The sequence below is a fragment of the Callorhinchus milii genome, unplaced genomic scaffold (assembly GCF_018977255.1).
Source record: "Callorhinchus milii isolate IMCB2004 unplaced genomic scaffold, IMCB_Cmil_1.0 Scaffold24, whole genome shotgun sequence".
Taxonomy (NCBI): domain Eukaryota; kingdom Metazoa; phylum Chordata; class Chondrichthyes; order Chimaeriformes; family Callorhinchidae; genus Callorhinchus; species Callorhinchus milii.
Genome location: NW_024704765.1, coordinates 2,028,821 through 2,100,076, shown reverse-complemented (window position 1 = coordinate 2,100,076; position 71,256 = coordinate 2,028,821). Strand labels below are relative to the sequence as shown.

The window sequence follows — 71,256 nt, the reverse complement described above, 5'->3', positions numbered from 1 at the left end:
ACCCAAGTCCCTGACTGGTTTAGTGAGGTTGAGTGTGCAGCCATGGATGCTGCGGGTACTGGCGTGAGCCAATCAGGAGGGCCTCGGTCTTGCTGAGGTTGAGTTGGAGAAAGTTGTCCCTTATCCAGGACTTGATGTCGGACAGGCTATCGGTCAGGACGCCAGTGGAGACAGAGAGATAGTTGGGTGTCATCCGCATACATGTTGGTTGAAGAGGAGGGGACTGAGGACAGTTCCCTGAAGAGCCGCACGAGACAGTGCGGGGGCTGGAGGAGAAGTCGTTTGCTGCAGGACCTGAACCAGTCAGGACAGAAACTTGAAGGTTGAGGTGAGAGAAGAGGCGGTTGAGGAGGATTGAATGGTCCACGGAGAGGACAAGGAGGCAGAGGGAGCCCTGGTCATACGTGGTCAGGATGTCATTTGTGACCTTGACCAGAGCAGTTTCCGTGCTGCGGGCAGCAGAGAAACCCAATTGGAGGGAGTTGGAGGAGAGGGAAGAGAAAAGCTGGAGGCAACGGCTCTCTCAAGGATTTTGGATAGGAAAGGGATGTTTGAGATGGGCTGGTAGTGATAGCTTTGATTGGTCAAGGGAAGGTTTCTTCAAGGTGGGGGTGATAATGGCTGTTTTGAGGGGGGAAGGAACAGTGCCAGACGACAGGGAAAGGTTGGTGATGTCAATAGATACAAGAAATATGGATCTACAACAACAACAATCAATTATATTTGTATAGAGGATGTCCCAAGGCTCTGCTGGACAGTGCCTTTGGGACATCCTCCCGACGTGAAAAGCGCTGTACAAATATAATTGGGAATTTATAATAATCCTAATAATAATCCTTGCATTTGATACAGCGCCTTATCACATCTTCAAGACGTCTCAAAGCGCTTCACAGGAACACTGTAAAGTGAATTCAATGTATATTTTGCGGGCAAAACATGGCAGCCAATTGCGCACAGCAGCGTCCCACAAACAGTCGAGGATTGAGTGACCAAATTATTATTATTTTTTTTTTGGAAGGGTTTGGCCGAAATCCAGGAAAGGGCAAAAGGGAGAAGTTGTTGGTGAGGTTGACAGTGGTGGTTGGGAGCCACGCACGTAGGGCAAGACAGAAATAGGCCACACGTACCTCGGAAGGAGCTATGGTGTGAAACGGTTGTCAGAGTAAAATGCTGCAGGGAGCACTGAATGTTCAGGTGTGCTTGCTTTTATAAACTCTGCTTCAGTCTGGAGAGGAACGGTTTAATAAGCCTTTCGAGAGGCAATTTCATGCCACAACTGTGCAGGCAATTACCTATAAGCTGCTATTATCAAGGGCCTGTGTGATGCTGATACTACTGATAGCAACAATTCAAGGCAGGAAAGTTTCCGCAAAGGCTGCCAATGAGACTGGTAAGTTCGTGCCAGGCNAAAAAAAACATCTTCTCTGCCACTGACATCAAGTAAGCCCCGGAGCAAGCTGGTGGTGGGAAGCAAACGGCTGGGGAGGGGGAAACATGGCTTTAGTTCATAGCAACATAAGAACAGGAATAGGCCATTCAGCCCTGCACGCCTGTTTCACCACTTTATAAGACCACGGCTGATGTGAACCTCAACTCCAAATACCCGCCCTTGCCCCATATCCTTTGATACCTAACAAGTATCTGTTCACCTCAATCTTAAAGGCAGGGGCAGTGTTGAGACATGGGGGATTTAGAACTAATGCCATTTATCTAAACCCGAACTCCATTTACCAGCTTAAATTTCTCTTCACTTTAAAATGTATTTTGTGAAATATGATAAGATGCTATAATAGAGCTTTGGCTTTCAGCAATAATGAACTGAGTGGAAAAAATCTCTGTCCTTCCAGGTCCTGTCGATGAGCCTCGCTGGGCTGTGCTGTCAGCAGCAGTGTCCTGAAGTACTGCGGGTCCACCTGGCTTACAGAGACCTCCACGGAGGGCTGCCTCAATTCCGACAATCCATTGCCAAACGTGACACCTTGGAGCCAGTTCAGCTCAGAGGGGTCCCAATTACCTTCTCCCCAAGAAGTATAGTCACTTGTTGATCATTTGACATCTGACAAGCACGGGTTTGAGCCCTCACTAGGTGGGTGGCAGGTACCAGGAACTCCCTGCGAGCTTTCCGGTGGACAACAAAGCTCAGCATGAAATGCATGAGAGCATTGCCACCATCTTCCTGTCCACAGCTCAGACAAACGTGTCTTCCCAGTGAGCAATGGTTCCACCAGTTGGAGATGCAGAGCTTAAGCAGCAGCTGCTGGCCTCTCTGTAAACTAATAGAGATGGATTCCAGGCACTGGATGTATAAACGGGTATTCATTCGGACTCTAGGTAACGCCTTCCAGCAGCTGTCGCCCCAAGCCTCAGAGTTTCCTCATCAGCTATCTGGCGAGCATCTGCCTTCAGTGTGATGGGAGGACCTTCACAAAAAATTTCTTTCCTCCCTCAAAAGACGATATGGAGTCTGGATCAAACACTAAAAAAGGGTGGACATGGTCCAGGCTGTGTGACACTGAAATAAAAACATTACAAAGAGAGCGTGAAGAGTTTATTATTAAGGTGATCAATAGCATCGGACTAAACTCCATACCCCCATCAGATCAGTCCTGGCCAAGCTCCACTAGATCCCTATCACTGAACAGATTAACTTCAAGATCCTCACATTCTTTTTCAATTCCTTTCATGCCCTGATATCTCCCGACCTACTTACTCCCCAAACCACCACCAGCTGCCTCCGCTCAACTGGCTCCGGCCTCCTGCTTGTCCCTCGTGCCCTCTGTTGGTGGCCGCGCTTTCAGCCACTGTGCCCCGAAATTCTGGAACACTCTTCCTCTATCCCTCCACCTTGCCCCTTCCTTCCCCATCTTATCATTGGGCCTAAAGACCTTCCTGTTTGACCGTGCCTACAGTCACCTCCTGCTCTACCACTGTCAAGCGCTCTGGGACACTACCTTGCATGAGGGGAGCTGTACAAACACAAGTTGTTGTTGTTGAGTACACCTGGCAAAAAAACACACAGCTGCAAGCTGATCAATGGGTGAGAGCGGGTAGGCAGTACTGGGTGGCATTACCACAATTTACAAATGTCCTCCGCCTGAGATAATTCCTGTAAAGAAAAGGCAGTTTAGTGGAGCGTTCACGCTTTTGCAGCTGTTTCTGTCAGTCCACTCTGGCTGATAGCAAACCAGCAGCAACAACAGCNAAAAAAATCTATTTCTGAACATTTAGTTTCTGCACATTACGCTCTGGGTGTCTCTGTCAAGCAGAAAGCTGTTTGGAAAGGCTGACGTTCAGCTCGGGCTGAATCCATAGTGTTTCTCAGTGGTTCAACGCACTATTTAAGCCTCAAATGTTTGTTTTTTTCTTTGCAGATCAATTTGTGCCAACATTCTGTGAACAATACCTCTGAGCCTCAGCGGATTAGATTCATAAATCCCTTCCAAAATAATATAATAATAATAATTTGGTCGCTCAATCGGCGAATGTTTGTGGGACACTGCTGTGCGCAATTGCCTGCCTCACGCAGTATACAGTCAATGCACTTGACAGTATATCCTGTGAAGCGCTTTGAGCATCTCAAAGATGTGATAAGGTATTACATCAAATGCAAGGATTATTATTGTATCATTATTCTCTGTCCCTGAGGGAAGAAATGCTATTTCTGATCTCTAACCAGTTCTGCTCTAATTTTAAGATAATATCCCCCTTGTTTGGGATCTCTTTACCTTAGTCATCCACTGTCTGCCTGGCTGGTCAATTCCCCTGAGATCATCCCTGAACCTCCTCATCCCTGAGGATCAGAACCCAAGTGTACAAGAGGCACTTGGATTGGCCGGAGCTTACTGGCCTCAGGTGCCACAGAAGCTGGAGCTCAGGTTGGGGTTTTGCAGGCTGTTCCATAGCTGAGACCATGTTAGCTCCAGGAGGGGGTCCTCATTGCTCAAACACTGAGAGTTTCTTTGCCACCTGAGCTGAGCTGCAGAGAGCGAGAGAGAGAGAGTCAGCCAGATACACTGAATGGAGTTTTGCTACAGAACTCCTTTGATGCATTTAGTAGGATTTTGTAGGATCCCCAAGGAGATGTCTTGAATAAATCAACACTTTGAAATTGCCTCTGACTGTTAAGTGTCAGCTTGGCTCGGTTGGTAGCACTCTTGGCTCTTGGTCAGATGGTTGTGGGTTCGATTCTGACATTGGGAGTTAATCTCACAGTCCAGGCTGACAATCCAGTTCATTTGTCGCAACCTGGGTTGATTCCAGGGCAGGGTGAAACCTTAGGCAAGCTTCCTTACCCACACGCCTCTGTTTACCCAGCAGTAAGTAGGAACCCGGTTATCAGTCGATTGGCAGATCGCTTTTCCGGGGGTAATAATCCCTTTTTTAAAAAAATTATTAGGTCACTCAATCCACGACTGTTGGTGGGACACTTCTGTGCATAATTGGTTGTCGCATTTCGCTCACAAAATACACAGTCAATTCACTTTGCAGTATATTCTGTGAAGCTCTTTGAGACGTCTCAACTACATAATAAGGCGCTGTATCAAATACAAGGATTATTATAACTGTACTTTTGATGAGATGTCAAACTGAGATCCAGTCTGTCTGCTTTAGTTAAGCTTTAGAGATTCTGTGACACTTTTACAAAAATGGGGGGGTTTCTCCTCGCGTCCTGGGTACACGATCCTCATTAATCTGTTACTCATTTACTGACTGTTTGCAGGACATGCTGTGTGCGTTTGCCTACAAAAACACCTGCCAGTAATCAACTGTGAAGTGCTGCACGATATATGTGTGTTGTTTCAAGCGCTATTGTTAGCCAATGCACTTTCAGACAACCTCCAACGTGAAATGCGCAATCAAAATGTAAAATGTACCGATATATGTAAATTGCATTGTAAACGCTCCCATTTGAGACTAAATTGAAGAAATTACCCAAATTATAATGCAATGTTATATTTTAAGACGATGATCTTAAGGCTAAGGCTGTGAGAAATCCAGAGCTTGGGATTGCAATCTGAGAAGCTCGATCAGCCAATTGATTATTTCCATTTCCAAAGTAAATATCCATCTCTTCGGCCCTCTTCTCTTCCCCATCCCCCCCCAATTTGTCACAATGGTTGATTTCAGTGGCAGCCATATGTATTTCGGAGCAGAACAAGATGGCAGCAAAAACATATCTCTAACAGGCCATGGATCTAACATTGTCCTGAAATGGGTGGGGGGCGGGAATCATAGCCACGGCCAGCCTTTAGGGATAGATGGAAAAATGTATTGTTTCATGACCGATTCCATAAGGTAATGGTATTTTGGTTAACTCGGATGCCACTTATGCCGAACAAAATGGCCAGCCCCCATGTGTCTGTGTTTAACCTGCTTCCACCCTTTTTTTTATTATTATTTATTCTTTTTTGAACAGATTATTATCCCTGGAAAAGCGATCCACCAATCAGCTAACAACCGTGTTCCTACTTACTGCTACATAAACAGGCGAGTGGAGTAAGGTAACTTGCTTAACATTTTGTCCTGCCCAGGAATCAAACCCAGCTCCTCTCACTTGAGAGGCAACTGCTCTAACCACTAAACTACAGGGGTTACAGTGACCACAATTACTGAGATGAAACAGATCAAGGATGCTGCTCCCCTGAGCAGTGTTAATTCCTTTCAGTGGCCACTGTGCAGATTGGGATCCACACCTGTTCAATGTTTGACACCTTAAACAACAAATCTCTGACTGACTATTAAGTAACAGGGTATAAGACAGAGAGAGATATTCAGGGTTATGACAGCATGAAATATTCCTGTTACCACAGCACTTTTCAAAACGATCATCTCCTCCTCCATTATTACTGGTGTCAAAATTGTATACAAATACAGGAATTACAGCACAGGAGGAAAATTCATTCCATCAGGTCTAAACTGGTGCTCGCTCCCCCACTGGAGCTCTCTACTCTAAACCCCATTCCCTGCTCTCTCTCTCTCCATCGTGTCTGTGCTGGGGCTCGCTCCCCCACTGGAGCTCTCTACTCTAAACCCCATTCCCTGCTCTCTCTCTCCCCATCGGGTCTGTGCTGGTGCTCGCTCCCCCACTGGAGCACCATCTCTACCCTAACCCCATTCCCTGCTCTCTCCCCATTGTGTTGAAGAGGCGTTGAAACTCCTTATTCGAGCAATGGACTGAGGAATAATTTTGATCCTGTGATAACAAATAAAAATATTAAAAATAATCATTGCATTAGGTAACAATAATAATCCACGCATTTGATATAGTGCCATAATATGTTGTTGAGACATCTCAAAGCGGTTCACAGAATTGTACTGTAAAGTGATTTGACTGTGTATTTTGTGGGTGAAAAGTGGCAGCCAATTGTGCAAAACAAAGTCCCACAAACAGCCATGAAGTGAATGACCAATTTCATTTATTTTGAAGGGATTATTACACCCTGGAAAGCGATCAGCCAAGCGACTAAAAACTGGGTTTCTACTTGCTGCTAGGTAAACAGAGGCGTGTATGTGGAGTAAGGAAACTAAGGTTTCGCCCTGCCCGGGAACCCAACCCGAGTACCTTTCGCATCAAAAGGACATCTCAAAACACTTCACAGGATTTTGCGGTGAAATGTAGTGACAGTCTGTTTTGTAGGCGAATGAAACTAAGGTAAGAGAACACAACGGATGTCAAACTGGTCCAGCTACGCAATTACCAATTCAGAAATCTATAATCAGTTACGTAGTCCTTTGAAAAGGGATGAAGGCATGATGTATTGGCTTGCTATCACCAGGAGGCTTTAGCAGCAGCTGTTACATTTATGTCCCCAGGTGCACATGGAAGCAAATTATCCCAAATTGATTACAACCTTTCAAGAAGTGCGTTTTTAAAGGACCTGTCTGGAAATAAAGCTGCAAAATAACCTTATAATAATGAATAATTATCATCCCTATATTTCATATGGAGTCCCGTAGCATAGTGGTTAGCAAGCGAGAGGAACTGGGTTCAATTCCCAGCCGGGGCGAAACCTTAGGCAAGTTTCCTTACTCCACACGCCTCTGTTTACCAGCAGTATGTAGGCACCCAGTTGTCAGTCAATTGGCGTTTTTTCAGGAGTAATAATCCGGTAATAATCAAAGTCAAAGTGACAAATGACATTCTGCCCATCTGCAACCAGGGCTCCCTCTGCCTCCTCATCCTCCTTGACCTCTCTGCTGCTTTTGATACTGTTGACCACTCTATCCTCATCCACCACCTCTCCTCTGACCTCAACCTGTTTTTGATTGGTTCAGATCGTACCTCTCACACCGCCCTCCACTTCATCTCCTCAAATGGCTTCTCCTCTAGTCCCCGAACCGTCATGTGCGGCGTTCCTCAAGCCTCTGTCCTTGGACCCCTCCTCTTCAACATCTATATGCTCCCCCTTGGTGACATTATCCACAGATAGGGGGTCAAATGGCACATGTATACAGATGACACCCAACTCTACCTCTCTGCCTCCACCCTTGACTCCAGGACCACTGCTGTCCTGACAGAATGTCTGTCAGATATCAAGTCCTGGATGAGAGCTAATTTTGTATGGTTGAACGTCAACCAGAAGACCGAGGCTCTCCTGATTGGCTCCGGTCAGCGCCTCCTCACTTCAGGAACTGACAGTATCACCTCCATGGTTGCACACTACACCTCGCTGAGCCAGTCTGGAACCTTGGGATCTTGTTTGACCCTCAACTATTCTTTCTACCCACATCTGTGCCATGACCCACTCTGTCTTCCCCACCTCCACAATGTTGCCCGGCTCCGACCCTGTCTCACACCACAGGCCGCCGAGACCTTCATACACGCCTTCATAACATCGAGGATCAACTATGCAAACTCCCTGCTTGTCGGTCTCCCCAACTCCTCCCTCCACAGGCTGCAGATCATCAGAACTCTGCAGCCCGTGTCCTCTCCCGCACCAGGCTCCGTGACCCTATCACTCCCATCCTCGCTCGACTCCACTGGCTCCCATCACCCAGAGGATACAGTTCAAGCTCCTGGTCCTCACCTTCAAAGCTCTCCATGGCCTCGCTCCCCTTACCTCTGTGACCCCCTACCATCCTGTTCGCTCCCTCCGCTCAGCAGGCTCCGGCCTGCTTCATGTCCCCCGCCTTGCTCGCCCCATTATCAGCGGGCGTGCCTTACGCCACTCTGCCCCCACCATCTTGAATTCCATCCCGCAGCCCCTCCGTCTCGCCCCCTCCCTTCAAGACCCACCTCTGCTCTTCGATCGTGCTTTCAATCTCTGTGCTTCCCCCCCTGTCCTCCCCCTCCCCCACCCTGACCCTCAGCTCGGGTCCGTACCTCTGTCTGTCCAGCGCCTTGGGACGTCCTCCCGATGTGAAAGGAGCTATATCAATATAATTTTGTTGTTGTTGTCCACAAACGCAGTCATTACACTTTACAGTGAATCACATGAAGGGCTTGGAGACGTCGTCCTGACAGGAAAGGCGGTATCGTCCACAAAATACACAGTCAATTCACTTCACAGTATATTCTGTGAAACAGTACATTCTGTGATGGCCTTTGAGATGTCTCGAAGATGTGATCAGGCGCTATGTCAAATGCAAGGATTATTCTATTCTGCAGCTTGTGTATGTGTTTGTGCGTGTGTGCGTGTGTCTGGGACGCTACCCTGCGTGAGGGGCGCCTTGTTGATTGTGGTTGTTGTGGGGACGGGGTTGGGGGAAAAAAGAAACCAAATGGCAAAGACAAAGGAAGCTTTAGCCAGAGACAGCTTGCTAGAAACTAGCTTCTTTGCTCATTTACATTGTGATCTGCACTGTACTCGTTCCAGTCCACTGCTCCAGAGCCAAGCGCGTAAATTGAAGCCAGGGTTCGAGAATCTTGCATCCTCAGAGAGAACGCAAATAACAAGCAGGAATTACAAGCGGAGTATAAATCACCCGCTGCCCGTTACTTGGGCTCGATTCTTTAATTGAGAATATGCACAAGCAGCTCCAAGTTTTATTTTGATGTAATATTTCATCAAAGCGATTGCAGTGATATTTCAGTCTGTCTTGGTCTCTGATGTCCAAATGTCCAAACCGGCCAAGCCTTCCGACACCCCGTTGGCAGCTTTGGTTTTAATTCTGGGAGCCCGCTAACTCATGGTAGGTCAGATAAATCTTCCCACACCAAACCGACACGGAATTAAACCATATTTCAGACGGGAAACTTGTAATTATTTGCCTTGAAGTCGGATTAACCTTTAGCAACTCCTCGCTCTCTGAGTGAAGAGGTACTTGCATTTTTATGGCAATTGATGCATCCAAGAGCCTCCAAAGTGCTTTCACAGAAACAACAGCCAGACTCCGTTGACTGGCATTTAGTTGAGGTCACCCCGGCAGCCATTTGTACACTGCAACGTCCCACACACAACCATGAGGTGAGTGATCTGCCAACAAATATGCCACTTCAACGTGCAAAGCAGGATTGTTATTGTACTACTAATAATAATAATCGATAATAATCTCTCGAAAAAAGCAATAATAAATTGGCCACTTCAATCCATGATTGTTTGTGGGACATTGCTGTGCGCAATTGACTGCCGCGATTCATAGAATCATAGAATTATACAGCACAGAAGGAGGCCATGTCTGTGACGGCTCTATGAAAAGAGCTTCCAAACCCCACTCCCCCGCTCTCCCCCCATAGCCCCGATCAACCCCACTCCCCCGCTCTCTCCCTATAGCCCCGATCAGCCCCACTCCCCCGCTCTCTCCCCATAGCCCTGATCAACCCCACTCCCCCGCTCTCTCCCCATAGCCCTGATCAACCCCACTCCCCCGCTCTCTCCCCATAGCCCTGATCAACCCCACTCAACAACAACAACAACAACAACAACAAGATTCCATTTATAGAGCACCTTTCACGTCAGGAGGACGTCCCAAGGCGCTGTACAGTTGGGTCAGGACCCGAGCAGGGGGGAAATGGTCAGGGTGAAGGGAGGGAAGGGAGGGAGCGAGGAGGGGGTAGAGAGTCGAGAGGGGAGCTGAAGGCACGGTCAAAGAGAAATGTCTTGAGACCGGCCTTGAAGGAGGAAAGGGAGGAAGCGGCGAAGGCCTGAGGGATGGAGTTCTAGAGCCTCGGGGCTGAGAGGCTGAAGGCCCGGCCACCGATGGTCGGGCGGTTGGGGCGGGGGATGTGGAGCAGACCGGAGCCAGAGGAACGGAGGGTACGGGCAGGTAGGGGGATAGTAGGTCCGAGAGGGAGGAGGGAGCAAGGCCGTGAATGGCCTTGTAGGTGAGGATGAGGATCTTGAATTCGATCCTCTGGCGGATGGGGAGCCAGTGGAGGTGAGCGAGGGCGAGGGGGAGGGTGAGGGGGAGGGGAGGGTGAGGGCGAGGGTGGGAGTGATGTGGTCGCGGTGTCTGGTGCGGGACAGTACACGAGCTGCAGAAATGACCAGCAGTGTGGAGGGAGGACCAGGAAGGCCGACGAGGAGAGAGTTCCCATAGTCCAGCCTTGAGGTGATAAAGGTGTGGACCAGAGTTTCAGCCGCGTGAGGGGTGAGGTAGTGCCGTAGTCTGGCGATGTTCCAGAGGTGATGGAAGGCGGTGCCAGTTGTGTCGCAGATATGAGGGAGAAAGGACAGCTCAGGGTCGAACAGAACCCCGAGGTTCCTGATGATTTGAGAGGTGGAGAGTGCGGCCTTGGATGCTGATGCTGTCAGCGCCTGAGGTGCGGAGGCGCTGACGTGAGCCAATCAGGAGGGCCTTAGTTTTGAACACGTTGAGCTGAAGAAAGTTGTCTCTCGTCCAGGACTCGATGTCGGACAGACAGCTGTCAGGACATCGGGGGTCGTGGAGTTGAGGGTAGAGGAGGAAAGGTAGAGTTGGGTGTCATCCGCATACATGTGGGAGTGAATCCCATATCTGCAGATGATGTCACCACAGGGGGAGCATATAGAGGGTGAAGAGGAGGGGACCGAGGACAGAGCCCTGAGGGACACCGCACGAGACAGTGCGGGGGGTGGAGGAAAAGCCATTCGTGGAAACATAGTGAAGACGGTGGGAGAGGTACGACCTAAACCACTCAAGGACAGTGCCTTGAAGGTTGAGGTGGGAGGACAACGGTGGAGGAGGATAGCGTGGTCGACCGTATCGAATGCTGCCGATAGGTCGAGGAGGACGAGGAGGCAGAGGGAGCCCTGGTCACAGATGGTCAGGATGTCATTGGTGACCTTGACCAGGGCAGTTTCTGTGCTATGGGCAGCACAGAAACCCGACTGAAGGGGTTTGAATAGTGAATGGGTGGAGAGGAAAGAGCGCAGCTGGGAGGCCACAACTCGTTCAAGGACCTTGGACAGGAAGGGGAGGTTGGAGATGGGCCGGAGATTGATAGCTGCGACACATCAAGGGAGGGTTTTTTCAAGGTGGGAGTGATGGTGGCAGTTTTTAAGGGAATGGGAACAGAGCCACAGGAGAGGGACAGGTTGACGATGTCTGTGATATGTGGGGCAGGAGGTGGAGCTGAGAGATAAGGGGTGGAGTGGGGATGGGGTCAAGGGAGCAGGTGGTGGGTTTCAGGAATAGGATGAGTTTAGTGACAGAGGGTGGGGAAACGGGTACGAAAGTGTGTAGGGGAGGATGGGTAGGAGTCGGAGTGTGGGAGGGAAGGGGTGGGGAGTGGGTGGAAGTTGGAGGGGAAGGGACCGCGGAACGAATCAACCCCACTCCCCCGCTCTCTCCCCATAACCCTTATCAACCCCATTCCCCCCGCGCTTTCCCCATAGCCCTGATCAACCCCACTCCCCCACATTCTCCCCATAGCTCTGCAAACTTGTCCTCCCCAAATAATTATCTACTTCTCTTTTAAAAGTTGTTATCGAATCGGCTTCCCCGGCCTTTCAGGCAATGCATTCCAGATCCCAACAACTCGCGGTGTGAAAAAATTTCTCCTCTTTTCACCTCTGTTTCTTTTAACAACTATTTTAAATCGGTGTCCTCGGGTTACCGACCCACCCGCCAGTGGGAACAGTTTCTCCTTGTTCACCCTATCAAACTCACTCACAATTTTTAAAACTTCTCTTAATCTCCTCTTAACCTCTTCTTCTCCAAGGAGAGTAATCCCGGCTTCTCTCGCCTCTCCTGATAACTGAAGGCCCTCATTCTGGTAAATCTCCTCTGCACCCTCTCTAGTGCCTTGACATCCTTCCTGAAGTGTGGGGCCCAGAACTGAACACAGTCTCGAGCTGAGGCCTAACCAGTGTTTTTATATAAAGGTTTGTCATAACTTCATGACTTTTGTATTCAATGCGGCTATTTATAAAGTCTAGAATACCATATGCTTTATTAACAGCTTTATCTCCCTGTCCTGTCACCTTCAAAGATCTACTTATATGAACCCCCAGGTCTCTGGATTCGCCAATAAATATACAGTCAGATCATTTACAGTATATTCTGTGAAGCTCTTTAAGACGTGTCGAAGATGTGATTAGGCATTGTATCAAATGCAAGGATTATTATTATTGTTATTGTTGTTGGAGTCCTGTAGCTCAGTGGTTAGAGCACTCGCCTTGCAAGCGAGACACCTGGGTTCAATTCCAGGCAGAAACCTTGGGCAAGTTTCCTTACTCCACGCAGAGCCTGATAATAATCCCTCCAAAACAAAGCAATAATAAATTGGTTATTTGCAATCCACGACTGTTTGTGGGACGCTGCTGTGTGCAATTGGCTGCTGCGTTTCACCCACAAATATACAGTCAATACACTTTACAGTATATTCTGTGAAGCGCTTTGAGACGTCTAGAAGACCTGAAAAGCGATATATCAAATGCAAGGATTATTGTTATTATTACTATTATTATTATTACATACAGTATAGTGACTGTGTATTTTGTAGGCCTAGATTGTGTGAGCTCAAAGTATATGTGTCAGCCTGGCTCAGTCGGTAGCGTTCTCACCTCTGAATCAGAAGTTGTTGGTCCAAATTCCACGTCAGGATTTGAACTCACGTAGTCTAAGCTGACGCTCCAATGCAGGGCTGGGGGTCAGGGGGCTGCATTGTCAGAGGTGCCGTCCTTCAGATGCCGTCCTCCATCTCATCCAAAGGTTGGCATCTCTGACAATGCCACAACCCCCTGATTAAGTTCTCATCTGCCTGTTCAGGTGGATGTTAAAGATCTCATGGCACTATCCAAAAGGAGAAGGGAGTTTCTCTCTCCCGGTCCTGGCCAACAATCCTCCAAATAAAAATTGGTCACTCGCTCCATGGCTGTTTGTGGGACGCCGTTGTGTGCAACTGGCTGCCGTGTTTTGCTCATAATATATACAGTCACTGGCACTTTGCAGTATATCCTGTGAAGCGCTTTGAGACATCTCAATAACATGATAAGACTCTATATCAAATCCAACGATTATTGTTATTATTATTAGGTCAGGAGGATGTCTCAAAGTGCAATGCAGGATTTTACAGTGCACTGCGTATTTTGTAGACTTAGACTGCATGAGCTCAGAGTATATCCATGTGGGTCTTGAACCCACAGGCTTATGACACAGATGAGAGAGTTACCGACTGAGCCAAGTGCCGAGCGAGCAGAGAGGAGCAGAGTGAAGTGGTCTATCATTCCTACTATTGACGGAGTCAGAAACAGGGACACAGGAAACTCTCAGGTGAACACAATAAAAAGTGAAAATGAAAGTGCCCAGGGTGGTACAGATATTGTGTTCTAACTAAAACTGATTGATAAAAGATGGATGGAGATTGCCCTGGACCTTAACTGGATCCGTGATTCCATCTCCGTGCCTCTCATATCTATTCTGCTAATACAGCTGTTTCTTTAGAGGAGATGGAGAAGGAAAAATGCTCACTTCTGGGCTAACCTTCTGGTTCACATCATCAACCTCTATTCCACATGTTGACTCAGAAAATAATAATAATTTGGTCACTCGATCCATTCCTGTCCGTGGGACACTGCCTTGCACAATTGGCTGCCGGGTTTCGCCCACGAAATGCAGTCAATTAATCCTTGAATTAGAATAGTAATCCTTGCATTTTATGTAGCGCTGTATCACGTCTTCTGTAAAGTTCAGTGACTGTATATTTTGTGAGTGAAAAGTGGCAGTAATTTGCACACAGCAGTGTTATTAACGAAGGCCAATTTACTGGTGAGGAATTTCTAGGGGTTGATGGGAATTTCCCCAATATTTTATATGTTAAAAATAGAGTTCTCTAGCTCAGTGGTTAGAGCCCTCGCCTCGCAAGCGAAAAGACCTGGGTTCAATTCCCGGGGCAGGGCGAAACGTTGGGCAAGTTTCCTTACTCCACACGCCTCTGTTCACCTGGCAGTAAGTAGGAACCTAGTTGTTAGTTGATTGGTAGATCACTTTTCCAGGGGTAATAAACCCTTCAAAAATAAATACTTTTAAAAAATAATAATCATTTGGTCACTCAATCCACGACTCTTTGTGGGACACCGCTGTGCACAATTGGGTGCTATGTTTTGTCCACAAAATACCCAATCAATGCACTTTACAGTATATTCTGTGAAATGCTTTTAAGACATTAGAAGACATGATAATGTATTATATCAAATGCCAGGATTATTATTATCTTGTCTTTCAAAACTGTTCTCTGCTGAATATTCCTCACATTACAAAATAATCATGATTGGATACCAATCTCAGAAAATTAGCGAGAGCACCGATAGAAATTGAGTGAGTGCCTGATGCCTTTATGTTACTAACTGGAGTGCGTGGTGACCCACACATTAGCACTGACCCTCAAAACATCAAATAAATCCTCAGTAATTAGCACTGCCTTTGCCTATGTTCCTCAGCAAAAGGCAAATTACTTGTCAGTTTCAATTAATGCTAATTCCGGAGCCAGCGTTTTACCACATCACGGTAACCCAACAGACAATGCAGGAGGTGTGTTATTGAGCAAACACCAGTGGGTGACCAACTGGTGTAACATCTCAAGACCCTCCTTTTCGACTGCGCCTTCGACCACACTTTGTACCCCTACCCTCCCTGCCCTCCACCCTCTCCTGATTTCAAACCCCAGCTCAGGTCCAAATCCCTGACTGTCCAGGGCGTTGGGACCTCCTCCTGACACTACGTAAATTATATTTGTTGTTGTTTTCTACACTCCGGGGAGGGGTGAGTGAGATCAATCTCTTTGGGGCTGAGCTGGATGCCGTGTGTCAGCCTGTGTCCCGGTTGGGATAGCGCTATTGACTCTGAGTCAGACGCCCCACATCAGGACTTTAAACTCAAAAAATTTGAGAGCTGACTTTTCCAGTGCGGTGCTGCGGGAGTGTTGCATTGTCAGAGGTTAGACGTTAAATTGGGGTCCCGTCTGCCTGTTCAGGTGGATGTTAAAGATCCCATGGCACGATTCATAAAGAGAAGGGAGTTTCTCTCTCCAGATATCCTGGCCATCAATCCCCCAGACAAAAAATGATCACTTATTTAATGGCTATTTGCGAGGCATTGCTGTGTTCCTGTGTTTTCCTACATAAAAACACAGTCACTACACTTTACAGTATATTCTGCAAAGTGCTTTGAGATGTGCTCCTGATGTGAAAAATCCTTTACCAAATGCAAGGATTATTAATATGCTTGACGATGGAATATTGGAATCGAGTCAATTTCCATCCCTGAACCAGTCAGATTTACTCAAAGTCACAGCTGTTGACAGAGAGCTCGTCAGCAGGACTTGGAGGGGTAGATTTTGAGTGTTGTCGGGCACCCGGGTCTCTTCCCACTCCTGCTCCTATTAACCTGTCTGAACAGATTTGGGTGGTCCTAGCTGGAGGATGGGAGAGCTTCCCAGATGGTGCTCTCAATGGGCAAGCTACGTGGTTTTAGTCAGTTAAACTCCTGCAGTTACCCCGTGGGGTCCCCAAGTCTTGGCCTGGTCTATACTAGAAAAATGACCACAGAAAGTCTGTTTTTTTTCAGAGAGAGTGGGTGAGGGGCTTCAGGAGAAGCAACCGCAGAGAATATTTTTATTAGTATTATTGTAAATCATTTATACAGTCCATCACGTGCTCTCACTGGGATGTGGCCAGCAGAATAGACAGTGGGTTCCCATTTTAATAATAATAATCCTTGCATTTGATACAGCGTCTTCTCACGAGATGTCTCAAAACTTTTCACAGAATATTATGCTGTAAGGTGAACTGACTGTGTATTTTGTGGGTGAAACTTGCTGATAGATTGCTCTTGCGGAAGGCAAAATGTTGTCCACATTTCAGTAGCCGCTAAAGAGACATTACCAGGCTGCCGACCCCGTGAGACATCAGTTATCAATGGCTTTCTCACTGTCAGTGTGGTCGGCTGTTATTGCTTTCATAACATAGTTGATTCTGTGCCTCAGGGTTGTTATCACTCTTCAGTTACAGCAGGACTCAGGTGGGATATTTGAGTGACTCAACACTCTGTGAAATCAATTGGGTGGAAATTCTGTTTGTCTTTGGAGAGGCACAGTTATAACCTGCAAATCCCATTTAATAATAAGAAGAAAAATTCTTGCATTCGATACAGCGCCTTATAATGTCTTCCAGACGTCTCAAAGCACTTCACAGAATATACTGTAAAGTGAATTGACTGGATATTTTGTTGGCGAAACGCGGCAGCCAATTGCACACAACAGCGTCCCACACACAGTCGTGGATTGAGTGACCAAATTATTATTATTATTTTTTTAAGGGATTATTACCTCTGGGAAAGTCAGTCGACTAACAACTGGGTTGGGAATTAGAGTAGAGCTCCAGCGGGGGGAGCGAGCACCAGCACAGACATGGTGGGTCGACCTCCTGCGCTGTATATTTCCTACGATTGCAAGCAAAGGAATCTAAGCTAATGTTACCAACAGCTCGCCCCGTGTGTAAGTGTTACTATTTAATGAACACAGGAATATCCAAAAAGGGAATCTGGTCCACTTCCTGATTTAACAATTAGTATTCGCAAAAAATATTCATAGTAATGGGGTTCAGTATAGCTGCTCGCTTGTAGGGGGAGATGAAACGCTCTCTGGAATCACTGCTGCTTTCTTACTGCCTTCTCGGTGAGGAGATTTGTCTTTAATCTCATGTGTGGATACCTCGCTCCACCTCCAATTAATTGGTGCTTCTCTTCTTGGCCAACAGCGCCCCCTGCTGCTGATTACTGGAGTGGAGCCATCGCTTGTTACATCACTTGTCGCTGAGTCTTAGCTTTGGCTCAGTTGGACATGTTCTTGTCTCTGGGGCAGAAGGTTGTGGGTTCAGGCCCCACGACTGAACATGAGCTCACAGGCTCAAAAGAACATAGTGACTTGCTTGACGAAAGAAGACCAAGGTCCATCCAGTACTGGGGGTTGGGGGCAGTGCCGCATTGTCTGGGGTGCTTTAAGATGAGAAGAAGAGAACATCTGTTTAGAATTGCAAAGGGTAATTTCAGGTCAGTTAACACAGAGTATTTCTCTGCCCTGAAGGTAATTAATGATTGGAACAAATTGCCAGTAAAGGTGATTGAGGCCAGGCCAGGCTCGATGCTGCAATGTGCTGGGAGGATGGTAAGGATGGGTGATCTGGAGAGATGAGATGAATTGAAGGGCTTTCTTCATCTGAACTAATCTAGTGTGAATTTGTGTGAGATGTTTTGACAGGCTATAAAATTGCAAGTTCTTTCTGCCTTTGTCTTTGTAAAGTGTATCAAAGCCTCGCTTCCCTGTTGGTTCAGAGAGAGGTGAGGAATAGGCGTTACCAGCGACCTGCGAAGGCAAGTTTATAATGTGAGTGTTTCTTATAATAATGGTGAGACGCCTCCACATTTGATAGAGAGGCAATAATGTCAAAATGTCTCCAAGCACTTTACAGGTAATTGCTCTTAAATATAGTGACTGTGTATTTGTAGGCACCTGATTTGGGCACAGCAGTGACCTACAAACAGGCATGAGGTGAATGAGCGATGAAGTGAGAAGGATTGTCAGCCAGGAAACCGAGAGAAACTCCCTTCTTCTTTCCAATAGAATTTTTAATGTTCATTTAAACAGACACAGATATGACTTTGGTTTAAAGTCACTTTCAAAGCTTGGCACCTCTAACCACCCAGTCTAGTGAAGTGTCAGCCCAGACAGTAAAGTGAATTGACTGTATATTTTGTGGGCAAATCAGACAGGAATTAAAAAATACAATTGTTAGGAGCAGCAGAATGAGCTAATGAAGATGTATTTCTGAAGTGGTAGATTGGTTATATTACCCACAGGGACGCTGTCCAGCCTTGTGTTCTGCAGTCTCACAGTGTCCTCTGCTGGTGGGTGATGTTCTGTCGGTTCCTCTCATAATAATTTGTGCATTTGGTTCGTCAATAGCGCTTTTCACGTCTTTGAAACGTCTCAAAGTGTTCAACAGAATATACTCTAAAGTGAATTGACTGAATAATTTGTGGGCAGCCAAGTGCTCACAGCTGTATCCCACAAACAGTCATGGATTGAAGTGACCAATTTATTGATTTATTTTTGAGGGAAATTTTTTCCCCGAAAAAGTGATCCGCCAATCGTCTAACATCCGGGTTCCTACTTACTGCTCGGTAACCAGTGGAGTGTGGGGTAAGGAAACTTGCCCAACATTTTGCCCTGCCTGGGAATCGAACCCAGGTCTCTTGCTTGCGAGGCGAGTGCTCGAACCCCTGAGCTGCAGGAATCCTCATTAATCTGACCTCATCCAGAGTTCCTAATTCCACTGGGAACTCAACAAACCGTCTTCATCCTTAACGCTCAGCAATTTTTAACAATATGTTAAACTCCGAGTTTTAATCCATGGTGTGAAAGAAACAGTTCACATTTCAATATGGTCTCAGTTTGCCATAAAGAGCTGTGAAATTCCAATTGCAATTATAAAAACTAATAATAATTATCCTTGCAGTTGATATAGCGCCTTATCACGTCTTCTAGACGTCTCAAAGCGCTTCACAGAATATATTGTAAAGTGAATTAACTGTATATTTGTGGGCGAAACGTCAATTGGCACAGCAGTGTCCCACAAACAATAGCGGATTGAAGTGACCAATTTATTATTGTTTTTTTTGAGGGATTATTAATAGGCGTGTGGCGTAAGTAAATTTGCCCAAGGTTTCGCCCTGCCGGGAATTGAACCCAGGTCTCTCGTTTGAGAGGCGAGTGCTGTAACCACTGAGCTATAGGACTCCACAATGGCTCTCAAAGACATGTTAAGTATTTTCACACAATGCAATTCCTATGAGATACTTCCCCAAAAAGGTTTCGAGATATGAAATGTAATTAAAAGAGAAAAAAAATGTTTTAAATAAACAAAATCAATTTCCCTTTCAAATCCAACTTTTTATATACACACAACAAAAGCACAAAATACTGTATTAAAAATGTTTAATGAATCTGGAACAAGTTATTTAGAATTTTAGTCAAATTGGATATGGAACGTAATTAAAAGAGGTGAAAGCATTTTGTTTAAAATTACATTTATACGTTCTCTTTCACATGTCTCTATGGCTTCAAAATTAACTGGGAGCCAGAACTGGAGCATTGGGGGGGCTGAGGCATGGGGGAGGGTGGGAGAGGGCTGTCGGTACAGTCAGAAAGAGCATGAAATGCGTTTTGAAGGCGAGGAGGGAGGGAGGGGGGGAGGGAAGTTGGATGGAGTTCCAGAGCGCTGGGGGTGGGGGAGGGGAATGGCTGACTGGTCGATGGCCTAGGGTGGGGTGAGGCAAGGGGAACTTGAATTTGTTCCAATGGGAAGCCGGTGGAACAGTCTATTCTGTCGGTGTATTAGACCGTGTCAGATCTGTTAATCCCATTTCTCTTTCCATTTTCAACAACAATAATTGACATTTACACAGAGCCTTTCATGTCGGGAGGACGTTGCAAAGTGCTGTGCAGTCAGGATTTGGACCCGAATTGGGGGTTGTGATGGCTGTTACCTTTTCCTCCAAAACATCTAATCAATTTCCTTTTACACATCCCCACCAAATATACAGTCAATTCACTTTACATTATATTCTCTGAAGCACTTTGAGACGTCTCGAAGACGTGATAGACTATATCAAACGCAAGGATTATTTTTATTATCCCAATCCATTCAGCACCGCCATCTAGACAGTGCATTCCACCATCTCTCTCCTCTGTGTGGTTTCTGATCTCCATTATAAGCCTTAAATGTGTGCGTGTGTATGTCTCACTCCGTGATTGTGTCTCTGTCTGATTGTTTTTATATACTTTTTATTGTGAACGTGTGACTCTCTTTTTCAAAAAATATAATTCACTCAATCGACAACTGTTTGTGGGGACGGTGCTGTGCGCAATTGGCTGCCGTGTTTTGCCCACAAAATATACAGTCAATTCACTTTACAATATATTCTGTGAAGTTCTTTGAGACATCTGCAAGGATTATCATTACTATAAATAATAAAGAATAACAATAATTATTAGGTTTAAAGTAGCACCTATAGGGTAGAAGTGTTTGTAAAAGTGCTTCACAGGGAATTGCTGACAAGTGTAGTGACTGTCAGAACATTGGGATATCCTCTTGATGTGAAAGGCACTATATCAATACAATTTTTGTTGTCCCTGATATCGACCTCCCTATCACCTCCCTCGATAGGCTGCAGATCATCCAGAACTCTGCAGCCCGTGCCCTCTCCCGCACCAGGTTCCGTCACCCTATCACCCCCATCCTCGCCTGACTCCACTGGCTTCCCATCACACAGAGGATACAGTACAGGATCCTGGTCCTCACCTTCGAAGCCCTCCATGGCCTCCCCCCCACCTCTGTGACCTTCTAAACCCCTCCCCTCCTGTCTGCTCCCTCTGCTCAGCGGGCCGGAGCCTGCTTTAAGTCCCCCGGCTCGCTCGCCCCACCATTGGCAGGCGGGCCTTCTGCCACTCTTCCCCCACCCTCTGGAATTCCATTCCACAGTCCCTCCGCCTCACACCCCTCCCTTTCCTCCTTAAAGACCAGTCTCAAGACCCTCCTCTTCGGGAGGGAAGGGAGAGCGCGAGGAAGGGGTAGAGAGTCGAGAGGGGAGCTGAAGGCCCTCGGGGCTGAGAGGCTGAAGGCCCGGTCACCGATGGTAGGGCGGTTGGGGCGGGGGATGTGGAGCAGACCGGAGCCAGAGGAACGGAGGGTACGGGCAGGTAGTTAGGGGGATAGTAGGTCGGAGAGGTAGGAGGGAGCAATGCCGTGAATGGCCTTGTAGGTGAGGATGAGGATCTTGAATTCTTCTTGAAGTCTTCTTGTGCACAGCGATGTCCCACAGACAGCCTTGACGTTGACGATCAAGTTATCTGGAGGATTGTTGACCAGATCCTTGGGTGAAGTTTCCCTTCCTCAATGAAATAACATCCGACCTGATTTTGCAGATGGAAGCTCAGAAGAACGCCTCATCTCTTGTGGTGCACGGAATCCAAATCGCTCCAATCTGTTCGCCTTCAAAATAGATTTCTCCACTTCACTTATGGCTGAATTGTTGAGTGAGTGAATAATTCGTAACATTTTCAAGCGTTTCTAACACGTCCCCTTAGGTTAAGCGCTTCTCAATTTGAATTTCTTTCTTCTTCCAGACTGGCACTGTTTACTGGCAGCTCACGGATTGTGTGCATTAGATCTATAACAAGCATCTCCAGTAATAGGGTCAGGAAACATAGGGAACAGATTAAATTGCTATTCAGTTACTCTGAGAGCAGTTCAGCAGCAAAGCAAGAGGTTTTATTATATTATTTTGTAGAAAACAAAAAGAAAAACAAGTTTCGGCCCCGGCTTTACTTCAAAGCAAGGGTTTGTTGAGAGATGCTCACCATCTCCAGAAAATTGCCAAACCGGGGGAAACTTTGGGCAAGTTTCCTTACTCCACACGTCTGTTTACCAGCAGTGAGCAGGAACCCAGATTTTAGTCGACTGGCGGATCACTTTTCCGGGGGGTAATAATCCCTTCAAAAAATTTTAAATAATAATAATTTGGTCACTCAATCTGTTTGTGGGAACGCTGCTGTGGGCAATTGTCTGCCACATTTTGCCCACAAAACACAGTCAATTCACTTTGTAGTTTAATCTCTGAAGCGCTTTGAGATGTCTAGAAGACTTGATGCGAGGATTATTATTAATATTATTATTAAAGTGACAACTCAGCTGCCTGCTCATGTGGATGATAAAGATCCTGTGAGTCTGTTAGAGAAGAGTTCCTGGCCAACAGGTCAAGCCCCACCAAACCCCTTCCACCCCAGGGCTCTGAACTCGCAGTTCAGGCTAACACTCCAGTGTAGCGCTGGGGGATAAATCAATGATTCACTGCATGTCTACGTACAATCTGTACTTATTGCTGTTGTATTTGCTTCATACACTCGGCAGCAATTACTTGTGAAGTGCTTTGAGATGTTTCAACAATCTAGACAACATTATATCAATTTATTTTTCTTATTAGCACTTGGAATCCAATTCCAAACAGCTTTTCTTTGTGTGTGAGGCTTGGCAGTGTTAATAATAACACTTGTGTTTGTTACAGCACCTTATCACGTTGTCGAGACGAGTCAAAGAACTTCACGGGATATATTGTAAAGTCTGTATTCTGCTGCGTAATTTGGCTTCAATTTGCATACAGCAATGTCCCATAAAAGCCACAAAGTAAGTGAACAATTTTATTTGGGGGATTGATGAGATCCACTAACACAGCACAGAATGGAGATGGAAACTGGCACCATCACTGTGTGTTTGGCTCAGTTGCTCACTGGGTGATCTGATCTCTCAGTCCTTTTATAGGACAGTAAGTGAAGCTGTCCTTTTCGATAGTTCTCAATCCAGCTATCTGCCTTCTCACCAATAGCTTCCTTCGCATCTCTATTTTGAAATCCACTTCACACTGTCCTACAGGTTACTTATTCCCAATATTATTAATTTAATAATAATAATCCTCACATTTGATATAGCACTTTTCACATCTTCTCGACGTCTCAAGGCGCTTCACAGAATATACTACTTATTGACTGTATATTTATGGGCGAAACGCGGCAGCCAGTTGCACACAGCAGCGTCCCACAAACAGTTGTGGATTGAAATGACCAATTTTATTATTGATTTTTTTATTTCTTGAGGGATTATTATTAGGCGTGTGGCATAAGGAAACTTGCCCAAGGTTTCGTCCTGCCGGGAATCAAACCCAGGTATCTCGCATGTGAGGTGAGTGCTCTAACCACTGAGCTCCAGGACTCCCAAGTGTAATAATATTTAATAATAATAATAGTCCTCGCATTTGATATAGCACCTTATCACATTGTTGAGACGTCTTAAAGTGCTTCACAGAATATAATGTGAAGTGAATTGACTATGTACTTAGTGGGTGAAACTTGGCAGCTTATTGCACACAGTGTTGTCCCACAAACCTGATTATGCAGCGTATCCCCAGCACTGTATTGCAGTGCCAGGTTATTTTTTAGTTCAAGTGCTGACATGGGGCTTGAAGTCACAATATTCTGAATCAAAGGCAAGACCCAGGCTGATGCACAGCTATCCAGAATGTGCAGCCCTGGTCTTCGTCCCCTAGCAGCAACCTATCCCCACCCCTCATCTCTGTAGACTGCTACCCTCCCTGCACAGTAGTGTCCCACCAACAGTCATGGATTGAGTAACCATTTTTTTTTCCTCTTGAAGGGATTATTACCCCTGTAAATTGATTCGCCAATCAACTAACAACCAGGTTTACGACTTACTGCTAAGTAAACAGAGGGGTGTGTGTGGGGTAAGGAAACTTGCCTAAGGTTTCACCCCGCCCGGAAAGCGGAACTGGGTCTTTCTCGTTTGCAAGGCAAGATCTGTGACAAAAGCTGTGAACTGTTCTGAGGATCACATGCCACTATTCCCTATAGAGGCAAATAATGATTCTCGGGCTTGTTTAATACAATCCAGTGTCCCTGAATACAAGGCTTTGGAAAAACAGCTGTGGCTCTCTGCGCTTCACTACCAGCAAACAGGAAAAAGCTTAATAATTCAGTTGAATCTTACTCTATCCACTGGGACACCACACTTGAGCTTTCTATGGATTGTGTTTCTTTACGGTGTGTTTAATGGAATCATAGAAATTTACAACACATCACAAACAGGTGAATATTTCCAGCCCACGGAATCAGCACCAGCTCACAGCAAACTGTTCATTCAATCCTGCTGCCCAACTCTATTCCCATTCTCCCTCAACCCTTCATCTCTGTTTCTCTTTAGAACCTCACTTCCCTTTTGAACCCCACAATGATAATCATTTGGTGAGGACAAGATTGCAGGGCTATGGGGAGAGAGCGGGGGAGTGGATTTATTTTGATAGCTCTTTTCAAAGAGCCGGCATACACACAATAGCGTTATATGTTTTATTGATCCAACCACTGACTCCCCTATGAGACTCGAGCAGAAAGTTAACATTTCAGGTCGATGAATTAGAACTGGGGGCCTATAAGAAGGGAGCAGTTTATAAGAACGAACAGAGAATGGGGTGGGGAAGGAAAGACAAGGAAAGTATTAGGTGGAGGATAGGAGATGATGAGATCAGAGGTGTCGATAGTTCAGGCAAAAGAAGGTAATAGTGAGGATTATAGAAAGAAAAGATGTATCTTTGAGACCCAGAGGATGTGTGAATGGTCATGGGAGGGGGAGGCTGAGTGAATTATTATTCTGGTAAGGAGACTTTGCTGGCACAGATTGGCTGCTGTGTTTGCCTATTAAATAATAATCCGTGCATTTGATATACAGTATTACTTTACAAACCCCCAACTTTTAGCTCAAAGTCAAATCCGACATTCTAATGCAGGGCATTGTCCAAGATGCCATCCATCAGACGAAACATTAAACCGAGCTCCTGTTCAGGTGGACATTAAAGATTCCATGGAGATATTCAAGAAAAGAGACGAGAGTTTCTTTCACCCGGTGTCCTGGCCAACAATCCTCCAAATAAAATTGTTCATTCGCTTCATGGCTACTTGTGAGCCGACTTTGCTGTGTGCAAATTGACTGTAGTGTTCGCCCACAAAAGATGCAGTTACTTCGTGTGAAGTGCTTTAAGATATCCTCCTCTTTGAAAGACACCAAAACAAATGCAAGAATCTTTTTTAAACTTTGAAATGTCTCAAAGCTAATTACTATAAGCGCAGTGACTGTGCATTTGTAGATAAAGGCAGCAGCCATTTGTGCACAAAACAACCCGTAAATAATAATAATTTATTTTGGAGGGATTATTACCCCCAGAAAGCGATCCGCCAATCGACTAACAAACAGGTTCCTACTTACTGCTAAGTAAACAGGAGTGTGGAGTAAGGAAACTTGCCTAACATTTTGTCCTGCCTGGGAATCGAACCCGGGTCCTTTCACTTGCGATTCGAGTGCTCTAACCACTACAGGAGTCACTACAGGACCCCAATTTGAGAATCCAACTGTAAGTCTACACTAGAAAAATAAATAATAGTTATTATTACTGGTGAGTAAAGCTTTTGGGTGGTGGGAGGGGGAGCGGTAAGAATAACAACAAGGTGGTCGTAACAAGGAAATAGAAGCTGTGTGTGTCTCAGTGCAGTTATCTTAGTGTGTGTTTCTCAACACCAATTAGCATTTATACTGTACCCTTCACACACAAAAGGGTCTCTGAGTGCTGCACAGTTGGGGACTGCTGATGGTGGGACGGGCAGGGGACGTGGAGCAGGCCAGAGTCTGCCGAGCGGAGGGAGCATTTGATATAGCGCTCTTCGTATCTTCGAGACGTCTCAAAGCACTTCACAGAATATACTGTTAAGCGATTTGACTGTATTTTGTGGGCGCAACGCAGCAGTCAATTGCGCACAGCAGTGTCCCACAAACAGTAGTGGATTGAAGCGACCAATTTGTTTTGGAAGGATTATTATCAGGGTTTGGAGAAAGGAAACTTGCCCAACGTTTCGCCCTGGCCTGCCAGGAATTGAACCCGGAGCTCTCACTTGCGAAGCCTGTGCTCTAACCATTGAGTTACAAGACTCTGTTCGGGAGGTTAGGGGCACCGTGGCTGAAAGCTTGGTGGTGCAAAGGGTGTTTGTGTTGGGTCTCAGCTCGCGGTGGGAAGGGGGGGGCACTCAAACGTATTCCTCGCCAGTCTCCCCAACTCCGTTATTCACAAGATCCAACTGATTCAGAACTCTGCCGCAAGCATTCTTACCCACACCAAACTGCATACCCACATCTCACCAGTTCTGGCCCAGGCTCCACTGGCGCCTTGAACCAAACAGTTTGACTTCAAGATCCTCACTCTCGTGTTCAAATCCATTCACTCTCTGACACCTCCCGACCTCTCCAAACTCCTCACTTCCCAATCTACCACCTGACGCCTGCGCTCGACTGGCACCGGCTCCTGCTCATCCCTCACACCCTCTACCCCACCATCGGAAGTTGCATTTTCAGCCACTACGCCCCAAGATTCTGGAACTCTCTCCCCTTTTCAATTCCCGCCTGAAAACCTTCCTTTTCGACCGTGCTTACAGCCACGTCCCACCGGCTCAGAGTCAGGCTCCACCACCATTAAGCGCTCTGAGATGCTACCTGGCATGGAGGGTGCAAGTTATTGTGGAAGTGGTGTGGGAGGAGGGGGCTCAGTGTGCATATGGGTTGGTCAGGGGTGTGGGGGGAATCAATATTCCAGTGTGTATGTCTCAGGGGGGAGGGGGTCTGTCTGTGTATGTATGAGAGCGTCAGTATCTCAGTGTCTTGTAGTGGTGGCGTCTTTGTGTATGTGTGAGGCGGGGGGGGGGGGCGCTCAATGTCTCAGTGTGTGTATGTGTGGGTGGGGGTCAGTCTCAACGTATGTGTATGTTGGGGGGTCTGAATCTTTGTCTCCTTGTATTTGTGTACACACAAAAACACAGTAGTGTTATATAAATGCAAGTAGCGGGGGTGGTGTTGGGGGGCTATGTTGGGGTGGGTGTGGTGTTGGGGTGGTGGTGAGAGTGTTTGGGGTGGGGGGGTGTGGTGTTGGGTGGAGGTCAGGCTGGTGGTGCTGAGGTGTTGAGGAGAGTGGTGTTGGGATGCTGGGATGTTGGAGAGTTTGGGGTGTTGGGGGGTGGTGGTGAAGGAGTGTTGGGGGTGCTGGGGTATTTGGGGTGTTGGAGTGGTGTTTGGGGGAGTATTGGTTTGGGGTGTTGGAGTGCTTGGTGGGGGGGTGTGGGAGTGTTTGGGCGGTGTTGGTTTGGGGTGTGGGAGGGTTTGGGGGGGTGTTGGTTTGGGGTGTGGGAGGGTTTGGGGGGGGTGTTGGGTTTGGAGGTGTGGAGGGTTTGGGGGAGGGTGTTGGAGGGTTTGGGGGAGGGTGTTGGAGGGTTTGGGGGGAGGGTGTTGGAGGGTTTGGGGGGGTGTTGGTTTGGGGTGTTGGAGGGTTTGGAGGGGTGTTGGGGGGTATGGGGTGTTTGGAGGGGTGTTGGGGGTGTGTGTTGGGTTGTGGGGGAGAGGGGGGTGTTCGGGTGTTTGGGGGGTGGGGGGGTGTTGGGGGGTAGGGGGGTGTTGGGGGGGTGTGTTGGGGTGTGGGGGAGAGGGGGGGTGTTGGGGTGTTTGGGGGGTGGGGGGGTGTGTGAGGGTGTTTGAGTGGGGGTGTGTGAGGGTGTTTGAGTGGGGGTGTGTGGGGGTGTTTGAGTGGGGGGGTGTGGGGGTGTTGGGGGGGCAGTATTTGGGGGGCTGTTGGGCGAGGTGTTGGGGTGTTTGGATGGGGTGTGGGGGGTTGTTGGGTGTGTGTGGGGGGGGGGTGTTGGGGTGTTTGGGGGTGTGTGGAGGGGAGGGGCGGTGTTGGAAGGGGAGGGGCGGTGTTGTGGGGGGAGGGGTGTTGGGGGGGCAGTGGTTGTTGGGGGGGAGGGGGTGTTGGGGGGGAGGGAGGAGGTGTTGGGGTGTTGTGGAGGGTGTTGGGGGGGAGGGGGGAGGTGTTGGGGGGCGGTGTTTGGGGGGGTGTGGGTGTTTGAGTGGGGTGTTGGAGGGGAGGGGGGCGGTGTTTGGGGGATGGGGGAGGTGTTGGGGGGGATGTGTGTTGGGGGGCGGTGTTGGGGGGGGTGTGTGTTGGGGGTGTTGTTGGGGGCGGTGTTGGGGGGTGTGTGTTGGGGTGTTGGGGGGCGGTGTTGGGGGTGTGTGTGTTGGGGTGTTGGGGGGTTGTGTTGGGCTGTTGGGGGGGTGTGTGTTGGGCTGTTGGGGGGTGTGTGTTGGGGTGTTGGGGGGGGGTGTGTTGGGGGTTGGGGGGGTGTTGGGTGGGGGGGTGTTGGGGGTGTGTGTGTTGGGTGTTGGGGGGGTGTGTGTTGCGGGGGGGTGTTGGGGGGTGTGTGTTGGGGTGTGGGGGGGGTGTGTGTTGGGGTGTTGGGGTGGTGTGTGTTGGGGTGTTGGGGGTGTGTGTGTTGGGGTGTTGAGGTGGTGTGTGTTGGGGTGTTGGTGGGGGTGTGTTGGGTGTTGGGGGGGGGTGTTGGGGTGTGTGTTGGGGTGTTGGGGGGGGGTGTGTTGGGGTGTTGGGTGGGGGGGTGTGTGTTGGGTGTTGGGGGGTGTTGGGGGGGGTGTTGGGGGGGTGTGTGTTGGGGTGTTGGGGGGGGGTGTGTGTTGGGGTGTTGGGGGGTGTGTGTGTTGGGGTGTTGGGGGTGTGTGTGTTGGGGTGTTGGTGGGGGGGGTGTGTGGGTGTTGGGGGGGGGTGTGTTGGGTGTGTGTTGGGGTGTGGGGGGGGGTGTGTTGGGGTGTTGGTGGGGGGGTGTGTGGGTGTTGGGGGGTGTGTGTTGGGGTGTGTGTTGGGGTGTTGGGGGGGGGTTGTTGGGGTGTTGGGGGGGGGTGTTGGTGGGGGGGGTGTGTTGGGGGGGTGTGTGTTGGGGTGTTGGTGGGGGGGGTGTTGGGGTGCTGGGGGGGGGTGTTGTGTTGGGGTGTTGGGGGGTGTGTGTGTTGGGGTGTTGGGGGTGTGTGTGTTGGGGTGTTGGTGGGGGGGTGGTGTTGAGGTGTTGGGGGGGTGTGTGTTGGGGTGTTGGGGGGGGTGTGTTGGGGTGTTGGTGGGGGGGGTGTTGGGTGTTGGGGGGTGTGTGTTGGGGTGTGTGTTGGGTGTTGGGGGGGGGTGTGTTGGGGTGTTGGGGGGGGTGTGTTGGGGTGTTGGTGTGTGGGGTGTGTTGGGGTGTGTTGGGGTGTTGGTGGGTGGGGTGTGTTGGGGGGGGTGTGTTGGGGTGTTGGGGGGTGTGTTGGGGTGTTGGGGGGGGGTGTTGGGGTGTGGGGGGGGTGTGTTGGGGTGTTGGGGGGGGTGTGTTGGGTGTTGGGGGGTGTGTGTTGGGTGTTGGTGGGGGGGGTGTTGGGGGGTGTGTGTTGGGGTGTTGTGGGTGTGTGTTGGGGTGTTGGTGGGGGGGGTGTTGGGGGTGTGTGTTGGGGGTGTTGGTGGGGGTGTGTGTGTTGGGGTGTTGGGGGGCGGTGTTGGGGGTGAAGGGCTCTCAGTCAGTTCTCTTATTGTTACTGTAACAATTCTCTGCACCATGTGGTGGGCGCGTCCACTGCGCCTCGGGCGGGTGTGCGGCAGTTCTCACAGCGAGGCGGCAGCATCCGCAAAGGGCGCCACCGTTCCAGGACGCTTTGCAGATACTTGTTCTGACCATCAGTAAACCAACCCGATACCTCCGCAAAAACCCAAACACATTTGCGAAGTAAAGGTGCGAGAAAGAAGTAGCGATGGACCCCTTTCCCCGTCCAGCGCTCTCGCAGATGGTAGAGCCCGAGCCCAGAGGCGGAGAGGCGGTGACGTAGTGCACCGAAACGGATGACGTAGTACGCCCGACCAGACGACGAAGAGCGCGAGAAGCGACGACGGCGACCTATTTAAAGCCGGAGCGGAGCGGGCGGCCGAGCGCCATTTTGTGCTGCTGTTCGTTGTGAGCGGTGGATCTCTCTCCTCTCTCTGTGTGTGTGTCTCTATCTCTCTCTCTCTGTGTCTCTCCCCCGCGCTCAGTCCCGTCGTGTGTCTGTGGCCTCGCGATCATCCTCAGCGTTAGAAGACGAAAAGCCGCTCTCGGCTCCTCAGCTCCGTGTGTGTTCGCGCGTTTCCCCCCTTCTCTCTCTGTCTGTCTCACCGCGTCTCCCCGCACCGCCCCACCGCCCCTCAGGCAACATGGATCCCTCGATGGTCGAGTACATCCGCGTGGCGGAGGAGGAGTCGGACGAGCCCATGGAGATCCCGTCCGAGGACGACGGCACCGTCCTGCTCTCCACCGTGACGGCGCAGTTCCCGGGCGCCTGCGGCCTGCGCTACCGCAACCCCGAGACGCAGTGCATGCGCGGGGTCCGCCTGGCCGAGGGCATCCTGCACGCGCCCGACAACGGCTGGAGCAACCTCGTCTACATGGTCAACTACCCCAAAGGTGAGCCCCCCCCGGGGTGGGGAGTAGGTGGGAGACGGCGGCGTGGGGAGAGGCCCGGCCTCGAGGGAGGGAAGCGTGGAGGCCGTGGCCCAGGGGAGGGCCAGAGCCTGAGGGGGGAAGAGCCTGAGCCGAGTGGGCGAAGTCGGGGTGAGACAAAGCCCGGAGGGGGAGGGGGGGGGAGAGCGCGAGGCCGGTCAGTGTGAGGAGCCGTTGCTCTCGCGCCCCTCCCCCCCCCCCGCGCCCCTTTTTTTAGGCGCGAACACCGCGGGGCGGGGCGCCCCCTGCCGGCCGCCAGCGGCGCGTCTGGTGTTCGCAGCGACGGGAGGTGATCGGCTGCCATTTTGTCTGCACGAGCAGCAGCTGCTGCTGCCCTTTTACAGGCGTTTCAGGCGCTTCCCCTCACGCCGTGCGGTTACCGCTGCGGGTTTCACTGCTGTGTGTGTGTTTTGGGGGGAGGGGCAGCTCCTCTCGGTGTCAGTTGGGTTCCACTTGAGCTGCAGATCCCCTCTTGTGTTTTCAAAAAAACTCTCTTGGGTGATTTACCTCTCCCCCTCTCTCTGGGAAAAACAAGATGGGCACTGACACCAGACCACGTTGTTGGTCCGGCTCTGCTGGCCGAGCGCTGTACTGTACTCGCCCCGAATTATTTTTTTTAACTACTACAATAACAATAATCGTTGCATTTGATATCGGGCCTTATCAGGTCTTTGAGACGTCTCATATGCTGTAAAGTGAGTGATTTAAATGCAAATGCAGGTATGACTGTGGGGGGGGATCGCACGCCCTCTGTAGCGCTTTACACCTTTCAGAGTTTGACAATTCTTATGCCCGTAGTTCAAGTTCAGTTTTTGAATGTTCTGGTTTTTGTTAAGAATTCGCGAAACCAACTTGAAAGCCGAGGCGGAATTCCAAAATTTTGCCGAATCGAGGTTTTCTTGGACCCTCCCCCCAAAAAAATAAAGAGGCCAATCTTTACCAATCTTTTATGTTGTGTCCAGATAATAAAAGGAAAATGGACGAGAGTGATGCGTCTTTAGCTGTGAAGGTGAAGCGAGCAGTCCAAAAGACATCAGACCTCATTGTTCTTGGACTTCCTTGGAAAACCTCAGAGCAGGACCTGAAAGATTACTTTACTACATTTGGAGAAGTGATTATGGTGCAGGTGAGCTCTTTTTTGAATAACTTAATGCGGACAGCCTGGTTTGCAGAAAATGTGTCCAGAATATAGTGGCTTGAATTCCACCTCATCTTTATCTTGTAAGACAATTTTTTTTCTAGTGATCCAATAATAATACTTGCGTTTGATAAAGTGCCTTATGTCTTTTTGAGATGTCTCGAAACGCTTCACAGAATATACTGTACAGTGAATTGACTATTTTGTGAGTGAAATTTAAGTGTTAAATTCTAAGGCAAAATAGTCTTGCAAGCTGAGGTAAAAGTAGGTGAACCTTTGGGGGCCTTAGAAATCTGAATCTTCAACACTGAGTTGGAAATTTCCAGAGAAGGAAATTTCTTGGTATTAGATTAACTGCACAACATAGAGTTCATTGTTACCATATACGATACCATATAGCAACATATTATTTGTCGTGACAAGGTTTTGACAGGCAGCGTGTATCTGATGTAATCTGATTTCTTGCTCTCCCTACAGGTGAAGAGGGATACAAAGACCGGCAACTCCAAAGGCTTTGGTTTTGTCAGGTTCACAGAGTATGAAACACAGGTGAAAGTGATGTCACAGCGGCACATGATTGATGGGCGATGGTGTGACTGCAAGCTCCCCAATTCCAAGGTACCAGAGTGTGCTCTTCACTCCCATTATCATGTAATAATCATGTAATATCAGATGCTAACTTCCCTGCTCAAAGTATCAGGAATAAATATCTCATGAGGAAACCTTTGCATCTCAGCATCTCGCCTTGTGGCTCATGATGGTTAAAATTGCCCTTGATGGATCATAGTAGGAATCGACTGGTCCTACCTTCAATGCAATGATTTGAGCGGAGCTACATTGCTCGAAGGTTCCATTTTGTTATCCCTGTCAATAAAGTTCAGGTTTTTATACAATACATAATCTGTTATTTTCTAAAAGTGCTAATGTTTCACTTCGATGAGCTATGCCTTTGGTGAGTCACAATAGAATGCATTAATTGCCGTAGTTACAGCTCAGATCAACAGCACCAACTTGCTGCCACAGTGAGAAAAACATTGCAAAATCTGTGTTGTGAATAACCCTGTATATTCCTTTTAATGAACGATTGGTGGTTGTCCTTTTCCTTAGCAAAGATATTCGCTTTGGGACTGTCTGTAGCAAGGTTCTGAACTAACACTTATACATGCTTGTGGTGCATTTTTATTCATAGCAAAATGCAGACGAGCCTCTGAGGTGTAGGAAGGTGTTTGTTGGCCGCTGCACCGAGGACATGAGTGCTGATGAGCTTCGCCAATTCTTTTCCCAGTTTGGGGATGTGACAGATGTATTTATCCCCAAACCATTCCGAGCTTTTGCTTTTGTCACTTTTGCAGATGATCAGGTATGTACTTTTATAGTTTGCTTGTTTTGCTGGGATGTGGCAAGCTAAGGGAGTGATGTGCCTATTTTAAACAGTTTGTGTAATTAATATGCCATTTAGTAAATTAAATTAGAATCTTTTTGTTGAGGGTAGATCAATTTGTGACTTCATGTGTAACTAAAGTTAGTCAATCTGTCTCCTATCAGCAAATGTCAGTCTATGTTGTCTGGTTCTAAGTCGTATCATATCACAACTTGGCCCAATACTTGTAAACTTTACTGCAAGTGCAATCTATAACTCCTACAGCAATCTGACAGTTATTAGAGTTCCTGTTGTCTAGTGTAAGTCTTATTCAAAGCAGTAATTTGCAAGTGTTCCAATGGCACTCACTGCCTTGTCAGTGGGGTGCAGTATAGAAGTTGAAACTGTCAGTTTGTTTGTGTATCTGTGCCTGTTAACCTGTTCAGCTATAATTTCAATGTGCTTTTCTTTCACAGATTGCCCAGTCTCTGTGTGGTGAAGATCTGATCATTAAGGGGGTCAGCGTGCACATTTCTAATGCAGAGCCTAAGCACCTGAACTCTAGACAACAGCTAGATAGAACTGGACGATTCGGTAGCCAGGGAGGCTATGGAAATCAGGGTGGGTTTGGAAACAGCAGAGGTGGAGGGGGGCTTGGTGGCAGCCCCACTAGTAACAGTGGGATGAATTTCGGGGCTTTCAGCATCAACCCGGCCATGATGGCAGCAGCCTTGCAGAGCAGCTGGGGGATGATGGGCATGTTGGCCAGTCAGCAGAACCAAACAGGCACAACAGCAGCTAACCAAACGCCGCAGGGCAGTATACCGAGGGAACAGACGCAGGCTTTTGGATCCAACAATTCGTATGGCACCAATTCTGGGGCCTTGGGTTGGGGTTCAACATCTAACCCAGCAACTGGGGCTGGGTTTAGCACTGGGTTTGGATCTAGTATGGAGTCTAAATCATCAGGGTGGGGGATGTAAAGCGCTGTGGGGGGTATAATGAATTAGCAAAGGGAGTTTAGAATTATGGTAAGTAAAAATGTTTTTTTCTCACTTGAATAAGTATCCACAGTCCCTTTTTTTAAAAAAAGAGATGTTATTTTGTCATTTAAATTCAACGGGCATTTACACTCGTACACTGTACACTCTTTGATGGAGCGTAAAGTGCTGGGCTCTCCCTAGCTGGAACATTCAGTTACAACTTTCAATCTTAACAATTATTTTTGGTCCACACTGCTTTGACTATGGTACTTCCCACTTTTCTATCTGGGACGTTTCCGTGCTGTAGATGAGGTTCGTACCCAAATTGGGCTTAAAAGGTTTAGTGAAATGACCCACTGCTGCAACAAGTACTTGAAGTGAAATGGTTTCTTGAACATTATGAACAAATTGGCATTTTCACCTTCCGTGCAGGTTAGCCATGACTTGAGTCTATCCCGCCTGTGACTTATTATCCATCAAACAGTGTATGTGTAAAGTGAGTATTGGGAGACTAGACGTCCAATGTAATTTGGCATCATTTTTTTGACATTGGTAAACCACACATTTTTTTGTGGCCTACCAAAGAAAGTGGGTTTTACCCATTTTCTCCCCTATATTGTTTCTGAAAGACGTTATCCCCTTTATTGCCAAGCCAGGCTGTGTTTCAAGTTTTGAGGGCACCGTGGGTCAGGGGGAGGGAGGAAACCCGTGTAGAACCTAAATTCTAAATAGGGATACTACTATGTGCCCCTTCCCCCCCCCCTCCCCCCATCCTATTTAAATCCATCTTGTAGGTCTGTAGCTTTCACTAGTTCTCATTAGCCATGCCAGCCTCAGTAACGTACATTAAGGTCAACATTAAGCATAGTAATTCCAAAAAATCTTGATAGCTTGTGCTGAAATGAAGTCGTTAATAGTCTCTAACACCTCCTGTTTAATGCCGCCTTTGGTTGCTGCTGGGCTAATATCCAAGCTGCGTGCTGGAGCTGTCTGATACAGCTCCAGTAGTTGTCAGTAATCCAGCCATGCTAGCCTGTTTTGGGTTTGATGAAAGCATAAAATGTGGCGTTTATCGGAGAGGAGTCTTGAATCACTTCTGTGTTAGGCCTCCTTTGTCAGGAGCCATAGAAGTTTGCATTTCCCAGTTAAAGCAACTGTTTTTTTGACCTGCATAACCTTTGCATGGTTTTATGTTTCTAGTGAAGTGCGTCCCATGCCCGTAATTTGCCTCTTCCTTTCTTTCTTCCCCCTTTCCCCCCCTCCCATCCTATTCAATACAGTTTACAGTAACTGGAACGGAAGAAGTGTGGGCGAAGTCGCTGTGTGCAACTTTACAGGTTTTTGAACAGATTTTAATGCAGTTCAGGGTGAAAAGGTTGGCCAAAGAAACTGCCTGCAAATATCCAAGGGATAGCGTCCGACACAAACAATTGCATGAAGGTGTTCATATTAATTTTACCCCACATTTTCAGATCCATCAAACTTAATACTTCTGATTTGGAGAATCTGGTTATAATCCTCCATGTCTTTTTTTTCCAGTGATGTTTCTTTCGTGAGTAAATGAAAAAAATATTGGAAGAGTATCTTCATCCTGATCTCTGAACCTCATCTCATTTCCGATGTGGTAGATAGAGCACTCCATTAAAGAGACAGTATTGCTGATTTAAGATTGCAGGATCCCTTTCTGTAGTCTGGCTTGGGTGGCATAACTAAGCTAAGTCAACACTAAAACATCTTTGAAATACTAACCTGCTTATGTATCGTTTGTTTTAGATGAGACTTATCACTTCCAGCACTAACTGGGATAAAGATTAGAATGCTAATCACAAAGTAGTTGAGTTTAACATCTCAGTTTAATGCTTAAGATCAATGTGCAGAAATTTGGAGAATCCTCAGTCTGTTTTTCTTCGTGTGTAGACTTAAACCAGTTGCAGTTTTTAACGTTTCTGTTCGCTGCAATGTTTTTAGTGCAGCGGCTGTGCTTCTCTGCATGTGGCTTTCTTAAACCCAGTTCTGCATGGCGTAGTCTCTGAAATGCTTGACGTAGCAGCTAGACATCTGATCTGCATGTAGGGCAACTTCTTTCTAATAGGCTCTTAAGTAGACTGCACAGACACAATCTGAAGGATTGTGTACAGCTTCAGTATCAGATCTACACAACAACCGTTCAAATATATATTGGCATTCTTGTATCATTGATAAGTAAAGCATTGCATTAAAATTTCTTAGCCTATTAGCACATTTATCTGAGCAGCTATAAAAGCATGAAGTGTTAAAAGAAAATTGTCCCATTGTTAAGCAATGTATTTACTTACAGCTGGTTCTTAAGAACTTGCCTTGTACAGCTGTAGGTTCTTTGTCTCAAGAGTCTCCTCAATGATGATTCAATTTGACCTTGAGTTCACTGGCATGTTCATCTCCTCAAATCAGATGGTGTTTCACCATAAAATCAGGAGTTAATTTCAGTACAGCCAGTGACAGCAATATGGTCTTTGTTGGCTTAAATCATTGCAGGAAATTTTGGCAATGGTTTAATTTGAAAAGGCTGGGCTATGTTTTAACGGTTTGTTGAAGAGTAGATCTACTTTTAACCTCAAAGCAAGTGAAGTACTGTCTTTTTAAGGGGAGTGATCTGGATGTCCGCGCATGAACACCTTCATACTGTCTAGAAATTGCTTTCTATAAAACCATCACACACAACACTGCTACATGGAGTGCAAGTTCTGTACGAAGGGACCACGGTGGGTGTTCCATTTTTGTCCTCTACTGTTCTTTCCATCGATCCGTTATCAGCGCTTTGCAGCCGGATGGTGATGTGACACAGCTGTGATGAGACTATTTGGAAGGAAGCCTGGTGTGGGATTGATGCTTAATGGTGGTGAAGACGAATGAAAGGCTGGCTGGTATGAGCGAGGAAGGAGAGAGCGTGGAGAGGACTGCGTGGTGCGTTGTAGGATTTTTTTTTAAGACGTGGCAAGATGTGACCCCCCTGGTCCCTTGGCGTGGTGAGAGAATGCAGAGAGCAGAAGTGGGAGACAGTACGAGTGCTTTTTTCCCCCCCCTCCCCTTGCGTTCGCAACGGACGTCCGTGACTGATTTGATGGAAAAGAGACATTTGGAGTGATGTTGATACTCGCTTTGGTTTGCCTGTTGTAGTTGAAAATATGTGAATGTGTTCCAGTGCAATGAATACTCCAGGGGTTGAAGCACACACAAAATTAATCAGCAGCTAAATTGGCCAAAGTTATTGTTTCAACAGAAAGAGGAAGACATTTCAATAATTTGATTTAATTTGTAGCTGAAAATGTAAGCAACCCCCTCTTTAGAAAGATTTGCATCAAACCAGAATTGTGACGATTGGATTTAAGTGTCGAAGCAGCTCATAAGATACCCCAGTCCTGCTTAAGAATGGCAGGCGGCAGCTTTGTTTTCGATTGCTTTCAACCCCTGAATATTTTTTGTGTTTTAAAACCTTTCCCTTCCTATGTCATCTGTTGTGAGTGCCGAATGGTTGGTGATGTATTTTTGTATTACTGATATGTAAGTGTGGACAAGTGATATGATGTGGAGTTATGAAGGATCACAACATTTTGTGGCGTGTATTGTGGCAGATGACTGGATGAGCTCATTGGCCATCTTCAGCCGTGTGTACGTTTGTTTTGAAAGTTTCTTGCGAATGCAGCGCTTAATAAATGGATTGCTAGTTTGTTTGTGCTTTTGAAACCTTTTTTTTTACCTTGTCATTGTAGGGAGTTCCTAATAAAAAGGTGACTTGACTAAAGGATCTCGTCTCTGCATCCTGATGGGGACCACTTAAATCACAAACTTTAAATAACTGACCCACCTGTAGGATTTCAAATATGTTGGGGTTATCCCCAAATCATTGACCCATCCATTAATTGTGTTGGCCTGCTTCTGTTATAACTTAATGGGTCTATACTGTAATGTTGAATTCTCAAATTTTTGCCAAGAATGTACTTTTGAAGAGGAAAAGTTAATTTGGAGTTGCTTTTAATGTTTGCACTAATGTTGCGACTGTACTTAGAATTCTTAAATATAATCCATAATAGAATTAATCTGTTCCTAAACAATATTCCCAATTAACTAGGGACGCCCTAAATTTTAAACATTTCATGTTATTAACTGTTTCATTTACAGGTTTCATAGAATGCATCATCACACGGAGGAAATAGTAAGAGTTGGTCGTCAAATGTTAAATGTAACAGATGGTAAAGACATGGTGGCAGCTGGGCTTCTCTGGGGCAGGATGGCCTGCCCCTCAGAGATTGCACGCCCCTCTCCTATGCATTGCTGCATCCAGTGACCAGTCCAGCATCCAGTGACCAGGTTTCAGGAAACTTGCACTGAGGGCAGGTGAGTTGAAATATTGATTGACTCCGGGTTAAGAGTCCCAACGTATTGCAGCTGGAAGTGCCAGGCTCCTGTCTGTCGGTGTTCCCTCTGGAAGGCTGGAGGTGCTGTGGTGGCAGTTTCAGGGTGCATCTCTTATTCTCTCCTGTCTGCACCCATCATTGGGATTTGCACATGTAAGTTGAACAATCTAATACAACCACTATTTTCAAACCCATGAGGCTTTTGTCGATTTCCTTGTGTCTTGACTCTAGGAAATTGGAGCATTTTTATGAACTTCAAGGCTTGAACATCGTGAATTGGGGCTTGGGGTGGCATGATGGGGCAGACAAAACACTGCATCTTGTCTAGAGTCCAAGGGTGGTTTTGAAATATCGATGGATCCTCTTGAGTAGGGGCAATATGGGAGTCTGAAATATGCATGCAAGTGTTGTAATGATCAGAGTCTGTAGTTTCCATTGATTATTGACAAATATTATCGTATATGATGATTTAAACTGGGCTGTCATGGGCCGTCTGTACATCCACCCATATCCCACTGAGTGCGGTAATAAACCAGTGGAGGCCTGAACTGCTGATCTGTTATGCACAATAGGAATCATTGGGAATATTGTACATGTGCTAAATTTCGACACATTTATTATTCCTTGTGGCTCTTCAGTTCATACAATAAAATTCTTTAGAGGCTAGATATGCTTCCCATCAGATGAGATGTTACGGCAGATGTCTTACGTTAAGGCTATAGGGATATTTGTGTTCTGTGATTATGATGGGATTCCTCTTGTCACAAAGTCACATATAATGTTGTCCAGAACACAAGGGGTTAACTTGTTTAAGCTCATAATGAGATTGAATACCATTTCCCCAACCTGTGTGGAGCTAGTGTTACCGTTAGTATTTATAATCTTTCCATCCTGACTGAAGGACAACCATTCTATTTCCTGTATTCATACTTTACTTCACATATAAAATGTTGGTGTTGTGAGTCCAGAACTCTGTCTGGGCTCTGGTCTGAGATCAGTGAGGCTATCGCTGAGAAATCAAAGTGCACTGCCACATTTATGTCCAGTATAAAATGTCCTGCACGCATCAGAATTGCATTGGTAATAAAAAGTTTTGTAAAAGAATTTGTAAACATTGAATCCTTCTGGTTTCTGAGTCTGGTACCAGCAACAGTCTTCTTGAGGAATGCAACCTTTTTCCCCAAATTATTATTAAAATTGGTTTCCTGCAAATAATTAAATGGACACTGAGCGAAAAGGCCCAGAGCCTTGAATAGGTTTGTTCACTCCTGGCTGTTCAGTGGGACCTCACTGTGTACACTGGCTGCCTTGTTTTGAGCTGTTTCAACATTTTAGACCCTATATCAAATTCAGGGATTACTTGATCTGAACTCTGCACAAAATTCCACTCACTGAACTTCAGTCTGTTTGATTTAACAGCAGCTGTCGGTTTGCTGTGGTAGAGGTATGGCTTGAGGATGACTTGCGCACTAAGAACGGAAAAGATTGGTTAGTGCAGTTAGTGGGGGAGGGGCACCATATAAGCAAATCAACAATATTTCACAACACAGCAAATCATTGTGAAGTTGTGGCGCAGTCAGTTTCATGAAGCTTGTTGAGGTGGGAGTAAATATCCCTGCAGTGCTAGTTGGAACGAGGCATTGCTGTGATTCTCCAAATTCCCCAAGAGAAAGGGTAATAATTCATTATTTCATTGTTTGCAGAGGTTGCATTTGCCTGTCCAATAGCAATCACATGTGCTGTGAGATCTTTTGAAGTGATTACAGTTCTGAATAAAATGCAACAAAGAAATGTGAAGTGTGATTGGGCAACGTCTGACTCGGTGGTTCCTAGAGATTCTGGTAAAACCTTGATCGCAAAGGTAGAGGTGAATAATACATAGTCCTCACACCTTCATTTAGTATCTACAACAAAGTAACTTGAATTTTCAGGGAACTGCTGGCAGATGTATCTGTAACTGAATGTTGTAGTGAGCCACAATTGGCTGAAGTAAAACTAGGGCCTCATTGACCAGGACACTGCTCGTATCAAATTGTGTCGAAGAGGATTTTTAATGTCCACCTGATGAGATGCAAAAGGGTCCTTTGTTTAACATTTCGTCCAAAGGATTTTCTGAAGGTGCAGAACTCCTTTGGTGCACTAGACTGAGCTCAAATGGGACCCGAAACTCCAAATATCTGCTCCACAAGACAAGGGAGCCACCGAATGAGCCAGGCTGACCAGGCCCATTTGACTTCATCCTTACACAACATTTGTCCTAAGGCTTTTGAGTTGCCATTACAAGTTATTTCTTAAATACATCCAGTGTTTTCATCCTTCCTATGTGGTTGAGATGAATAAAATGCAACAAAACATGTGAAGTGTGATTAGGCAACATCCGACTCAGTAGTTCTAGAGGCTTTAGTACATCCTCAAGGACTTTGTACCTTCAGAGAAGTGTAATTTGGACGAGATGTTAAACAGCAATGTGACTCTGCAACATCGCAGGCTGCCGAAACCCTCGTACACACTTTCATTACACCGAGGCTTGACTAGGCAAGCTCCTTGTTGCCCTCCCCATCTCCTCCCTCCATAGGTTGCAGATCATCCAGGACTTCGCAGCCCGTGAGCTTGCCTGCACCAGGCTCTGACCCTAACACCCCCATTCTCGCCTGACTCCACCGGCGTCACATCACATAGAGGATAGTTGAAAATCCTGGTCTTCACCTTCAAAGCCCTCCGTGATCTTGCTCCCCCCTACTATCATGTTCGCTCAGCGGGCTCCAGCCTGCTTCATGCACTATACAAATGCAGGTTGTGAAATGTGCTATATCAATTATAAGGATAGTTACAAATATCTCCTGGTGTGTCCAAATTGTTCACAACCCCAACCCAAGCGGACGACGTTGCAAATTAACTTCACTCACATCTCTCCCTACATGAACCCCTCCGGTCCAGTTTTCACCCTTCAGTCTTATCCTGCTTTCTTGGTGAAACAAAGTATTAATGTTTACTTAATTGCAATTAATATTTTGTACAACTATAAAGTCTCCTTGTTGGAGAGATTCAGTCTTCACAGCTCTAGCTAATCTTTCCTGAGTCCATCCCTCGTAACAGGAACAACTTGGATTTATAGAGCGCCCTTTATGTGGGGTAACATTGATGACGATGGTGGAGACTGACCTGGAGTCAAGTGTTAAGAGGTCCTGGACATCTTTATCTCCCAAGATGGACAACATCTGCCTGGCTACCTCTCTCTCTCTTCGCCTTCCCCCCCCCCCCCCACCCCCCGTACCTCCTTCAACCACGGTCCACACCCTTTGCCCCCATCTCTTCCTCCCTGCCCCCACCATCACCCAGATGAAGCCCACCACTTTGACCCCCTCCCCATCCAGTTTCTGGTCACTCAAATCCCCTTCCTCTGCCCACTGCTGGCAGACACAGTAAACGAGTCCCTCTCCTCAGGCTCTGTCCTAATCCCCCTTAAAACCCATGGTCATCACTCCTTAAAAAACCTTCCCTCCAACCTCACAAACTTCAGACCCATCTCAAACCTGTCCTTGCTGGCCAAAGGTTTGGAACATGTTGCAAATCAACTTCGCTCACACCTCTCACTACTCGATCCCTCCAAGTTCAGTTTTCACCCTGCCTTCAGCACATAGCTCATCAAATTAATAAATGATGTTCTCTATCTGTGACCAAGGCTCTCTTTGCCGCCTTGTCCTCCTGGACCTCTCCACTGTGTATGAAACAGTTGATCATGTTAACTTCCACCGCCTCTACTCATCTATTTTGGTAGGACGCACCAGTATGGTTTGAGTTACCTGCAGGGTATCCCAAGGCTCCATCCTTGGCCCCCTTCTTAACTACGCTCACTCTCGGCAATGTCATCTGCAGACATGGGGTCAAGTTCCACATGTATGCGGAGTTATCCAAATCTACTGCTCCAGCTGCGACTCGGTCGCTGATATCCTGTCAGCTTGTTTGTTGAGCATGAGTGCAAATTTCCTGCAGCTGAATGTCGGTAATATGGAAGCCATACTCATTGGCTCTCGTCAGCGTCTTCTCTACTGCAGATCCCCTCAACTTCCCCGGGCTCTCCCTCAGACTCACCGAACCCGTACGCAAGGTTCGATCTCCAGTTTTCCTTTCTACCCCACATCCCTTCCCTGACCAGGAACACTTTTTTTCACTCCCACGACGTTGCCCACTTCCGTCCATACCTCACAACAAAAGAAGCGGAAACTCTCGTCCATGCCTTCATCACTTCCCAGCTGGACTATTCCCTCCTCGCTGGTCTCCCCAGCTCCACCATACACAAATTCAACATTGGGGGTTAGCCTCGTTACTTGGGAGCTTGAATGATCTGTGCCCCTTTTACTTTTATACGGTAAGTATTTTAAGTTTTACTTCTTACCTCTGCAATTTCTTCCATCTGAATCCAGGAAGTATCCCAGTTTACAAGAGCAGTGATAGCCACCCAGATAGTTGTGACAGTAATGGTCACACGAAGGTTGTTCGTGATCGGGCAGGTTACACTCATCCACATCTGCAGCAGGTTAAAGTGTAATCAGTTTGGTCTGTTATTTATGAAGTAAAACAATTGACACACAACCATTAGTTTGATGAGTCAGCTCAAAAAAGTTAGGGATGAAGAAAGCCATTTGTCGAAATTAATGTCATTCTTCCGGAATATCCACCTTCTTCCCATTCCAAATTCAAGCTATTGAAGTGTGCAGCGTCCTGGCCACAACAACCCATCCTGTTAGTAAAGGGAACCATTTGTCCTTTAAAACTAACTTGAAGGCATACTATAGTCAAGAGGGATTATATACTGTGTAAAGTATTTGCTCATTGTATAGAGAAGACAGCCAGAGCAATGCCTGAGTCTGCAGGTCATATACGGTATGAGGCAAGCAGTACCACTGAGATTGAAGGTCAGCTCAGGAACATGGAGCAGCTTTTGTGGAAGGAACCAAGTTTATTGATAAGATCTTAGAGGAAGAAATTAAAACAGGTTTCTATGTCACTGTTCCAAGTATAGTATCAAAACAGTTGCCTCTTAAGAACAGCCTAAGGAAAAAGTTTCCTAAAACTAAAAGACTTAATATTAAGTTGGACTTAATATTCTTCAAATGCTTGAAATGTTTAAAACTGGTCAGGAGTACATCATGGAGCTGGATTGCTGCATTCTAACCAAATTCAGAACAGTGGTAATTGTGAGGAATTAACACCACTGGACGGTCACATAAATCACATAGTTCTGTGGTACTTGCATTTATACAAACTCCCTGTTGTGTAAACTATGTCTTAAGAATGTTTCATAACAACAACAGCTTGGGGGGATGTAGAACTTATCGTATGGGTAATGTCTTGGAATGCTTTACTGGGAAGCGGTGGATACCACAAGATATATCGGGACAAATTCCAACTGGGTCTAGGTTTACTCAATAAGAATTTGCATTTATATAATGCCCTTCACTCAGGATAGCATCTCAAAGCGCTGCACAGTGGCAGGAATGACCACTTAGCAAATGGGTGGAGGTGACTATCAGCGCATAGATATATAGACATAGGAGTAGGTTATTCAGCCCCTCGAGCCTGTTCTGCCATTTTATAAGATTATGACTGATATATACCTCAAGTCCAGCTACCTGCCCTTGCTCCATATCCCTTAATATCTTGACTCAACAAATATTTATCTAGTTACATCTTGAAGTTAGAGATAGGTCTTAAGGTGAGTTTTAATATAATAATAATCCTAGCCTTTGGTATGGTGCCTTCTGTCAGAGGAACATCCCAAAGCGCTTCACAGGATTACGCTGAAATGGAGTACATATTTGTAGACTCATGCGGCAGCACAATTACACACAGCAATGTCCCATGGATAGTCAGGAAACAAATGACCTTTTTTTTGGTTTTGGCCAGGATACTGAGTCAGAGAAACTCCCTTCTTACCTCAAGTAGTTCTGTTCTCAAATAGTGCCATGGGATTTTTAATATTTACCTGAACAGGCAGACAGGACCTCAGTTTAATGTCTTATCTGAAGGATGGCACCTATGTGTCACCCACCCAGCATTGCATTGGAACATCAGCTTAGACCCAATGGGGGGCTTGAACCCATAACCTGACTGAGATGTGGGAGTGCTACCACTGAGCGAGACTGACATACATTTGAAGATAGATGAAGAGCAAATGAGGCAGAGGGATTGAGGAAGGGAGTTCCAGAGTGTAGGGTGCAATAGCAGAAGGCACAGTCACAGATGATGGTGCAGAGATGTCGGGGAACATTTAGCAGGCCTTTGCCAGCTGAGTGAAGGGTGCGGGCAGAGGAGTTGGGTGCTCTATAACATCAACAACTTGCATTTATAGCGTTCCAGAGAACTTGACAGTGGGGAGCAGGACGCCGGGGGGGAGCAGTTACCCACATGCACAGTCAAGGTCTTCAGTTATCTGAAGGGAAGGAAGGGGCAAGGCGATGGGATAAAGGGCGAGTTCCAGAGTTTTGGGGCATAGTGATTGAAGGTACAGCACCGATGGTGGAATAGAGGCCACCAGGTCATGGTGCAGAAGACCAGAACCAGTCAAGCGGAGGCAGCGGAAAGTGGGTTTGGGAGTAAGCAGGTCGCAGTGTTAGGCAGGTAACAGGATTTGAAAACGAGTGCGAGGAACTTGAAATCGATCCGTTCGGCGACAGGGAATCAATATAGCCTGGCTAGAACTGGTGTGATGGGGGTACGGAGTTTCCACCCAGCCCACACACTGAGACAGCGCTCTTCAAAGTAACAAATGACATCCTCTCCCTCTGTGACCAGGGCTCTCTCTGCCTCCTCATCCTCCTGGATCTCTCTGTTGCATTCAACACAGTTGACCACACCATCCTCCTCCACCATCTCTCCTCCCTCATCCACCTGGAACCGCACTTGCATGGTTCGAGTCCTACTTAACAAACTGCTAAAACTTCATCTCGGCCAATGGTTTTTACTCTCACCCAGTCACCTGTGGAGTACCCTTGGCCTCCTTTTTCTGTTATATGCTCCCTCTCGCGATGTCTTCCGCAGACACAGGATAAATTTCCACATGTATGCAGATGACACACAAATCTACTTTCCTTCCACCAGCTCCGACTCCCAGTCCGCTGATGTTCTGTCAGCTTGTCTGACAGACATCAAGGCCTGGATGAGCGCAAGCTTCCTGCAGCTGAATGGTGATAAGATAGAACCCGTACTCTTTAATTCCTGCGGTTCATTTCTCCTCACCCTCCCTGATCTCTTCTAAGACTCACCAAACCCTCGTCTGTGCCTTCGTCACCTCCCACCTCAACTACTCAAACACTCCCCTCGCTGGTCTCCCCTATTCCACTATTCACAAAATTCAACTAATTCAAAACTCAGCCGCCCACATTCTCACCCGCACTAAACTCCGTACCTCCATTACCCCAGTCCTTGTCAAACTCCATTGACTCCCTGTCACAGAGCGGATCGATTTCAAGATCCTCAAACTTGTATTTAAATCGTTTCACCTCCTGACACTCCCCCATCTCTCTAACCTGCTCTCTCTCCCCACACCACCACCCGCTGCCTGCGCTCAACTGGCTCCGGTCCTCCTCGTTCCCCCAGACGCTCTGCCAGACCATCGGCGGCCGTGCTTTCAGCCACTACACCCCAAAGCTGTGGAACATTCTCCCTCAATCACTTCACATTGCCCCCTCTCCATTTTCAGGTTGCATTTGAAGACTATCCTCTTCGACCATGCCTACAGTCATCTTCCCCCTCCCCCTGGCTCGGCATCGCGCTCCTCCGCCACTGTTAAGTGCTGCAGGACGCCATCCATCGCTGTGTAAATGCAAAGTGCAGGTTGTAATGTGGGTGAGTATGTAGGAGGTGGAGTTTTGGATCAGTTTTGGATTTTGTGGATGGTGGAGCTGGGGAGACCAGCGAGGAGGGCATTTGAATTGTCCAGGTGGGAGGTGATGAATGCGTGGTCTAGTGTTTCAGCTGTGTAAGGTGTTTTGGAGCATCTAATATCTGGCATTGAACAAATTCCTAAACAGACTTAACTTTATCTTTTGAAAGTACCTGAATCACAAGGCTGTTGCGAACCCCCACAAAAAACAATTGCACCCCCAGCAAAGCGCTCGCCTACAGAACACACAGACACTGCACTTCATAGTAAATCCTGTGAAGTGCTTAGAGATGTCGTCCTGATGTGAAACGCACTGTACCAAATAAAGGTTATTGAGGAATTAGCAGCTGCAGGAAAGAGGAGAAATCTCTTTACCTTCTGCAGCGTAATGTGCTACAAACCCTGGGTAGCTGTTCTCGTTTGAATAGTCTGTGTGGAATGTTACTGTCATGTTGTTGCTGGTGGAATAGAATCGTTTGTCACTTGGTGCGTCTTCCGTGTCCGTGCTGTTCTGACCACACAGCCTGGCCAGCTCCACTCCGTCCGACACAATCTGAAAAGCATAAAGGCTGACGTTTCTGACTTTTCTTCAGTGGATCGATCTTTTAGAATCATAGAATCCTACAGCACAGAAGGAGGCCATACGGCCCCAACCTGCCTTTGCCAGCTCTTTGTAACAGTTTCCAATTAGTCCCACTCCCCGTCTCTTTCCTGAAAACCTTGCAAATTGTTTTTTCGAGTAAGTATCCAACTTACATTCTTTTCAAGTAGGTATTTTGTGGATGTTTTTATGGGCAGTACTTTTTTTTTGCTACTGAATGTCCTGAGGTACTGAATAGTTGGATAGTTTAGGGAGGTGCCCAGAGAGTCTATGAGGAAGTATTCAGGCTCTGAAAAATCTGACATGGCTCCAGTAGAGGGCGAAGATCTGAGAAATATCACCAGAGAGGTTCAGATAAACTTTGGGCCATTAGATCTCATTTTTGCTGAATGTCCTCTCATGACCGTATTCAGCTGTTTCATAAATGAGTCACAGTTTCCTGGTCTCAACCACCCTTCCTGGCACCCACATTCCAGCTATTAATCGTCTTCTATATAGAACTTTCCTGGGCCATGTAGAGGAGAGCTGCAAGGATGGCCCCCATTGCTGGAAGCATTACATATATGGGTAAAGTCACATTGAAATGAACATTTGTGCGATGGGTGTTAAGTTTCTAGGTAAAAGCATGCATAATCATAAGTTGTTTCTCTTAACTGAGCAATGGTTAGGCAAGGTAGGGCTCAATAAAGGAAATATATTAAAGGAATCCTCTCAGAGACGACCTGATAGAGGTATATAACATTCTAAATGGAATTATAAAAGTAGATCTGGAATAATACTTTTACAATATTGAGTCAACATAATAGAACAAGAGAGCATAGGTTTAGAGTTCAAAGGGCAGCTTTACATCAGACACCAGAAAGTTTTTATTTATTCAGAGAATAATTAATGCCTGGAACAGTTTGCCAGGTTGAGGCCAAGACACTGGGACTCATTTAAAAACAGTTTGATGCTGTGACAAGAGGGATGTTAGGGTGGGTGTTATGGGGGGATGAGACCAGCTGGGCTGAAGGGCCTTCTTCATCTGAACCAATCTTGTGCAGACAATGGACTGATTTAAGATCAGCTTGACACTGTAATGGTATTCTGGAAGGATGAGGACAAATAGACCTTTAATAGGCATTCTTCCTAGGACCTCTTGAGATCCTTCCTGACATGAAAGGCGCTACAAATGTAATTTGTTGCTGTGGTCATTTTATCTAGTCGTTAATGCTGTTCTGGACCAGTGACATACCTTGATATAGTCATGCTCACACAGGTACGAGAGTTCCAGGCTGAAGTATGAGAAGTAGAGTTTTATCACAAATCCACCCGGAACGGAGATATTCCAGTTCTGCTTGAGGTTGTTTCCATATGGATTGGGGAATCCAGGAGACTGGATAATTCCGAACATGTTGTTCAACTCAAAGCTAGTGAATGCCGGAAGCAGAGGGAGGAGGGTCCATAGCCTGTCGGGAGAGATGTGCTGTGAATGTACATCTTAGTTCAGTAAATGGATGCTACTTTAATCATAAACTCTCAGTTGCTTTAATATAAAATAATAATACTTCCATTTGATACAGCGCTTTATCACCTCATTGAGAAGTCTCAAAGTGAATTGACTGTATATTTTGTGGGCGAAACGTAGCAGCCATTTGCACACAGCAGCGTCCCACAAACAGCCACAAAACAAATGAGTACTTTTATTTGGGGGATTGTTGTCCAGGACACCGGGAGAGAGAAACTCCCTTAAATGGAACCTCACCACACATACACCCATACACATACACACACACACACCTACACACACATCCATTCACACACCCATACACCCACACCCTACACACACACACACTCATATACACACACACTCATATACACACACACACTCACACATACACCCATACACACACACTCATACATACACCCATACACACACTCACATATACACCCATGCACACACACACTCACACACGCACACACACACATCAGCAATCAGAAATAGAAAACTCAGTCGAGTTACTCTGTCTCTAACCCAAGGAGACTGAGGCCAATTGCAGCCACAACCTAATATCAGCTCGGTCAGTGCAACCTGAGGATTGTCTTGTACAAACTGGGTAAAGTTATTGAGACCCCAGGAACGTTAGCTTTTAATCTTGCAACCCCCTCCCCCCTATAAATACACAGTCACTACACTTGACAGTAGTTCCTTGTGAAGGCATTTAGATGTTTCTTGCATTTATGGGCGATGTGGCTACCGCAAGGATTATTAAATCCTTTCTGCTCTGATCCCCTCGACCAGTGAATGGCTCCGATCACGCAGCCTGTTCACTCAGGGTTAGATCCTGTCTGTTTTACCGCATCGTAAGGAGCTGCTGCAAAAGCTGTCCTCAGGGGTACTCTCTGGGGCACTGTGTATCGATCTAACTAACTGGATAGCTAACGGCACTGAGAGAATTGTTTACCATCAGATTAGCCTTTCCCTCTTACACCTGAGGTTACCGAACTCTAACCTCTCCTCACTGCACTAACCACCATATCCCTCGTTAAAAGGCACAGCGCCTTTTCATTGACCATTGGTGGTCGAGCCATCGGCTTTTCTGCCCCCACCCTCTCCATGAATCCATCCGCCTCACCCACTCCTTCAAGGCCCTTCTCAAGACTTTGGACTTTGATCATGTTTTTGGCCACCCTTCCACCCCTCTTGATTCCAACCCCCAGCTCGGGTGCAAACGTTTCATTATACAGCACCCTGGGACGTCCTTCTGACGTGAAAGGTGCTGTATAAGTGTGATTTTTTTGTTGTTCACAGACTAACAGAATAATAAAAATAATAATAATAATAATAATAATAGTGGAGTCCTGTAGTTCAGTGGTTAGAGCACTTGCTTTGCAAGTGAGAGACCTGAGTTAAATTCCAGTTAGGGCGAAACCTTGGGCAAGTTTCCTTACTCCACACAGAGCCACATAGTAATCCCTCCAAAAAACAATAATACATTGGTCATTTTCAATCTACGACTGTTTGTGGGACATTGCTGTGCGCAATTGGCTGCCGCGTTCGCCCACAAATATACAGTCAATTCACTTTACAGTGTGTTCTGTGAAGCGCTTTGGGACGTCCTCCCGACGTGAAAAGCGCTATATCAAATGCAAGGACTAACAGAATCTGAATGTTACACATAGAAAGAGACCTTTCAGCTCACAATGGCTGTGCGGCTCTATGTAAGAGCTCTCTGTCTGGTCCCAGTTTCCCCCTCACACCCTTCTGTAGTCTTTTTCCAAATATTTGCCCAATTCCCTTCTGAAAGCTGTTACTGTTTCTGTGTGTTTTGGTTATATGCTGCACATCCTATTACTCTTGTTCTTCAATTCTTCCCACCTCTCTCTTCGTTTTTTTTGTGTGCACAAACTGGCTGTGATGTTTATCCACAATGCAACAACAACTTGCGTTTACATAACGTGGGCCAGAGTCGGGGAGGGCTTAACAGTGGCGGAGCCTGACACCAAGTCGGAGAGAGGGAGGAGGTGACCGTGAGCACGGTCGAAGAGGAAAGTCATGATCTGAAAGATGGAAAGAAAGGGAGTAAGGAGGGATTGAAGGAGAGAGTTACAAAACTTTGGGGCATGGTGGCTGGAAGCACGGCCACCCATGTGGAGCGGAAGGGCCGAGGGAGAAGCAGGAAGCCAGAGCTAGCCGAGACCTGCAGATGAAACGTTAATCCAAGCTCCCATCTGTGCCTGTTCAAGAGGACATTAAAGATACCATGGCACTACTCAAAAAGACAAGGGAGCTTCTCTCAGTATCCTCTCTCCATAGATGCTGCCTGACCTTCTGAGTGTTCACAACGACTTCTGTTTTTATTTCAGATTTCTGCCTTTTGTTTATTCTCTCCCAATGTCCTGGCCAACTATTTATTTTGATTTATTTCATGGTGATTGTGGTACGCTCCTGTGCTCAAATTGACTGCTGTGTTCGCCTACAAAATACCTAGTCGCTCCACTTAAATCCAGTAAATCCTGTGAAGTACTTTGAGATGTTGTTACGATGTGAATGGAACGGTACCAAATGTAAGGATTTATACAGTTGTAGCCATTTTGTTTTACGGCTGATTGTAGTAATAATAATAATCTTTGTATTTGATATAGTGCCTTATCACATCATTGAGACATCTTAAAACGCTTCACAGAATATGTTACAGTGAATTGACTATGTAATTTGTGAACAAACTTGTGGGCCTTTACTTTGCACAAAAGATTTCTACAGTTGCCTAGAAAAAGAGTCACTCCATTTGACAACAGTTCACTGTGAAGCCCCTTTGAGATGTTTCAGTGTTACGGATGCTGTACTATACTATATAGTGTACGGGCATTGTATTGTGCTGTATTTATTATTCTGTGCATTTATGAGCCATGACCAAAGTGTGCCACTAGGTGCCAGTGCGGATTGCTTTGAATGGAGTGAGTTGGAGGCATTTGGTGGCAGGTGCTGTGTGAGCCAGCGGGGGTCCTGTAGAGGCAATAATTACATGCCAGGAGACATTAGAAAATTTACACAGAGGGGAAGCGCTCTGCAGCGATCGACCTGCCACTCTAGAGTGCTTCTCTTCTCTCTCCGTGGCGTCCAATTTGGTTTAGAAAAAAAACGTACTAATGGGATTCGGCGGCCAGATCCCTGTGGGTGTGAGCGACAGCCCTTTGATTTAGCACTTAAATTAGCAATAAGAAAGACTGCAAGACAGCTGGTCTGGGAGGATGGAAATGGGGGGGAGAGGGGGCGCAGAGAGGAGATTTTGAGGCTGGAAACTTTCACCCATAAAATATTCAGTCAATCGATTTTACAGTATGTTCTGTGAAGAGCTTTGAGATTATAGTGCCTTATCAAGTAGTTCCAACTACTTGATAAGGCACTATATATCGAATGCAACCATTATTATTATTTTTATTATTTTTATCAGGAATCGTCGTGAGTTCCGTTTCTTCGACACACGTCCCCGGGTTACTGAAGCTTATTTACAAAATACGGTCACCCTCGCCGGGTGCACTGCCTGACAGGAGCAGGAATTGACACGGCCCGAGGCTGGTAGTCACAGCTACGCTCCCCCAGTAATCAAAGCATACAATGCGGAGCAGGAAGGATAAAAGGAAAGCACAGCAGTCTTGACACCAATCTTTTAAAAGCTTCTTCAGGCAAAAAATTGCCACTTAGCCCCCTCCCCGGAATGGATGGAGCTGGGAGAAGGAGGGGTGGGAGGGGGTTGGGGGGATGGTGGGGGGGTGGACTACTGTACGTACTGGCTGCTGCTCACACTGCCACGGTTTTGATAACAGATTATAGAAAAGAGCAATTTCTGTGCAAAAACCTCAAGAGATCTGAAGTGCCGGAGTCTAGATTCGGGCTTGTACCCCACAACCTTCTGCAACTTTTAGTTCAGGGAGGTGATTAGAAACTTTCGTCTTCTCCATAGCAAATCCCACCACGCGCTACCGCCCCCCTCCCCCCACCCCACCCACACTCCCCAAAATCACAGCCGAAAACTTTTTCTTTGTAGTGAAGTTGATGTCTCCTTGAGTCACAGCTGCTCTTTGATGAGTTCCAGTGATGGTTATCAGTGCAGTGGGAGCTTTGCGCTAATTTAGTGTTTGAAGTTCTCCATGGTAGGCTGTAACAAATGGCAGCACTAATCACTGAACTCCAGGCAACAAAGAGAAATATTATCAAACATTGTCGAGGACATTTATCTTGGAAGAAGCCAATTGGGTTGGCTCGAAATGTAATCGTATCCTCAGTTAAACAGAAGGAAATGGAGTAGTTAATACGGTTACAGTAGCAAGGAAGGTCAATACGAGATTAGTGAAATTATTTTTTTGCTGGAGGGACAATACAACTGTAAAAGTCTTCACTGAATGATTTGCAGGACTTGAGCTCATTGTCTGGGCAGACACAGCAAGTTCCGTGCACGGGGAATGCTGTATTATCAAAGGCGCAGTCCTTCACATGAGTAGTTAAACTAAGCTCCTGTCTGTCTGTTCAGGTGGATCTTAAAGATCTTTTGACACTATTCCAAAAGAGAAGAGAGTTTCTCTCTCTCCTGGTGTTCTGGCCAATAATTCCCGAAATAAATTTGAATACTCATTTCATGGGAGTGTGCAGTTGTGCTCCTGTTTTTACCTACAAATGCACAGTCACTCCACTTGACAGTAAATCCTGTGAAGCACTTTGAAACATGCTTTCGACATGATAAGGCGCTATATCAAATGCAAGGATTATTATGAATAGACATATCGCTCAGATAAATTATATTCACATTTCTATTGAGAAATCTATTAGGAAATATCACAAATTAAACCCCAATATTTTATCTTAGCGGAGAGAGGAGGTGGGGGGAGGGAATAAAAGAACTACAAGGAGAGAAAAAGATGTGGACCAGACACGTATAGAGTGTTTTGACAGGACTCCCTGATGTGGCTTGTGTTGGAGGTGTCTGAGGTAATGAAGTAAAATTAACAGTGAGGAATCAGTTCTGAGTCCTTCCAGTTATGTCTTGAGACTTGGCGTCCAAAACTCATTGTGGTTTCAATTTAGCTGTTGACACTGGTTAGCTCTCACTAACTGCTCCAGATGCTGTGTTGCACCTGGGGGGAGGCGTCTGTCACCACCACTCATCGCCTCCAATGATCGAGCCTCTCTCGGGACCCTCCTCTCCTGACTGCCCCATAATGAGGATGAATTCATTCATTCATTCATCCCTCCCACGCAGCTCCTGTTAACCCTGTAAGCCAAAGCCCCAACAGGTAGAGGGTGGTCCTAGCTGGACAAACAGCGGGTAAACTTGCCAGACAGAGTTCTCAATGGCATAATATGTGGTTTTAGCTGGTTAGACTCCAGGACACTCCAGCACATTCTGGGGCCTCCAAGCCTTGGCTCTTGCCAACCTGCACATAATAGTTTCCGGAATTACGTGAGTCAGAAGATTGTGGGTTCAACCCCCATCCCCAGGTCAACCAGAACAACAAGATTCCATTTATAGAGCGCCTTTCACGTCGGGAGGACGTCCCAAGGCGCTGTACAGTTGGGTCAGGACCCGAGCATTGGGGTGAAATGGTCAGGGTGAGGGACTTTGAGCTCACAGACTAGGCTGATGCTACAGAATAGTGTTGGGTGCAGTGCTGTATTGGAGTTGATGTCTGTCTATTCAGGTGGTTACCAGATCTGATACTGGACACTATTGCAAAAGAAAAGTGATTTCTCTCTGTCTGTGTCTTGTCGGTCAATTCCCCCAGATAAAATGAGTCAGTCACTTTGCGTGAGTTTATGGGACACAGTCACACTGGTTCACAGTGATTCTTGTGAAGCGCTTGGAGACGTCTCGAGGATGTATCAAGGCTCTATATCAAATTCAAAGATTATTATGAATATAATAACTGAGACAAATATTGTGCTGTTTCTTACCAGATATGAGTTGTTCATCTACACATCAGAGCCCTGAAGTTCCAGCCAGTCTTAGTCCGAGGGACCAACTTGTCTTAAAATTTAAGATGGGGGTGAAATTGTGGAAAATTCCTCAGTTCATCTTAATCTGGAAATGTTTTTTTTACAGTTCTTAAAATTACAACAATTCTGTTCCCATCTTTCACCCACAAAATATACAGTCAATCTACTTTAGAGTATATTCTGAAGTGCTTTGAGACGTTCCAAAGACATGATAAGGGGCTATATCAAATACAAGGATTATTATTGTTATCTATACTAATAAACACAAAGTGTCTGTGTGTCTGTCTACCAAGAACGCAACAACCAATTGGCGTAGAGACATGATTTCTACCTCATCGGAGAGGTCTTGCAAATAGCAGTAACAAGGGCATATTTTCTTTTGGGGATCTCCTATCATTGATGAGCTATATTAAAAAAATAAATTTACAAAAATGCTTTAATTAAGCCCCAAAAATGGTGTTCTGCAACAAAGTAGCGAAGAGGTCACACACCCCTACATCGATACTAATAATGACAAAATAGCCGCCTGTGTGTCTGTCTAACCAATTGACATAGAGATCCTCATTGGAAAAGTCTTGAATGACGGAGTGACATGGGCATATTTTTTCTCAAAGATCTCCAATCGTGACCTAAACAAGCTCATCACACATCCAACAAAGAGTCCTCCCAACATGAAGATCAGCCTTTCAAGGACAAACAAAAATGCCAGACGAAGGAGAGGGAGGCCGGTTAACTGAAACCGGTTGCAAGTGTAGCTGCAACAGACAACGGCTATCTAATAATTCAGACAATTCAAGTGTTGAATCAGGTACAAAACTGCGCGAGTTTCACTTTGATACCTTTTACACTTAAAACAGTGGAAGAATGTGACGCTGCATTTAATTATTGGTCGTCCGGGCAACAGAGTATCAGTCAGTCCCTTCTCTCCGCCATCGCCTCATTTACTGGCACAGGTCCTCGTGAGCAAGAGATTCCGATGGTAATTACAGCTCCCGGGTCAAGTGAGCATATGTTCAGGGGGCACTTCTGACCCATTAAAATCTTCGTTATCTGTTTCATTCCTAAACTGCGGTTGGCGGTGTCACAGAGTAGAGAGGTACAAGGCAGTGGTGGGCTTTAAAGGTGAGGACAAGGATCTTGAACTTGATCTCGGGGGGTTGGGGAGCTGGTGAAGCCAGATGTCTTCCTGGCTTGAAAGGCCAATATATGAAATTCAAGCCTTATTATTATTATCATCATGATTTATTATAAACAAGAGGCTCCACAATCTCTATCAAGCTGTCCTTCCTCCCCCACATCCAGTCCCTGTCCAAGACCACTTTCCTGCACCTCTGTCACATTGCCTGTCTCCGATTGTATCTCACCCCCAATGCAACTGAAACCCTCATCCACGCCTTCGTCACCTCACACTTTGACTACTCTGATACCCTCCTCACAGGGCTCCACAGCTCCACTATCCACAAACTACCACGGATTCAGAACCTCTCAGCCCCTTTTCTCAACCACACTAAACTCCGTACCCCCATCCCACTAGTCCTTGCCAGGCTTCACTGGCTCCCAATCACTGAACGGATCGATTTCAAGATCCTCACACTCGTCTACGGATCTCTTCACGCCCTGGCACCGCCCTACCTCTCCGACCTGCTTTCTCCCCATTCCACCACCTACTACTCGACTGGTTCTGGCATCCTGCACGTCCATTGTCCCCTCTGCTTTACCAGCAGTGGCTGTGTTTTCAGCCACTACACCCCAAAGCTTTGGAACTCTCTCCATCAATTCCTCCGCCTTGCCCACTTCTTCCTCTCTTTTAGATCACGACTGAAAACCTTCCTCTTCGACCGTGCTTACATTCAGCTCCTCCCTCCCCCCAGCACGAGGTCAGGCTCCTCCATTGTTAAGCGCTCCGAGACGCTGCCCTGTGTGAAGAGCGTTGGGTAAATACGAGTTGTTGTTGTAAAGTCACAGTGCAGGAAAGTATTGTATAAAAAGTCTAGAGTTTTAGCAAAATGTTACAGACTCTGGAGACAGATCGAATCGGACATCACCGTTTATAACATGAAGCGGATTAAATGTGAGGCAGACGAGCTCTGATAGAGGTCACAGAAACTATTAACAAATTCAAACTCCTTGAGACCGATGGCTCCCAATCGCAAGTCAGGGGCAGTAATTGCCAGAGACAGTTTAACAGGTCATTTCATTCGACAATTGAGTGTTTTCATTCTTCCTGGAAAGAAGTTGTTTTTGTTTGGGTGGATGTTACCACTCTCTCTGTCTGTCTGTCTGCCCGAGCGCATAATATGACAGCGTTTGCACAGTATATCCACACCATTGATTGCTCTCTTTACAAGATCACCAGAAAAGTTTATGTGAAGAAGTGCCCTTCGGTACAATTTGATCTCATCCTTCCAGAATATCAGCTTCTAACATCAAAAAACACCGATTGACATTTGTACAATCCACATCTGGAGGACATCTCAAAGTGCTTCACACAGTTGAATAGCTAACTCACTCCTGTCATTTTGCCCACAGAATGCACAGTCACTCCACTTCACATTACATTCTGTGAAGTGCTTTGAGACGTTTCAATGTCGTGATAAAGCGCTATACAAAATACACAGTCGCTGTACTTAACACCGTGAAACACTTTTAGACATTTGGTGAAGTGACAAGGCACTGTGTCAATTGGATAATAAAGATTATTATTATTATTTTATTCATTTTAGATCAAATGCGAGGATTATTATATGATAAATCGACCCCAATAGAAGAAGAGTGAACATGGGAGTGGGCGAAGGTGCTGATTGACTTGAGAAGGGCTCACGTTCCAGACCACACAGCGTGTTTTGGAGGAAGCCAGCGATGTGTGGTATGAATGCAGATTCTTTAGACGTCATAAGAATTAATTCTAGTTATCTGGAACCTTCCGTTTGATATTTCTCCTGCAGCACACACACAGCCCCTTACTACATTTTACAGCTCAAGGGATGAAACTGGGGGAAAAAAATACATCTCATCAAAGAATGTTCACGCTACTTTCCACCCAACTCAGCGTGAAGAGTGGAAGCCACAGGCTTGGGTGAGCACCATTGCCTTCCCTCTCAGCCCCTTTATTTATTAACCAGTCCTGTGACTCAGTGGTTAGAGCATTCACCTCCACGCAAGAGGACCTGGGTTCAACTCCCTAGCAGGGCGAAACATTGTGCAAGTTTCCTGACTCCGCACGCCTCTGTTTACCTAGCAAGCAGAACTCTGCACCTCATGTACTGTCCCGCACCAGGCTTCGGGACCACATCACTCCCACCCTCGCTCGCCTCCACTGGCTCCCCATCCCCCAGAGGATCGAATTCAAGATCCTCATCTACAAAGCCATTCACGGCCTCGCTCCCTCCTACCTCTCCGACCTACTATCCACCTACCTACCAGCCCGTACTCTCCGTTCCTCTGGCTCCGGTCTGCTCCACATCCCCCGCCCCAACCGCCCTACCATCGGTGGTCGGGCCTTCAGCCTCTCAGCCCCGAGGCTCTGGAACTCCATCCCCCAGTGCCTTCGCCGCCTCCTCCCTTTCCTCCTTCAAGGTCGGTCTCGAGACCTTTTTCTTCAACCGTGCCTTCAGCTCCCCTCTCGACTCACTACCCCCTCCTCGCTCCCTCCCTTCCTTCCCCTCACCCTAACCATTTCCCCCCTCCTCGCTCCCTCCCTTCCCTCACCCTGACCATTTCCCCTCTGGTCGGGTCCTAACCCAACTGTCCAGCGCCTTGGGACGTCCTCCCGACGTGAAAGGCGCTCTATAAATGAAATGTTGTTGTTGTGGTTGTTGTAGCAGTAAGTAGGAACCCGGTTGTTGATTGGGGATCGCCTTTCCAGGGGTTACAACACTTCACAAAAATAAATAAATAATAAAAATAATAATTTGGTCATTAATCCACGACTGTTTGTAGGACACGCAATTGGTTGCCACATTCACCCATCACAACAACATGATAAGACGCTATATCAAACGCAATGATTATTACAATTATTCTCTTGCCCGAGCCCAGGTCGGAGACGCCATTTGTAATATTTTGGGTTGAAATCAGATACATCTTTGACCTCTCTCTCCCACTGAGCGCCCCCTCGCCTATACCTTCTGTAGTAGAAACGTTACCCTGTTTGAAGGCCACTGTATGTTTCGCAGGTAAAAAATCTTTAATAATCCTTGCATATGATATAAAATAATAATAATCCTTGCATTTGATATAGCACTTTTCACGTCGGGAGGACGTCCCAAAGCGCTTCACAGAACACACTGTAAAGTGAATTGACTGTATATTTGTGGGCGAACGCGGCAGCCAATTGCGCACAGCAATGTCCCACAAACAGTCGTAGATTGAAAATGACCAATTTATTATTGTTTTGGGTTTTGGAGGGATTATTATTAGGCTCTGTGTGGAGTAAGGAAACTTGCCCAAGGTTTCGCCCTCTGCCTGGAATTGAACTCAGGTCTCTCACTTGCAAAGCGAGTGCTCTAACCACTGAGCTACAGGACTCCGCGCCTTAGCGTGTCTTCAAGATGTCTCAAAGCGCTTCAGAGAATAGACTGTACAATAATTGACTGTATATTTTGTGAGCGAAACACTGCAGCCAATTGCGCACTGTCATGGAATGAGTGACCAAATTTTTTTTTGAAGAAATTATTACCCCACCAATCAACTTCAACAACTGGATTTCTACTTACTGCTGATAAACAGAGGCGTAAGGAAACTTGCCCAACGTTTCATCCTGTCTGGGAATCTAATCCAGGTCTCTCACTTGCGAGTCGAGTGCTCTAACCACTGAGCTACAGGACTCCACTCTGACAAACAGACTGACCTCATCTTAACTTTTCATCCGAAGGACGGGCGCCTGAGAATGCAGCGCTCCCCAAGTACAATAGGAGTGTCAGCCTGGGCCGGGTGAGCTCCGAATCCCAGTGCGTGGCTTTAAACGCATGACCTTCTGACTCAGATGTGAGGAAGTTACCAACTGAGCCAGGCTGACACCTGGAAATAGATCATTTCCACTGGTTGGTTGGTGAGTCAGTAATGAGAGGCTGGCACATTTATATGATAAGAATTAAAGGGGAGGTTTAGTAAAATGCTTTTGCACAGAGGGTGGTTGAAATACAGAATTCTGTGCCACAAACCACAGTAGGAGTAAGCTCTACAGATCGTTTTAAAAGGGAAATTGCAGGAATTTTTTTTTTGGTCAGCTGGGGGTCCGACACACGCGGAAACCCAGCACCGTGTTTCAGAGCATCCAAACTAAGCTGAGAATTCCATGCATCCCACCTACACATGGAAATCCCAGAGATAGATTGTTGGAATGGAAGGTGCTCTCCCCATGGAGGGACCCATCCTGCGTACCTAATTCCGGAGAGTATTAGGCACAGGTTGGCAAGAGTCAAGGCTTGGGAACCCCAGAGTTTGTGTTGGGGTAACTGCTGGAGTCTAACCAGCTAAAACCACATTGCTGTTCATTGATATTGTTGTCCAGCCAGCCTTCCCGCTGCTTGTCCAACTAGTACCACCCTACCTGTTACGGCTGTAGCTTACAGGGTTAACAGGAGCTGAGTGGGATGACTCCCGGCCCCCAGGAAGAATGTTACACGGTGTGAAAGGGGAGCAAATAGTGGGGAAGTTAACCAGAAGCAATGAGAACAGGATAGTGAATGGGAGGGAGGGAGGGAGGGAGCTCGAATAGGCGCAAAAGTAAATGGGAGAGTGACACAAGACACAAGACATGAAGAAAGCCATGGTTGAGATGAACGGTCTAATTGTACAGGGGGTGGGTCTGTGATTGTATGAAGGCCAATCCTGAGCTGTGGCCACTCCTGGCAGCTTCACGCTGCTGGCTTTTTCTGTATTATTTGTCACCGTCTCGTTAGTCGCTATGAATAAGGTGTTGTTACACCGACCTGCGGAGCCGTCCGTCAATCAGCATTAAGTGGTCTGAGGGATTCCCACTGATCCTAAACCCTTGAGTTTGGAAGGTTAAGGAATGATCCGATTGAGGTGCTCAAAATGACAAAGGGATTCGATAGCTTAGCTACAGAGAAGCTATTTCCTCTGGTGGGGAATCCAGATCAGGGGCACAGTCTTAATATGGCCACAGCTCAGCTCTTAATATTGGAGCCAGGCCATTAGGAGTGAAATCAAGAGGCAGTTTTTCTGCAAAAGGGCAGTGGAAATCTGGAACTCTCTTCCCCCAAAAGGCTGTGGATCCATTAACATTTTCAAGACTGCGCTGATACTGTGGAGTCCTGTAGCTCAGTGGTTAGAGCACTCACTTCGCAAGCGAGAGACCTGGGTTTGATTCCCAGCCGGGGGGCGCGAAACCTTGGATAAGTTTCCTGACTCCACACGCCTAATAATAATCCCTCAAGAAAAAAAACAATAATAAATTGGTTACTTCAATCCACGACTGTTTGTGGGACGCTGCTGTGAGTGATTGGCTGCTGCATTTCGCCCACAAATATACAGTCAATTCACTTCACAGTCTATTCTGTGAAGCGCTTTGAGACGTCGAAAAGATATGAAAAGCGCTATATCAAATGCAAGGATTATTATTACAGATATTTGTTAGGTCGGGGATCAAGGGATACGGGGAAAGGGCTGGTAATTGGATTTGAGGTACATGCCATGATCTTATAGAATGGCGGAACAGACTCAAGGGGCTGAATGGCCTCCTCCTGTTCCTATGTTCCTATGTCTGCGTCCGTGCCTTTGTGGGGTTATTAACTTGAAGAGAAGGCAGGTGGCTGTGCGTAACAACAGAATTTAAGACAATAAAAGCATTTGATAGAGTGTATTTGCTCACAAAATCTCGAACTTGAAATAATACTTTTATTATTAATATTGTTAATGTTATTTTGGTATTTCTGCTCAGATTTCTGAAGTTGACAAATATCCACAACCTTTGACTCATTTCAATGGTGTCAGTGTTTGAAATATAGGTTTATTTAGCGCCTTTCACGTCAGGCGGACGTCCCAAGATGCTGGAGTGGAAGGGTTTGCACCAGAGCTGGGGATTGGAGGGCAAGGAGGGTTGGAGGAGGGAAGATGACCAAAGGCACGGTCGAAGGCAAAGGCCTTGAGATGAGTCTAGAAGGAGATAAAGGAGGAGGAGTGGCGCAGGGGCTCCAGGATGGATTGGGGGGGGCAGAAAGCCTAAAGGCCCAACTGCTGATGGTGTGGCGGGCAGGGCAGGTTGGAGCTTGTGAAGCAGGCTAGTGTCTGTCGAGTGGAAGGAGTGGACAGGTTGGTAAAGGTTTAATATGCAAGTCTTTGGAGGCGTTTAAAGGTGAGCACAATGATTTAATTCCTTTCCTCTGTCTGTGTCCAGCTAATTACAAAGTCCTGTAGCTCAGTGGTTAGAGCACTCGCCTCGCAAACGAGTGGATTCCCGGGCAGGGCAAAACGTTGGAAAAGTTTTCTTACTCCACACATCTCTGTTTCCCCCGCAGGAAGTACGAACCCAGTTCTTAGTCGATTGGCAAATTACTTTTCCGGGAGTAATAGTCCCTTCAAAAAGAAGTAATAATAAATAATAATCCTTGCATTTGATATAGCGCTTTTCACGTCTTCTCGACATCTCAAAGCGCTTCACAGAATATACTGTAAAATGAATTGACTGTATATTTGTGGGCGAAATGCGGCAGCCAATTGCACACAGCAGTGTCCCACTAACAGTCGTGGATTGAAGTGACCAATCTACTATTGTTTTTTTTTCTTGAGGGATTATTATCAGGGCGTGTGGAGTAAAGAAACTTGCCCAAGGTTTCACCCCCTGCCGGGAATCGAACCCAGGTCTAACCACTGAGCTACAGGACTCCATAATTTGGTCACTCAATTCACGACTGTTTGTAGGACTCTGTTCACAAAATATTCACTTTATAGTTTATCACTATGTGACGTGACCACATCACTCCCACCCTCGCTCACCTCCACTGGCTCCCCATCCCCCAGAGGATCGAATTCAAGATCCTCACCTATAATAATAATAATCCTTGCATTTGATATAGCGCTTTTCACGTCGGGAGGACGTCCCAAAGCGCTTCACAGAACATACTGCAAAGTGAATTGACTGTATATTTGTGGGCGAACGCGGCAGCCAATTGCGCACAGCAATGTCCCACAAACAGTCGTAGATTGAAAATGACCAATTAATTATTGTTTTGGGTTTTGGAGGGATTATTATTAGGCTCTGTGTGGAGTAAGGAAACTTGCCCAAGGTTTTGCCCTCTGCCTGGAATTGAACTCAGGTCTCTCACTTGCAAAGCGAGTGCTCTAACCACTGAGCTACAGGCCATTCACGGCCTCGCTCTCTCCTACCTCTCCGACCAACTATCCCCCTACTTACCTGCCCATACCCTCCATTCCTCTGGCTCCGGTCTGCTCCACATCCCCCGCCCCAACCGCCCTACCATCGGTGGCCGGGCCTTCAGCCTCTCAGCCCCGAGGCTCTGGAACTCCATCCCCCAGTGCCTTCGCCGCTTCCTCCCTTTCCTCCTTCAATGTCGGTCTCAAGACCTTTCTCTTTGACCGTGCCTTCAGCTCCCCTCTCGACTCTCTACCCCCTCCTCGCTCCCTCCCTTCCCTCACTTCACCCTGACCATTTTCCCCCCAAGGCTCGGGTCCTGACCCAACTGTCCAGCGCCTTGGGACGTCCTCCCGACGTGAAAGGCGCTCTATGAATGGAATCTTGTTGTTGTTGTTGTTGTCGTCTTGAAGACGTGATAAGACGCTATATCAAATGCAAGGATTATTATAATAATTACAGCTCCCTCTCCCTATTGATTGTCTCTCCCTCATATTTCTTTTGCCTTGGACCATTTTCCCACCAATTAGAGAGTTGATAATGTTATCTGTCTATCATCAGAGACGGCCTCCCTCTCTTTGTGGGACTGCCTTATAATTAAGTATGACAGACTGAAAGGTTCAAGCTATGGGGACAAACATTGCTGTATGACATTCACGCAGCAGGGGACCAAGTGCATCGTAAATTACTACTTAAAATAAAAGCATGAGCTACTTGTCTTCTGCTACGCTGAATATTAATGTTAACTTCTGCTCTCCCAAACACTTTTAATAATACTAATAATACAATACAATACATAATTACATTTGTGAATCGCCTTTCACATCAGTAGGATGTCCCAAGGCACTGGACGGTCCCTTGATTTGGACCCGAACAGCGGGTTGGGATCAGGAGGGGTGGAGAGCAGGAAGAATAGGGGTAGGAGGGTGCCCAAAGGCACGATCAAAGTCATTAGATGTGCCTTGAAGGAGGTAAGGGAGGGGGCGAGGGGAACGGACTGTGGGATGGAGTTTCAAAGGGTGGGAACAGAGAGGCTGAAGGCCTCGATGGGGCGGGGGATGTGGAGCAGGCCAGAGCGGAGAGAGCTGACAGGTTGATATGGGGTCAGTAGGTCAAAGAGGTAGAAAAGAGTAAGGCTGTGGAGGATAGAGTGGTCAACAGTATCAAAGGCAGCAGAGAGGTCAATGAAGACGAGGAGACAGAGGGAGCCCTGGTCACAGGTGAAGTTCAGATGACTCCAGGCTAGCGGAGAGGGAGTGGGAGGGAGATTTTTTTCCTGGGGAGGTAGGAAATGGAGGTGGGTTGGGTAGTGGTGGGCGAGGGATTGAGGAGTTAAGGGAGATAAAGTTCAACATTTTTTTGGAGGGTTTATTATCCCTGGAAAGCGATCCGCCAATCGACTAACAAGCAGGTTCCTACTCACTGCGAGATAAAGAGTGGTGTGTGGAGCAAGGGAACTTGCCTAAGGTTTCGCCCTGTCCGGGAATTGAACCCAGGTCCTCTTGCTAGTGAGGCGAGCGCGCTAACCACTACCCTCCATGACTCTTACTGGGAAAACAAATTTGTAATCCGTTCCTGATCTTAATTAACACCAATGAGTTGGCGTTAAAGGAACTAACAAATTAATAATGATAAACAGCAAGAATCGTTGCATTTAATATAGCCCCTTTCACATCAGGAGAACAGCTCCGAGTGTTTCACAGAATTCACTGTATTTGACTGTATATCTTGTAGGTGAACACGACAGCCAATTTGCACTCAGCAATGTCCCACAAACAGCCATCGTAGTGAATGACCAGTTTTATCTGGGGGATTGTCCTGGGACACCGAGAAAACTTCTCTTTTCGAATAGTGTTGCGGGATCTTTAACGTCCACCTGTAGCTTTCTTGCCTCACACTTAGAAGGTTGTGGGTTAAAATCTCGGGGATTTTGAACGCACAGTCTAGGCTAACACTCCAGTGCAGGGTTGGGAAGCGCTGCATTTTTGAGGTCCTTTGGATGAAACAATAAAACAACAACAAAATTACATTTCACGTTGGGAGGACGTACTAAGGCGCTGGACAGACAAGAGTTTCGGACCTGAGCTGGGGGTCGAGGAGGGTGAAGGGCAGGGGGGAAGGCAGAGTGATCGAAAGCTCGGTCGAAGAGAAGGGTCTTGAGATGGATCTTGAAGGAGGCAAGGGAGGGGTCGAGGCAGAGGGACTGTGGGCTGGAGATCCAGAGGGTGAGGGCAGAGTGGCAGAAGGCCTGACCGCCAATGGTGAATTGGCAAACGCTAAATGAAGCTCCCGTCTACCTTTTCAAATGGACTTTAAAGTTTGCATTGTACAATTTGAAAAGATGTCCTGGCCAAACATTGGCTGATGTTCACCTATGATATACACAGTCACTACACATTACAGTGAAATCCTGTGAAGCATAATCATTCTCCGGTGAGCCAGGTGACAGTATTACTTCGGTATTTGAGACATCCATCCACCTGACAAGAAAGGTGCTGGACCGAGTGCAAGAGATTTTGAATTTTATTTTTAAATTTCCTTTCAGTTACTCACGGATTCCAGCAACAAGCCGGTATTTTCATGCCCTGAACTTCATCGTAGACAATCAGCAAACTGTGAATATTAGTCGGAAAGATGTTTTTAAATGGTTGGCAGAGGAGATGTGCCAACTCCTTTCTGGGAGATTTGCCCTTTGCAGTTTACAGACGTACCAATTATGAAAAGACCAGTTATTATATGATGTAAACGAGGCTTATGGATTTGCATGTAAATACCCCCCCCACTCACCCCCTAGTGACCTCCTGCGGCTGAACCTGGGTGCCATTCTGTATAATTACCGTTCTATTCCAAGCCAACACTAAAGCCCGTCATTATGCTGTGACCCTGACCGCCAATAAGTATGGCTACAGGATATGACTCACCACATTAAATGTGGTTGCGAGATTTAGTCATTATTTTATTTGTTCTACAACCCCTCGCACCCGCCCCCCCCTCCCCGCCCACCCCACAAAATACACACCATTTATCTAAATGTATTTATTTTCCTTTCCTCACTCTACACGTGGGTCAGAAGGTTGTGGTTCAAGCTCCACTGCTGTGAAGCGCTTTGAGACGTCTCAGTGACATTATAAGGTGCTATATCAAATGCAAGGATTATTATCCATAGTATTTTTATTATTATTATCTTTGTTGCTCTCTTCTACTCTACCAGAACACTCTTATATCTCTGCAAACAGAACTGGACCCAGTACCCCAGGTGCGATCTTATGAAGTCCAGTGGGAAGGGGCTGCTTAGGGGAGGTAGCAAATCTACCTCAATAATAATAATAATAATCCTTTCATCTGATTATATATCACCTTTCACATTAGGAGGATGTCTCAAAGCACTTCACAGGATACACTGTGAAGTGGAGTGACTGTTTGGGTGTCGGCGAATGTGGGGGCCAATTTGTACTAATTATCTTACTTTGCCTGGTGTCTCCGTAATCATTCTCCGGTGAGCCAAGTGACGGTATTACTCCTCTCTGCTTACACACAGCGGGCGCTGGGTTACACAGTGTTATCCAAACATCTTAGCCAATCTACAATTGCAGCTCGTGCAAAGTCATCGATTGGGGGCTGGAATGAATGAAAGCCATTTAGCTGAGAAACATAGGAGCATAGGATCAGGAGGAGGCCATTCAGCCCCTCAAGCTTATTCTGCCATTCTACAAGATCATGGTTGATCTATATAATAATAGTAAAATAATCCTTTTATATTTGATACAGCACTTTTCACGTCTTCGAGAGAAAACAACAACAACAAGATTTCATTTATAGAGCGCCTTTCACGTCGGGAGGACGTACCAAGGTGCTGGGCAGTTGGGTCGGGACCCGAGCAGGGGGGAAATGGTCAGGGTGAAGGGAGGGAAGGGAGGGGGAGAGGAGGGGCTAGAGTCGAGAGGGGAGTTGAAGGCACAGTCAAAGAGAAATGTCTTGAGACCGGCCTTGAAGGAGGAAAGGGAGGAAGCGGCGAAGGCACTGGGGGATAGAGTTCCAAAGCCTCGGGGTTCAGAGGCTGAAAGCCCGACCAACGATAGTAGGGCGGTTGGGGCGGGGGATGTGGAGCAGACCGGAGCCAGAGGAACGGACAGTACGGGCAGGTAGGTAGGGGGATAGTAGGTCGGAGAGGAGAACGGAGGAAAGCCGTGAATGGCCTTGTAGGTGAGGACGAGGATCTTGAATTCGATCCTCTGGGGGATGGGGAGCCAGTGGAGGCGAGCGAGGGCGAGGGCGAGGGCGAGGGCGAGGGTGAGGGTGAGGGTGGGAGTGATGTGGTCGCGAAGTCTGGTGCGGGACAGTACATGAGCTGCAGAGTTCTGAATGACCTGCAGTGTGGAGGGAGGGCCGGGAAGGCCGGTGAGGAGAGAGTTCCCATAGTCCGGCCTTGAGGTGATAAAGGTGTGGACCAGAGTTTCAGCCGCATGAGGGGTGAGGTAGTGCCGTAGTCTGGCGATGTTCCGGAGGTGATGGAAGGCGGTGCCAGTTGTGGCGCAGATATGGGGAAGAAAGGACAGCTCAGGGTCGAACAGAACCCCGAGATTCCTGATGGCTTTGAGAGGTGGAGAGTGCGGCCGTGGAGCTGATGGTGTCAGCGCCTGAGGTGCGGAGGCGCTGACGTGAGCCAATCAGGAGGGCCTCAGTTTTGCGCACGTTGAGCTGAAGAAAGTTGTCTCTCGTCCAGGACTCGATGTCGGACAGACAGCTGTCAGGACATCGGGGGTCGTGGTGTTGAGGGTAGAGGAGGAAATGTAGAGTTGGGTGTCATCCGCATACATGTGGGAGTGAACCCCATGTCTGCGGATGATGTCACCACAGGGGAGCATATAGAGAGGGTGAAGAGGAGGGGACCGAGGACTGATAGGTCTTTGAGACGTCTCAAAGCGCTTCACAGAATATACTGTAAAGTGAATTGACTGTTTATTTGGACAAAACGTGGCAGCCAATTGTGCACAGCAGCGTCCCACAAACAGTCGTGGATTGAAGTAACCAATTTTATTATTGTTTTATTTTCTTGAAGGATTATTATCAGGTGTGTGGAGTAAGGAAATTTGCCCAAGGTTTCACCCTGCCTGGGAATCGAACCCAGGTCTCTCGCTTGTGAGGTGAGAGCTCTAACCACTGAGACCCTCACTCCCCTAGGACTCAGCTATAGCAGCCCATCGCTGTATAGGAGCCTGAGAGAGGGGTACTTGAGCTATCGGGAGGTCAGAATTCAAGAAAAGGACTGCTCCCAAAGGATCCCAACAACAGCCACCCTTCATTCATGCTAAAAGTGATTGGGTGCGATGGGGCAAGAAGAGGGCTTGTTCAAGGCAGAGCACCCCGAACAGAGTACCAGTCTCTAATTGGTACTCAACATTAGCTATCAAGAGTGTGGAAGCCTCTCGTGAGGACAGCAGTGGACATTCTGTCCAACAGGACAAGGGCACGGTTCACAAGGACAATACAGTTGTGATAGGGGATTCAACTGGAAGAGGCACTGACAGGATCTTCTGTAATCAGAATCGTGAGGTTAGGATGGTTTGCTGCCTTCCTGGTGCGAGGGTAGTGGACTTCACAGAGTGCATGGACAAGATTCTTCGAGGCGAAGGAGAATGTCCAGAAGTCGTGGTCCATGTGGGGACTTACAATATTGATAAGAAGAGGGCTGAGATGCTCCAGGGCGAGTATCAAAAGCTGGGGAGCAAACTCAAGTCCAGAACATCCAAGGTGCCCCAGTACCTCGGGCAACAAGGCATCATAATGAAAGGATCAGGCGCATGAACAATTGGCTGGAGAAATGGTCCGGAAAAGAAGGTTTCCGTTTTCTGGACAATTGGGACCACTACTGTGGGAGGTGGGATCTTTACCTTGAGGATGGGCGTCACTTAAGCAAGGCAGGGGTGAGCTTCCTTGCCAAGAGATTATCGAATGCTTTAGGGGCGGATTGAAACCAGTGTCGAGGGGGATGGGTATCCCAGGATAAACAATGAATTAGAGATTAGAGGAAAAAGACAAGTGGGAAGTGTAGAGCAGGTACAAGCGGACAATTTCCTCAAATGCATGTACCTAAATGCATGGAGCTTAGGGAATAAGGTTGATGAGCTGCAGGTTCAACTGGCCGTAGGGGGTTACGATGTGGTGGCAGCAACCGAGACATGGCTCAAGCCAGGACAGGAATGGGAGGAATGGGAGCAAAGCGCATTATAGAGAATGCAGGCGTGACCTTAAAAGAGCAATAAGACAGGCTAAAAGATCGCATGAGAAGAGGTTAGCGGGTAACATAAAGGGGAATCCTAAAATATTTTTAAGCACATAAAGGAAAAAAAGGTTAGTTGAAGGTAGGGTGGGGCCAATCAAAGGCAATGACGGCCATCTTGTTGTGGAGGCAGAGGCTGTGGCTGATGTACTGAACGAGTACTTTGCATCTGTCTTCACACCGGAAATGGATGCCCCAAATGCCGCAGTATTGGATGAGAGGGTAGAGGACATAGATCAGATTACTATAGACAGAGAGGAAGTTCTGAAAAGATTGACTGGGCTCAAAATTGATAAGTCACCAGGACCAGATGGCTGTCACCCAAGGTTGCTGTGGGAGATACGGGTTCAAATAGCGGAGGCTTTGGCCATTATATTTCAATCTCAGGAGTGGTGCCAAGAGACTGGAGAGTGGCTAATGTTACCCCCTCTACAAAAAGGGGCAGAAAGACAAACCCGGAAATTACAGGCCAGTCAGCCTAACTTTGGTAATAGGAAAACTACTGGAGACCGTAATCCGGGACAGAATAAATCTCTACTTAGAGGAACACGAGGTAATTAGAGACAGCCAACATGGATTTGTTAAAGGCAAATCTTGCCTAACAAATCTAATAGAATTTTTTGAAGAGGTGACTGCGAGGGTTGATGAGGGAAATGCGGTGGACGTTATTTACATGGATTTCAAAAAGGCTTTTGACACAGTACCGCATAAGAGATTAATAAAAAAATTAGAGGCCCACAGTATTAAGGGGACAGTGGCAGTTTGGATTAAGAACTGCCTGAGTGACAGAAAGCAGAGGGTGGTGGTTAATGGGTGTTTCTCGAAATGGAAGGAGGTGTGCAGCGGTGTCCCCCAGGGATCGGTATTGGGACCACTGCTCTTTCTAATATATATATTAATGATCTGGACTTGGGCATAGAGAGCACTATTTCCAAGTTTGCAGATGATACAAAGTTAGGGTTAGGGTAGTAAATAGTGAGGAGGACTGTAACCAACTGCAAACAGACATACACAGAATGGTGGAATGGGCTGACATGTGGCAGATGGATTTCAATGTGGATAAGTGTGAGGTGATACACTTAGGTGGGAAAAATGATAGGAGGCAATATAGACTTGGAGCTCAATCTTAAGGGGGTGAACGTACAGAGAGATCTGGGCGTTCAAGTAAGCGAATCATTAAAGGTAGTGGGGCAGGTAGATAGGGCAGTAAAAAAGGCATTTGGTGTACTGAGCTTCATTAGTAGGGCATAGAGTATAAGAGTAGGGGTTATGGTTAATCTATACAAAACACTGGTTAGGCCTCAGCTGGAGTACTGTGTCCAGTTCTGGGCACCTTACCTCAGGAAGGATATTAAGGCACTGGAAAGGGTGCAGAGGAGATTCACGAGAATGATACCAGGAATGGGGAACCTTAGCTATGAGGACAGTGGAGAAGTTAGGACTTTTCCCATTAGAGCAGAGAAGGTTATGTGGGGACCCGATAGAGGTCTTCAACCTCATGAAAGGTTTCGACAGGCTACATAAGGAAAAGCTGTTTCCGCTGGTAGGTGTGTCTGTGACCTGTGGTTACAGTCTTAAGATATCTACCAAAAGAAGCAGAGGAGAGGTTAGAAGAAATGTTTTCACTCAGCGAGTTGTTGGAATTTGGAATGATCCGCCCGAAAGGGCAGTGAAGTCCGATTCGATAACAGCTTTTAAGAGAGAACTGGACAGGTATCGGGGGAGGATGGGTTTGCAGAGTTATGGGGAGAAAGCTGGTGATTGGGGTTAGTGAAAGTGACGCTCTGTCAAAGAGCCGCACAGACTCGATGGGCCGAATGGCCTCCTTCTGTGCTGTAACATTCTATGAAAAAAATCTATGAATCACATGCAAGGATTATTATTATGAAAATCACTAATTGTGCAACAAACGAGAGATACGTATGATATTGATCAGATAGATTTCTGCTTCAAAGCTCATCGTCAAAGCATTTCAACAGATCAGACTCACGGGGCAAATAGTATAGTCCCTTTACTATTTAGGATAATAATAACAATCTTTGCACTTGTTACAGTGCCTTTTCATGTCTTCAAGGCGTCTCAAAGCACTTCACAGAATATTTTGTGAGCAAAACGTGGCAGCCAATTGCGTACAACAGCGTCCCACAGTCGTGGATTGAGTGACAAATTTATTATTAAAAAACCTTTTTGAAGCAATTACTATTCCGGGAAAATCAATCTGCCAATCGACTAACAACCGGGTTCCTGCTCACTGCTGGGAAAACAGAGGCGTGTGGAGTAAGGAAACTTGCCCAGCGTTCCACCCTGCCCGGGAATCAAACCCAGGTCCTCTCACTTGCGAGGCGAGGGCTCTAACCACTGAGTTACCGGACTCCAACAATCCCCCAAACAAAGTTGATCACTCAGTCCAAGGTTGTTTGTGGGACACTGCTACGTGCAACTTGCTGCCGCGTT

The 71,256-nt window shown here is 46.8% G+C and overlaps 2 protein-coding genes across 6 annotated transcripts; one reads left to right on the top strand and one right to left on the bottom strand.

Annotated features, from left to right (window-relative positions):
• The first annotated feature begins 29,789 nt into the window (after positions 1–29,789).
• tardbpa (TAR DNA binding protein a) lies at positions 29,790–37,542 on the top strand. 2 transcript variants are annotated; one of them, XM_042343484.1, is made up of 6 exons: positions 29,790–30,319; positions 31,318–31,481; positions 31,971–32,111; positions 32,683–32,853; positions 33,330–33,474; positions 35,117–37,542. In XM_042343484.1, exons 1-6 carry the CDS (start codon positions 30,070–30,072, stop codon positions 35,179–35,181), a joined length of 936 nt encoding a protein of 311 aa, XP_042199418.1. In that variant the 5' UTR covers positions 29,790–30,069; the 3' UTR covers positions 35,182–37,542. The 2 variants fall into 2 exon arrangements, with proteins under 2 accessions (XP_042199418.1, XP_007895975.1); XM_007897784.2 differs by lacking the exon at positions 35,117–37,542 and having other exon boundaries at positions 33,330–33,914.
• Positions 37,543–38,107: 565 nt separating this feature from the next.
• Positions 38,108–59,057, bottom strand: LOC103181367 (mannan-binding lectin serine protease 1). 4 transcript variants are annotated; one of them, XM_007897785.2, is made up of 6 exons: positions 59,037–59,057; positions 47,951–48,164; positions 46,491–46,668; positions 42,627–42,758; positions 41,137–41,195; positions 38,108–39,699 (listed from the first exon to the last, which is right to left on the bottom strand). In XM_007897785.2, exons 1-6 carry the CDS (start codon positions 59,039–59,041, stop codon positions 39,643–39,645), a joined length of 645 nt encoding a protein of 214 aa, XP_007895976.1. In that variant the 5' UTR covers positions 59,042–59,057; the 3' UTR covers positions 38,108–39,642. The 4 variants fall into 4 exon arrangements, with proteins under 4 accessions (XP_007895976.1, XP_007895977.1, XP_007895979.1 ...); XM_007897786.2 differs by lacking the exon at positions 59,037–59,057 and adding an exon at positions 56,036–56,056; XM_007897788.2 differs by lacking the exon at positions 59,037–59,057 and adding an exon at positions 54,146–54,212.
• Between the last annotated feature and the right edge of the window lie 12,199 nt (positions 59,058–71,256).

Excerpts from the sequence above, each read along its gene's own strand:
- tardbpa (XM_007897784.2), top strand. The coding sequence starts at position 30,070 with ATGGATCCCTCGATGGTCGAGTACATCCGCGTGGCGGAGGAGGAGTCG. Across the intron at positions 31,482-31,970 it reads GAGAAGTGATTATGGTGCAG|GTGAAGAGGGATACAAAGAC; the intron begins GTGAGCTCTTTT and ends CTCTCCCTACAG. Across the intron at positions 32,854-33,329 it reads TCACTTTTGCAGATGATCAG|ATTGCCCAGTCTCTGTGTGG; the intron begins GTATGTACTTTT and ends TTTCTTTCACAG.
- LOC103181367 (XM_007897785.2), bottom strand. Across the intron at positions 46,669-47,950 it reads GTGAGCATGACTATATCAAG|ATTGTGTCGGACGGAGTGGA; the intron begins GTATGTCACTGG and ends TATGCTTTTCAG. Across the intron at positions 42,759-46,490 it reads AGCACATTACGCTGCAGAAG|ATGTGGATGAGTGTAACCTG; the intron begins GTAAAGAGATTT and ends AACCTGCTGCAG.